General features: G+C 46.5%; 4 protein-coding genes and 2 pseudogenes across 4 annotated transcripts; 2 read left to right on the top strand and 4 right to left on the bottom strand.

Annotated features, from left to right (window-relative positions):
- Positions 1-1,905: 1,905 nt before the first annotated feature.
- On the bottom strand, positions 1,906-3,366 carry LOC148815394 (fish-egg lectin-like). Its single transcript, XM_088905682.1, has 4 exons — positions 3,297-3,366; positions 2,676-2,921; positions 2,135-2,477; positions 1,906-2,047 (listed from the first exon to the last, which is right to left on the bottom strand). The coding sequence occupies exons 1-4, from the start codon at positions 3,343-3,345 to the stop codon at positions 1,906-1,908; spliced, it is 780 nt and encodes a 259-aa protein (XP_088761808.1). The 5' UTR covers positions 3,346-3,366.
- A 9,997-nt stretch (positions 3,367-13,363) lies between these two features.
- Positions 13,364-14,234, top strand: LOC148815395 (fish-egg lectin-like). Its single transcript, XM_088905890.1, has 3 exons — positions 13,364-13,469; positions 13,663-14,005; positions 14,093-14,234. The coding sequence occupies exons 1-3, from the start codon at positions 13,364-13,366 to the stop codon at positions 14,232-14,234; spliced, it is 591 nt and encodes a 196-aa protein (XP_088762016.1).
- A 7,776-nt stretch (positions 14,235-22,010) lies between these two features.
- Positions 22,011-30,838, bottom strand: LOC148815396 (uncharacterized). The gene is made up of 19 exons (XM_088905721.1): positions 30,748-30,838; positions 29,624-29,766; positions 29,137-29,271; positions 28,761-28,923; positions 28,438-28,536; positions 28,147-28,274; positions 27,692-27,838; positions 27,206-27,298; positions 26,767-26,889; positions 26,530-26,655; positions 26,040-26,162; positions 25,536-25,684; positions 25,241-25,361; positions 24,380-24,568; positions 23,996-24,145; positions 23,619-23,690; positions 23,197-23,293; positions 22,630-22,695; positions 22,011-22,093 (listed from the first exon to the last, which is right to left on the bottom strand). Exons 1-19 carry the CDS (start codon positions 30,836-30,838, stop codon positions 22,011-22,013), a joined length of 2,298 nt encoding a protein of 765 aa, XP_088761847.1.
- A 16,335-nt stretch (positions 30,839-47,173) lies between these two features.
- On the top strand, positions 47,174-49,133 carry LOC148815397 (maestro heat-like repeat-containing protein family member 1). The gene is made up of 5 exons (XM_088905080.1): positions 47,174-47,194; positions 47,410-47,529; positions 48,319-48,441; positions 48,671-48,750; positions 49,097-49,133. Exons 1-5 carry the CDS (start codon positions 47,174-47,176, stop codon positions 49,131-49,133), a joined length of 381 nt encoding a protein of 126 aa, XP_088761206.1.
- A 9,626-nt stretch (positions 49,134-58,759) lies between these two features.
- On the bottom strand, positions 58,760-63,987 carry LOC148815398 (uncharacterized; annotated as a pseudogene).
- Positions 63,988-64,024: 37 nt separating this feature from the next.
- LOC148815399 (uncharacterized) lies at positions 64,025-66,301 on the bottom strand (annotated as a pseudogene).
- Positions 66,302-70,434: the final 4,133 nt, after the last annotated feature.

The raw sequence follows: 70,434 nt of genomic DNA on the forward strand, positions 1-70,434 counted from the left end.
GTTATACTGTAGAACACATTTAGCAGCTATATCACCCTGCAACTCCCAGCTGGCAGCCCACTGAAGCTCAGCAGGTGTGAGCCTGGCCAGTACCTGGATGGGAGACACCTGGGAAAGATCAGGTTGCTGCTGGAAGAGGTGTTAGTGAGACCAGTAGGGGGCGCTCACCCTGCTGTAGGGTCCCTAAACAGGTTCTCATTTCTGCAACATTAACGTTGTTCCCACAACTCCTCAGCCAGCCTTCTAAGTCACACCAGACCGTGGCAGCATGTCACTCCTACACTTAAATCTACACAGTGGTGGCCTATAAAGACATGTTTTCAATGAGAGCTTATTGATTTTTAATATTCTAAAGAAATTAACTCCTCCGTATTTACACTCCCTCTCATTCTCCACTCAGCTGAGGCTGGGCCCTTGCTCACTGTAGATGACTGTCTCAGTGACTGTCTTTTCTGACTCTGCTACTTTCTTATGGAATTCCCTTCCCATAATGCTTTGAGAATCAAATTCTACAATTATTTTAAAATCTAAACTGAAACTCACCTTTTTATGAGGAGAATGAACAATTGTCCTTCAATTTATCCTGATGATTTTAAGTTTAACTTTAAGTTGTATTTCCCACCCCCTTTTCCATCTTATTCATTATATACAGTGCCCACATGTTTGGAAAGATGCTTTATAAATACATTTTAAACTGCAATATTCTGTTTCATTTTAAATGAATGGTTTAACATTTAATTAAAATTGGAACATTTTGGTGTAAGCATGCTGCACAAACAGCACCCAGTTCCTACTGTAACATGCTCAAGCCTGTATTAAATGTACAGTTTCTCATTGTGTCTCAACAGGAACTGGGTAGACTTAAATTTGGGAAAAAAAAAAATGGACAAAACAAAATCTAGCAAGCCAAGTCCATTAAAGACAGATGGGATGATAAAGTACCTTGGGCAGGACAAAGAGCAAGGCTAAAAACTACACCGGAGCAACTTTAGAATAAGATCCTTCTACAGCCCAGCCAAAGTCTGGATGTGAATCCAATTGTCATTGTAGGAAACTGTCCACAAACAAACCTGCAACCATTCCATACTATCTCCACCACTTGAAGGGGTGCCTTCCACGTAAAACCATGAAATGCATTTCCCAAGTTTCACGGTTCACATTGTCACTGATAGACAAATACTTGGTGCAGAAACTGGTCTTGATACATAATCCTCCTACTTTGGCAGCCTTGGCCAAGTTAAGGAAGTGAATGATACCAGAATTCAGATAATTCATGGCAAAGAGGAAGAAAGGTAAGGAGCAGTACTTTTGTCACCCAAACAAATTTACTTCTTTGTACAACATTCTGTTCAATAACCAGTCCTCGTTCAAATCATACTTCCCAGGTTGGCTTCCAGTTGCCTTTTGAGGAGTGGTTTGGTTGTGGGAACCATTACCCACATCCATCTGAAAAGCTAAACATACTAAGCCTTACTGTAGCTGCTTTTACACAGTTCGGAAGAGTGTGGAAACAAGACCTACCACTACCAAGTCAAGGTTTTTGGGACTTCCTAGGATAAATGAAAATAATCTGCTTTAGTTCCAACAGCTTCCATAAACAAGTGAAGCCAAGCAGGAAAGAGCTGCTTGGGACAGCTTTGCCAGCCCATCTTGTCCTGTAGAGCCAAATCACTTTCAAGTGCATAGGATTCATGACTGGATGCAACTGTCACCCATCTTCTATACAAGATCTCAGTTCTTTCCTTTCACTTCATAAAATGGCATTAGGCCTTCTGATTGGATGAGGGTTAAAAAAAAAAAAAGCATGCAACACCCTCTAGGATTTCCAGGCTATTTTATTTGGCTCACAAGGAAGAAACTTTCACATCTGCTGCTCTCCTCCCAGGACTAGCCCAAACAGGCTGCTCAGACCTGGCACCTCTGGACTCGGCCATCTTTGCACACAATCCAGAGGATTCCTCGATCATAGGACACATGCCTGGCCACACCAGCTGCCCTTAGAGCCCACCACCTCCTGCCAAAGGGGTTACAGGCATCAATACCAACCCTGCAGGAAAAGGAACAGGGTTAGAGCAGCCTAGAATTAGGACAGTCGTTCATGCAACCATGTGCATTAACCCCTCCCCCAGCTCACCTCTTGAAGACCACTCCATTCCTGTTCACCCCATACACACTGCCATCTGAGCCCACCTCCACCAGGGACAGGGAGCCCTGGATGGGGTACCACCTGTCGGAGCCTTTGCAGGAATCCCCACTCACATCCAGCTTGACAAAGATCTGGTCCAACCTGTTCACTCCCCAGCAGCCAAAAGGCCCACAGGAATAGTACTTGAGGGAGCCCACGACAGGAATCCAGGGGATGTTGCCCTGGCCAGCATACTGCAGCACAGGCCCGCTGTTCAGGCAGAAGATGGAATTGGCAGCATTGACACCAACCACAAACTTGTCTCCACCAGCATCAATCTGGATGAGGGAGCCTGCAGAGGAGAGCAAGAACAGCTGTTGTCAGTATGAGGCAGTGCAGTGCTCATTCCTCAGTTACTAGGGAGTGAAATAGCTGCCTTCAGCCAAAACACTCATTAACAGGTAGCCTGACAGAGCCGGATGGATTCATGGAGAAATCTAAAAGCCAACATTCCTATTGGCTCATCTGCCTAGATCAGCTGCAGTCTCACCTGGTTGCACTTGGATCCACCTCCCCCGAAGCCACTTGAACACAAGGCTGGCGACACTCACACTCCAGAGCCCTGCTGGCCCCACACTCACATGTTTACCCCTCATTGCCAGAGGGGCCCAGCTGTTGCCCTGGTAGATGACCAGGTTGTCTGCATTGTCGACTCCACACACCCTTCCAGCACCAGCATCTATCTGCTTCAGACTGCCAGGCACAGCCCGACACTGCAGGGCTTCAGCCACAGACACTGGGGAGGAGAGGACACCACTGGGTCAATGATCACCAGCAAGATCAGGTGGAAGCAGCCTGGGCTTAAGGTAACATAAGATTAAGCCCTCAATGGTGTCAAATGACAAATGAAGACATACAGGACAGGAGAAACAAGCCAGTACATTAATGCATCAGCAACAACCACAAGTGAACAAAATCATCACAAATGCAGAAGTCTGAAAAGTCATGGATTTAATATAAACAGTACTCCAAGTATTCATAGGCAACATCTATACTCAAGATCCAACCAGCTACACTGAAATCCATAAATACTAGTAGCTTGCAGTTACAGTATGTCTCCATCTGCCCTTGTGCTACTCCTTTTAATTAATGCAGAATATCCAAACCTTACCCAGAAAACATCCAACAAGCAAACACAGCAAAAAATCTTTTCTTTCCATATTAATGAGTGATCTCACAAACCTTATCTATAGTATAAGCCCCACCATTGGCCTTTATATACTCAAGACTGCTGGGCTTCAGCTCCTACACACACCTGTCTAACCAGGTGTTAAATTGAACCATAACGAGCTGCTGATTGAATCATTCAAGTTTCAATTACAGAAGACATCATTAATTATATTCTTTCCATAGACCTTATCCTCAAGGTGTAGGAATCATGGAGACAAAAACTGAAATTGAAGCCCAGTCCTTCAGATAGTCATGAGCTGGATTAGTACTAATATCAGCAGTGACATTCTCCAGTAGTGCAGGTCAGGGGTGGTCACAGGGACAGCTGGCACACAAAAAACTCTGTAATTGTTTAATGCTCAGTGCTTTCAGAGGAAAATATCTGGGCCCTAGATTGAAATATTCCAAGTCCTGTCTTGTTTTCTCGATTAATTTGATGTGTGAGAGAATCAGTGATAATCAAAATCTATGAAAGCACAAGTTACTGCACTCAGAATGGGGAATTAATGATACTATAGCTCTTAAAGCACCTAATTCACGAGTGACCATTTGGACAGCACAGTGGTGTGGATTTTAGGACTGCTGCCTCACAGTTCCTGGGGTTGATGTCCAGCTGAATTTCCTGCTGTGTGGAGTTTGCATGTTTTCCATGTGGATTTTTTGTATGGGACCAGTTTGCTCCCATTTTAGAAAGACGACCTGGCTTTTCAAAGTGGTTTATGTAAAAAGTAATGTCAATGATTAAAAAAATGCAGTTGGAGAAAGTGAGGACATTCAAAGGAAATGATCGATTATGGGAGAAAGTGATTCCAAGGAAGATACAGGAAGAATGGAAACAGGCTCAAAGAGATTAGAAATCCCAGGTGGAGAAATTGAGGAATGGAAACAGTGCACAGGAGGCGTGGTGTGGGATCAAATCCAGGACTTGTCACGATTGTAGTCCCTCCTCCTTAAGGGCGCTCCGGCTCTTCCTTGTTTGCCTCATTCCCCGCACCTGTCCCCTGTTCCCAGTCCACCTTAAAAGCCAGGCGCTGACGTTAATCCAGGCTCTGCATCTGATCTCCGTATCGTGCGAGTCCGGGACCTGGAAGTGCCTGGTCCCTTTAAGGTTTTATTCTCTGTTCCCATTCCCGTTCCGCCGGTTCCGACCGCATCTAGTTTTTATCTTGTCTGTTTTTGGATGGACCCCCCAGCTATGGAATTGCTCCCCCTTTGGATTTTTACTGGATTGTTTGCCCCGGACTCACCCCCCCTGAACACCAGCGCACCAAGGACACGCCCCCCCTGTTTTGATCCCCGTTTCCTGCAGGACTTTTTCCCCAGTGTTTCTTCACTATTCCGGATTGTGTCGTCTGCATAGGGTCTGGAAAGAATGTTCGTTACAGGACTGGCCAGGTCTCCCAGAGTAACAGCTTGCTTGAGCCACACACCTCACCTCAATGAACTGAATTATTGTTTTACTCAGCTTGAGAGAACCAGCAGAGGCCATTTTTAACACCCGCACCTGAGCTGTAGCTGAGTTCTTTGTGCTCGCATCACATTGAGATACCATACCATGTCAGTGACTGCTGCTACAAATCTGGTTCCCACCCAGTTTTGGGAAAAGCAGCATAATATTTGACCCACACCTCGGTGTCCGACAGAATGCATTTGTCGGGCAACAAAGAGCATTAGGCTGTGAGGGCATGCAGGGCATCCAGTGTGCTGGCAGCACCACACCCCATCATCATGCAGCCCCACATTCTTTCCTAACCATGTCCATTTCTCTGTTCTGGAGGCCTCGGCCTGAATATCCTGTAGCTGTCCCTTTTCCACCAAGAGCGGTCTCACAGTGGTCTCAGACCCCTGGTCCCGCAAAGCCACTACTCGCCTGGCAGCCACATCTGCAAAGTTGTTCCCTGGAGTTACTGGCAACACGTCTTTATTGTCTTCCTTACACTTCACCACAGCTTCTTCAATCGGCAGCTGCGAAACGTCTAACAACTCAGTTGAGACCAACCCAGCATTCTTAACTGGAGTCCCTATTCCTCCACAGCCATCCAAAATCATGGCATACATCAACTGTATACATGTACAGTATATAGAATCTGTATAAATTGTAACAGTTGTCCATTTAGCATTTTTACAAGCTTCAGTTAAATCTTTTCATTCGGCCTGCTGGTCTAACACCAGATTGTTCAAAGCTTGTGCAGCCAGGCAGGTAGCCTACACAGCCCTTAAACACGGCCACCGCATCGAGGGGTAACCCACTGGGCAGTCCCTACCTCCTGCTCCTGCACCAGCACAGCAGCCCAGAACCCATTTCTGTCACTTACTGTACATACAGAAATAAATACAGTTGATCCGTCTGAGGGAAACAATCTCAGGGCCATTGCCAGTGAGGGAATTAACTAAAAGTTTGTATTATATCTTGTTAACTATGTATCTTTTTACTTATTTTTAACTAAATCCGTCTCAGGATATCTGGTCTCAAAAGATAACATAGCCACATGATGTCTTTACGCACAGCTGACATAGTTCTCAGGGAAATGACATCTCCTGGAACAAATGGTCTATTCAGCAGAAGGGGCTGCTTGTCACGCAAGCCGGCAGTAAAGGATATACAGTGGTGTGAAAAAGTGTTTGCCCCCCTTCCTGATATCTTATTTTTTTGCATGTTTGTCACACTGAAATGTTTCAGATCATCAAACAAATTGAAATATTAGACAAAGATAACACAAGTAAACACAAAATGCAGTTTTTAAATGAAGGTTTTTATTATTAAGGGAAAAAAAAAAAAACAAACCTACATGGCCCTGTGTGAAAAAGTGATTGCCCCCTAAACCTAATAACTGGTTGGGCCACCCTTAGCAGCAACAACTGCAATCAAGCGTTTGCGATAACTGGCAATGAGTCTATTACAGCGCTGTGGAGGAATTTTGGCCCACTCATCTTTGCAGAATTGTTGTAATTCAGCCACATTGGAGGGTTTTCGAGCCTTAACCGCTTTTTTAAGGTCATGCCACAACATCTCAATCGGATTCAGGTCAGGACTTTGACTAGGCCACTCCAAAGTCTTCATTTTGTTTTTTTTAAGCCATTCAGAGGTGGACTTGCTGGTGTGTTTTGGATCATTGTCCTGCTGCAGAACCCAAGTGCGCTTCAGCTTGAGGTCACGAACAGATGGCCGGACATTGTCCTTCAGGATTTTTTGGTAGACAGCAGAATTCATGGTTCCATTTACCACAGCAAGTCTTCCAGGTCCTGAAGCAGCAAAACAGCCCCAGACCATCACACTACCACCACCATATTTTACTGTTGGTATGATGTTCCTTTTCTGAAATGCTGTGTTACTTTTACGCCAGATGTAATGTGACACACACCTTCCAAAAAGTTCAACTTTTGTCTCGTCAGTCCACAGAGTATTTTCCAAAAAGTCTTAGGGATCATCAAGATGTTTTCTGGCAAAACTGAAACGAGCCTTTATGTTCTTTTTGCTCAGCAGTGGGTTTCGTCTTGGAATTCTGCCATGCAGGCCATTTTTGCCCAGTCTCTTTCTTATGGTGGAGTCATGAACACTGACCTTAACTGAGGCAAGTGAAGCCTGCAGTTCTTTGGATGTTGTTGTGGGGTTTTTTTATGACCTCTTGGATGAGTCGTTGCTGCGTTCTTGGGGTAATTTTGGTCGGCCGGCCACTCCTGGGAAGGTTCACCACTGTTCCATGTTTTCACCATGTGTGGATAATGGCTCTCACTGTGGTTCGCTGGAGTCCCAAAGCTTTAGAAATGGCTTTATAACCTTTTCCAGACTGATAAATCTCAATTACTCCATTTCTCATTTGTTCCTGAATTTGTTTGGACCGCAGCATGATGTCTAGCTTTTGAGGATCTTTTGGTCTACTTCACTTTGTCAGGCAGGTCCTATTTAAGTGATTTCTTGATTGAGAACAGGTGTGGCAGTAATCAGGCCTGGGTGTGGCTAGAGAAATTGAACTCAGCTTTCAAAAGATGTGATAAACCACAGTTGATTTATGTTTTAACAGGGGGGGCAATCACTTTTTCACACAGGGCCATGTAGGTTTGGATTTTTTTTTCCCTTAATAATAAAAACCTTCATTTAAAAACTGCATTTTGTGTTTACTTGTGTTATCTTTGTCTAATATTTCAATTTGTTTGATGATCTGAAACATTTCAGTGTGACAAACATGCAAAAAAATAAGAAATCATGAAGGGGGCAAACACTTTTTCACACCACTGTATATGTAATGGTCAGCTTTTTAGAATGACCATATATAGCCACAGTGCAAGCAGAGAGTCATGTTGGGAGTGTATCTTGTATCATTTTTTTCACTGTATTAAAGAGCAGTGTAAGTGTTGTCTTTTAAGTCTTTTGCCACAAGCAAGACTTCCATATGCATATGAAATAAAGACGACTTTCAACACACAAACGCTCAGCTGATGCCGTTTTGTTCTGGCACAACACCCGGCAAAATAGCTTGTTTCAAATCATTAAAAGCGGTTTCTGCTGCAGGGGTGAAGGCAATTTTGTCCTTTGACTGCACTACCACCCTTAAGCCAGTCCGTCACCAGTTGAGCCTGTTCTGAGAAGGAATCCACCCAGGCTCTGTTAAAATTACACAGACACAGAAATTATTAGAATTCCTCCACAATCTTTGGTACTGGAAACCCTCGGATAGCCTGAGATCTATCCTCAGTGAGTTCCCTTTTTCCTTTGCTAATCTTTTGTCTCAGACAGATCACAGTTCCCAAACAGATCTGTGCTTTATCGTAATGGCTTTATGCCCTTTCTTTGTCAGAAGATCTAATACTTGGGGTAGCTCTGCCTTATGGATTCCCTTGTCAGGGGAAACAATCAGAATATCATCAGCATATTGACTGACCACAGAGATTAGTTGAGGTAGTTTACATAAATGCTGTCTCAGAGCCATGTGATACACTGTCCTGTATAGTTAAAGTAATTCCTTGTAAATGCTGCAGGGCATCCCAGCCCAATAGGTCTGGAGTGTACCCCACCCACATCTGTATTTGAAACTGTACAACTGTGCTCCTGTGTCTCACAACAGGGGAAACCTGGACACCATTTACTGCACACTGTAAAATTAGTTCCCTTTTGTTTAAATTTTGAATTGAGCTTAGGTTGGCTACAAGGGGCTTCCTAGTTTAAATCCAGTATCTCACGCAAGGCTCTCTTTTTAGCTTCTGACAGGTTCTTTAACTGTGAAATCAAGCCTCTTTCTTACAATTTCTCTGTAAGTGCCCCACGTAATTGCACACGGTTTATTAGTAGTTTCGTCTTTGGGGTTTTGTTCCCCTTTCCCCCAGGGCCAGTAACCGCACTCCCCATCTGGTTGTGGCCAATCATAGTATTTATCCCAGTCCCCAGGACTTATATCTGGGCGTAATTTTGGGGTTGCACTGCAATTGAGACATTTCTCCAATTCTTTCTTTAACTTTTCAACTTCCTCCTCATAGTCTCTAAGGATTTTATCTTCCTTTTTTCTGCCTCATTATTGGTGAATAAGGTATAATTTCTGTCTGCCATTGCTATAAGTGTTTTGGTTAGAGATTTTTGTCTTATCCCATTCTGTTTTCTGAATAGTATTTTGTTGTGCCCTCAAATGTTTCCTTAACACCAGTCCAGTTTTGGTCTGTTTATTCTTATTCCATTGTTCATGCGCTTTTCTACATTCCTGTTCACCATATACCATCTGACAACCCATATTTCTTTTTTACCTTGTCCTCACACTCGACAGCTGACCTCACCTCACTGACACCCAGTTAGAAACTTTCACTAACTTTTCCTCACACCAACCCATCTTGCTGCTTTCCACAATCCTTCCACCTGCATCAGGTACAGTAACTTAAACAGGCGTCTCCTGCAATACGCGTACCTGTCAGGAAGGCCCAAGACGAGGCAAGCAGTCTTCATTGCAGGTTAGCTCGAGTCCCTGCGTCAACTAAAAAGTCGTAGGGATCACTATTAATGTGCAGGGTGACTGTGGGCAGCTGGGAAGGGGAGGAGACGACAGGCAGTATGAAAGCGGTGCCCTCAGGCCCTACCTCTCCTGGCGGGTACAGTCAATCTTTCTTTTCCCGTTGCCATGGTGTGCTGACTGTTACTCCAGCCGGGGGCGCCCGAGTCCCAGCCCCCATCATCTTCCTCTCCCCCCTCCTTGTTGGGGCATTCTCTTGCCCAATGTCCTGTTTTTCCGCAGTGAAAACACACATCGCGGTCTCCTTCTCCTCAGTCCCTCCTCTTCCTCGGTAGCCCCCTCGTCAGCCACGGCCTCCTTGTCCCCTCCCTCGGCCCCTTCCTCTTCCTCCTTGATAGAACTAGAGCTGGGCCATCTAGGCTGGTGTAGCTGATCGCTGTCTTTTCGTGCCTTTCTCTCGTCCTTTGATGCTAATTGTCTCTTATGGTAAGCATGGCTGCACACCTCGGTCCACCGGGCGGTGTCCCAGCCAAAGCATGAGTTTTTTACCATGCTCCCTATTTCGGGGAGCAGGCCATCCACGAAAAGACGGGTAAGTTGAGTTTCGTATACTGAGCCGTTGTTGTTAGGGGCAGGCGGGGGCAGGCCACTGAGGTTACTGAAGAGGGGGGTCAGTCTCATTACAGTGTTACGACTGTAGTCCCTCCTCCTTAAGGGCACTCCGGCCCTTTCACTTTGGACTTCATTTTGTGCACCTGTCTCCTGTTCCCAGTCCACCTTAAAAGCCAGGCACTGACGTTAATCCTGGCTCTGCATCTGATCTCCGTATCATGCGAGTCCGGGACCTGGAAGCGCCTGGTCCCATTAAGGTTTTATTCTCTGTTCCCGTTCCTATTCCTATTATCTTGTTTGTTCCCGGATGGACTCCCCGGCTTTGGACTTTGCTCGTGTTTGGATTTCCCATTTGGATTTCTATTGGATTGTATGCCCCGGACTCACCCCCCCTGAACACCAGCGCACCAAGGACATGCCCCCTGTTTTGATCCCCGATTCCTGCATGACTTTTCTCCCCAGTGTTTCCTCACTATTCTGGATTGTGTCGTCTGCATAGGGTCCGGAAAGAACTGTATCATTACATATAGAAATCAGTACACGTTTCTCCAGGCTTTTGCTTGGTTTGTCTCAAGGTGAACCAGTCCGTTTTAGGGGGATACTTTGCTTCTATTCTCTGGCAAAGGCCATTTAGCTGGTTCCAATGGCAGCGTTATACACCACGTCTGGATTGAACGTGTTGCGCACATCGTCGTAGTCAAGCTTCAGGGTCTTTTTGAAAAAAAAGTGTCTCTAGTTCACTGCTCGTGGGCTCACATTGAGCGACTAGATGCCGCAAGGCGGTGGTGTATTTTCTCCAGTTTGTCTTGGGGTTTAGTAGTTCGCCGATTATGGCTGTCAGTTCCGCCGTAAGTTTACCACCCTGGGGGTTTGGACGTTCTATCATAGGGAACTGAAGACCCAGAGTTCCTCTTTTCTTATGTGCTTCTCTTTTTCTTTCCTAGCCTGCGCCTCATTTCTCCTCAGCTCAAAACATTGCCAATCTACTTTCTTTCCCTGTCCTGCAACTTCTCCTTAGGCTGTTCAACCTGCCGTGACTAAAGCTGCCGTTCTCTGGAAAACCCAACTTGCTCCAAAGGGGAAGACACTTTATTCCCGCATCGCCAAACTTATCGTACATGTACTTGACTGGGACACTCGGCCCAGCTTTGCCTCTAGAGCTCTCATTACCCATTGTCGACAATGCCTTACTGTTTCTAGAACACTATCACATTAACTACTCCGCAGAGCAAAAACCACACGTCTGTGTTAAGATATGTTCGTTTCACGAGTCCCTGACTCGCTGGGTCCCAGACCCAGACGGAGACGCTTTTCAAACTATTAGTTCTTTTAAGGATCACTTACTGATGTCAGACGGCCGCGGATTTCTCCAGACGCTTCTCTAAAAGGACAATTTATGTATTTATCCACCGAGGTTCAGCCAATTCCCGAAAATTGTCCGGGCCCGGATGGAGTTCCAATAGCCGTCCGCAATCAGGTTTGTGATCCCATCCTCGTCACCAAAGTTGTTGTGAAATTTTATCAAAGACGAGCCAGGACAGGTGTTCTCATTCACTCAGTAAGGCATTTATTCATATTGCGCAATAGGGAAAAACAGCATCCACCAGTCTGTGCAGCAAGTGAGAGCTGATTTTCAAAGTAAAATAGGAAAAGGTCCATTATTTTATACACTTAGCTGATGCAACACCTCAACTTGTTTACTTCATTATGGTTGGTTAGTAAAACAAAGACAGGCGAGACAGTAATTTTCCAGTCCTTATAGGTCTTAGCCTTAGGACAGAGAAGACAGCTACGTGCAGTTACACATCGCCTTTTTGCTGGTACAGAGATAAACATATTCTTAGAACATCCCATGGCCTTGACTCGCTGGGTACAATCACAGTTTGTTCTAAGAATCCAGCTGCTTTTACAACACAGCTCTGCCCATAAACTGACATATTTACGATAAAACACTTTTTTCAGTAACTTTCCATTACATCCCATAGAGAAAATCCGCATGGAAGACATACAAGCTCCACACAGCCGGAAATCCAGCTGGAAATCAACCCCAGGAACTGTGAGGCAGCAGTTCTAAAATCCACACCACTGTGCTGTACTGTGTTTTAGAAAGCCAGGTTGCCTTTCTAAAATGGGAGCAAACTGGTCCCATACAAAAAATCCACATGGAAAACATACAAACTCCACACAGCAGGAAATTCAGCTGGACATCAACCCCAGGAACTGTGAGGCAGCAATCCTAAAATCCACACCACTGTGCTGTCCAAATGGTCACTCGTGAATTAGGTGCTTTCAGAGCTACAGTATCATTAATTCCCCATTCTGAATGCAGGAACTTGTGCTTTCATAGATTTTAATTATCACTAATCCTCTCCCACATGACATTAACTGAGACAACAAGACTGGACTTGGAATATTTCAATCTGGGGCCCAGATATTTTCCTCTAAGTGCTCAGAAAAATGTAATCTTTAATCTGGGAGATGAAATCTGAAATGGAAAAAAAAATATCTCATGACAAAGAGCAAGAGTAACCAAATATTCAGCTTTGCAATGAAACTATTTGTCTCATTATCTAATTTAGACCACCCCTGACCTGCACTACTGGAGGATGTCCCTGCTGATATTAGTACTAATCCAGCTCGTGACTATCTGAAGCACTGGGCTTCAATTTCAGTTTTTGTCGCCATGATTCCTACACCCTGAGGATAAGGTCTATGGAAAGAATATAATTAATGATGTCTTCTGTAATTGATACTTGAGTGATTCAATCAGCAGCTCGTTATGGTTCACAATTTAACACCTGGTTAGACAGGTGTGTGTAGGAGCCGAAGCCGAGCAGTCTTGAGTATATAAAGGCCACTGTGGGGATTTATACTATACATGAGGTTTGTGTGATCACTCATCAACATGGAAGGGAGGGGCTGTGTGTTGTGTTTGTTTGTGGGATTCTTTCTAGGTAAGGTTTGGGTTTATTGCTTTGACTAAAAGGAGCAGCACAAAGGCAGATGGGAGGATTAACTGCATGCTGCTAGTATTTAAGGATTTCAGTATAGTTATTTGATCTTGAGTAGAGATGTTGCCTGAGTGTTAAATCCATGACTTGGATGTTTGTGTGCTCTTGAAATTCTGCAGACTTTTGATTCTCTGTGCATTGAGCTCTGTTCACTTGTGGCTGTTGCTGATTCATTAATGCCCTATTGGCTTGTTTCTTCTGTCCTCGTATATTGACTTAGTCCCTCAGTGTCAGATGCTTATGATCCCATGTTGCCTTAAACCAGGCTGCTTCCATGTGATCATTGACCCAGTGGTGTCCTCTCCTCCCCAGTGTCTGTGGCTGAAGCCCTGCAGTGTCGGGCTGTGCCTGGCAGTCTGAAGCAGATAGATGCTGGTGCTGGAAGGGTGTGTGGAGTCGACAATGCAGACAACCTGGTCAGCTACTAGGGCAACAGCTGGGTCTCTCTGGCCATGAAGGGGAAACATGTGAGTGTGGGGCCAGCAGGACTCTGGAGTGTGAGTCTCTCAAGCCTTGTGTTCAAGTGGCTTCGGGGGAGGTGGATCCAAGTGCAACCAGGTGAGGCTGCAGCTGATCTATAGAGGTTAGAAATGGTAGCTTTCAGATTTTCTCCATGAATCCACCAGGCTCTGCCAGGCCACCTGTCAATGCGTTTTCTGGCTGAAGGCAGCTATTTCACTCCCTCGTAACTGAGGAATGAGCACTGCACTGCCCCCTGCTGAGAACAGCTGTTTCTTGCTCTCCTCTGCAGGCTCCCTCATCCAGATTGATGCTGGTGGAGACAAGTTTGTGGTTGGTGTCAATGCTGCCAATTCCATCTTCTGCCTGAACAGCGGGCCTGTGCTGCAGTATGCTGGCCAGGGCAACATCCCCTGGATTCCTGTCGTGGGCTCCCTCAAGTACTATTCCTGTGGGCCTTTTGGCTGCTGGGGAGTGAATAGGCTGGATCAGATCTTTGTCAAGCTGGATGTGAGTGGGGATTCCTGCAAAGGCTCCGACAGGTGGTACCCCATCCAGGGCTCCCTGTCCCTGGTGGAGGTGGGCTCAGATGGCAGTGTATATGGGGTGAACAGGAATGGAGTGGTCTTCAAGAGGTGAGCTGGGGGAGGGGATGATGCACATGGGTGCCTGAATGACTGTCCTAATTCTAGGCTGCTCTAACCCTGTTCCTTTTCCTGCAGGGTTGGTATTGATGCCTGTAATCCCTTTGGCAGGAGGTGGTGGGCTCTAAGGGCAGCTGGTGTGGCCAGGCATGTGTCCTATGACCGAGAAATCCTCTGGGTTGTGTGCAAAGATGGCCGAGTCCAGAGGTGCCAGGTCTGAGCAGCCTGTGTGGTCTGGTCCTGAGTGGGGAAGTGACAGACATGACTAGGCTGCATGAAGGGTTCTGAGTGGAATTTGGCACTAATGCCTGTCTTTGGTTTTTTTCTGTGGCAATAAAAATGTGTGGGAAAAACCATGTTCTACTGTGGTGCCTAATTTTGTAATGAACTTAACACCAGTTCTCTTGATTTCATGAAGAAGACTACCTGGGATGTTACATTAAGCGTTAATATCCACTTGTGAGCCCTCTTTTCACATGGCCCTTTGTGCATTCATGGATTAACTAAAATGCTTCCATGTTTCTTGGAGCCTCACTGATCAGTTTTTTCCAGTGGTCCTATAGGGATTGCTTGCCCTATAGAAGCAATTTTGTTCAGCCACAATTATTCCAAACGCCAGTGCTGATGGTTAATGTGAACATTGTCTCTGAACAACCAGAGAGTGTTAATTCAGGGTCTGGGGTATATTCTTCCCAAACACCTTTGAGTACCACTGAAATATTTCTACCCAAAGTTTATAGAACTTGGGGCAGAGCCTTCAGAAGATCTGCACCTGTCACATAAAGGAGAAACAGATATCTTCAATTTAATTTGAGATTTTAGTCAAATTAGTTTTAAAATAATGCAGTTGACCTATGATCTTCTGTTGCAATATCTGGTGTCTAACATTATTAGAGCACCAGTGGATATTGTTCTAACCCTCGTTAGTTCCTGACATCAGGTGTCCTTCAGGAGATTAACAGACAGCTCTGTGTGCCTTGAAAAGCAGGAAACAAACTGTGATATTAGTTGTCTAGAGATGTGAGGTCATTGCACAAGATTGTAGAACAGATCCGCTCTTGTAAGCTGATCATAGAACAGCTCCGATTTTCACATTGAGAACATCTTGCTTAACAACGTGTCTGACCTGTAAATAAAAAAGCATGTTTGTGAGAGGTCAACACTGTGGGATATTCTGCCTGAACCTCAGCAGTGAGCTAGTGAAGTCTCTGTTGATCCCATTTGAGAGCTGGTCCACAGTTCTACTGGACTGATGTCAGGAGAAAAGGTCTTGTCTCATCCCAGCAGCTCCCCAAATAAGCTCACAAATATAGAATTGACTGTGGCTTTGAACTGCATATAGAACTAATGGTGGCTTACAATGAGCTGAACAGCTGTACAAGTCACTGACCAAGTCACTAAAAGGAAATATCTTGGGTAAATACTACAATTTTTATTTTTTAATATTTTGCTTTCTTTTTCCATGTTAACAGACAACATGTGAAAACATGTTACTGCAGCAGAAAAAAATACAAATAAAGGGGAATTTCAAGCTTTTCAAGAACGATGGTGTAACGACCACTAACCTGCCCAGACCAGCCCCCTAGAGGACTAATCAGTTCCAGCAGCAGGGTGATAATTACAAACGCCGCCACACGTGTTTATTTCACATCAGACGCCTTACCGTGCGGCAGGCTGCATTACTTAAGCCTCTCTTACCCGTCTATCGCTGCTTTGTATTGAGTTCACTTCTTGTTGCTCTTACCTTTAGCCTTACTGGAATTCTGACTTCCCTTTTTGCCTTCGGACTTCGGATCTCGTCTCGCCCCTTGGATCGTTTGCTATCCGTGTCTATTTCGGATTTGACCCTGCCGCTCTCTTTTCGACCACGAATCTGTCTTACGTTCTGGATTGTTCGCCAGCAGTGCCTTTACCGCATCTCGACCTACCTTACGCCTTCGGACTACGACTCAACTGCTAGTTTTGCTCTGTTCACTTACTCACCTCCCAAGGACTCCTGCATCTGCATCGGATCCTTTTCACCTCTTCAGAGCAGCGTTACAGATGGACAGCGATGCTAAGAAGAGTGGCAAATCTCTGTGTCCTTTGTGCGAACACTCTTACTGAAAGAGTGCAATGTGATAAGCTTTTGCATGTGTAAAGTAGAGAAAGTGTCTGTATGTTGACTTTCTTTTGCAATACTTTAAATGGGATTATTATATGCTATTTTAGACTATAAAATAAGTTGACCTACTGTATATATATATCCAGTGATGTATATGTGCATGTACAAGACTCTTGTAAAACACATTGTGCAAAAGAATTAATTGATAGTGATACTCTTTACTTATATCAGTTTGAATGGAAAGAGCCTCTCTGGAGTATGTATCAGTAAGACACTGTGTTCAAGCAGCAGCCAGGTAAGACTACAGCAGACGTGTATCATTCAGCTGGTGAGCATAAAGCATGTTAGATGAGTGACACCTGCAGGAAAAGGAAACCTGTTTGCAAGAGGGAATTCTTTTCCTTCCTACAAAAAGGCGCCCCGGAAGACATACTATTCTGTACAGTTGTTGAACACATTCCATTCTGAAGCACAGGTGAGCTGTGTATTGGGCCGAGTGCAGTTTAGTTTCTGCCATAAACCCTCAGACAGAGGAGGTGCATAGAAATGTCCAAGTTACAACTCCCAGCTCTACTTGGGAGCCTCGTTGACTAACTGCCGAGTAACTCCTGAGTAACAGGGCTCTATGCAGCTGATGTTTGAAAAAAATGCTCCTTTGCTACAGTACTTGTTATGATCCCCGCTTCCCTGTTGCCTAGACCACGCTGAATTAGGCAACCTACCGGATCACTAATTCACCACCACACCACCATCTCATTATACACTGAAGCACAGTCTTCCCTGACCTCCTCGCTCGGTGTCCATGTGAGCTTTATTATTGCTTTTCGCTCGTCTCGTTTACACCTCTTCGGCTTGGAACTGCTTGTCTCTGTTGGACCTGCGGCTTCTGGATTGCGGAAAGTACACTCCTTTCGGACTCCCGGCTTTCTGCTTTGAACGACGGCTCTCGGGTCCCGGCTTTGATTTAGGATTACTGGCTTCCCCGTCTGATTTAGTTTTTTCGAATTGCGGAAAAGATCGGTTGCAGGATTATTTTCCAACTCCCGCATTTATATTTTATAATGTAAAATATTATATTTTAGTATTTTATAGTTTATATTTTAGTTTCGGTTTTATTAGCCGGACTCGTAACACTACTTTGAATTGGAATAGAATGAACTGAGTCTTTATGACATCTGTTGTGAAGTAGGTTTCTTTAATGGTCTTCATCCTCCCTCTGCCTAATTAATTCAGACTGAGACCAGTGAGGTGTCTGCTGTAGATGAGGCTGCAGTAACATGGGGGATGGGAGATGGGTGTGTCTTTATTAATTATCAATCAAATGGGAGACTCCTGGGGAAAAAACTATAGTTGCTGCTGGAAGAGGTGTTAGTGGGGCCAGTAGGGGGCGCTCACCCTGCGGTCTGTGTGGGTCCTAATGCCCCAGAATAGTGACAGAGACGCTATACTGTAAAAAGGTGCCGTCCTTCGGATGAGATGTAAAAGTGAGATCCTGACACTCTGTGGTCATTAAAAATCCCAGGGTGTTTCTCGAAAAGAGTAGGGGTGTTACCCCTGTGTCCTGGCCAAATTTCCCCCTGGCCTTTACCCATCATGGGCTCCTAATAATCCCCATCTCTGAACTGGCTTCATCACTCTGTTCTCCTCCCCACTGAGAGCTGGTGTGTGGGGAGGACTGGCGCATCATCCAGGTGGGGCTGCACACTGGTGGTGGTGGAGGGGATCCCCATTACCTGTAAAGCGCTTTGAGTGGAGTGTCCAGAAATATATATATATATTTATATATAAGTGTAAGCAATTATTACTATTATTATTATTATTATTATTATTATTATTATTATAGGCTAGGCTGAAGTAGTAGGTCTTCAGTCTGGATATGAATCCTGACATATGGGGTGAGAGACTGTTCCATAAGCTAGGGGCCCTGTAACTAAAGTCTTTACAGCCAACTGTTATTTTATTAATATGTGAAGAAGACCTGCGTTCTGTGAACTAAGCAGGCGATTTGGATGGTATACATTAATAAGTCCATTAGATAGACAGGTGCCTGACCTCTGAGAGCCTTGTAAGTAAGTAGAAGTCCGCCCTGTAGCTGACAGGAAGCCAATGAAGAGAGCTAAGTATGGGGGTTATATAGTCGTACTTTCTGCTCCTAGTAACGATTCTAGCTGCTGCATTCTGAATTCGCTGTAAGGTGTTGAAAGCGCGATAGGTGCTCCCTGATAGTGGGGCATTGCAGTAGTCTAACCTGCTGTTACAAAGGCATGTACGAATTTCTCTGTCTGGAGTGGAGAGAAACTGCCTTAGTTTTGCAATATTTCTTAATTATAGGAAGCATGTTTTAACATGAGAGGTAAACGAGAGCCTCGTGTCTACTATGATGCCCAGGTTACGTGCAGTCTTTGAGGCAAATTTTTAAATCCTCTGAGTTAAGTGCTGAAGTTATAGTAGTCCTGTCAGTATTGTTCCCTCCAAACAATAGAACCTCAGTTGAGTAACAAAAAGTTTTCACACATCCAAGTCTTTATTTCATTAATGCAATTAACTAAAGTGATAATAGAAGAGTTGCCATTTGAGTGTCACCAGAATATGAATGAAAGTTAATATTATGTTTTCGTATTTTCCGACCTAGCGGCAGCATGCAAAGAGAGAACCATACTGGTCCCAGCACTGATCTCTGTGGTACCCCAAATTGAACTTGACATTGACGAAGCAGTACAATTATTAGACATTTGAACATAGTGAAAACGCTGAGTTAAATATGAAGTAAACCAATTAAGGACGTTTCCACATAAGCCAACCTCAGACTCAAGCCTGTGTATCAAAAGTTTGAGACAGGCCTGTAGTTGTTAAGAACTTGTCGGTCCAAATTTGGCTTCTTAAGGAGCGGTCTAACAACCGCTACCTTAAATTGATCAGGTACAACGCCTGATGCAAGGGACATGTTCATCATACTAATTATAGGTCCTGCCAGTACTTCGAGGGAATCTTTGACTAGCTGAGTGGGGATGGGATCTACCGGGGGGTCTGTACACTAAAAGAATGTATGTAGATGATTCGGGAGCTATTTTAAGGAGCATTGTTTCAAATGTGTGTAAGTCATTAATAGTTTTTAATTCAATTCTCAGAGACTCACTGAAGATGACTGCTAGGCCACCTCCATGCCCTGAGCAACAAGCTTTCTACAAAAACGTTTCGCCATTAGGTGAGACTTCAAGTACAGGAATAGTGTCACTGGGTCAAAGCCAGGTTTCCGTGTCAAGCACCATATCATTAACCAGAACTGATTTGTTGCCTAGTGAGCGAACATTTAACAGTGAGCATTTTATGGTAGTTTCATGTTTTAACTGATTTAGGTTTACCAGTGGAATGAAGATTAAATTGTCAACACAGGAGCCCCTAAAGGATCGTCTGAATTCTAATCTAGGTCTAGTGATAGTTGCAATACTCTGTCTATTCATACTCATATCTGGTTCTGGATAGTAATGTGATTGATGGGATGCCGTGTGGTAGAGAACCTGGGTCGGTACAGGAGGTGAACTAGAGCTGGGAGTACAGACAGCACACGATTTTAGATCACATGGCTGAGGCCTGGTTGGTGCTCTTAGTAGTCAAGCAAGCAGCTTCTCTGCTATATTTTGGGATAGAATTAATGATCCCTTCTGGTTAAGCTGGAGACCATCCTGTTTATAAAAGCCATTCCCAAAAAATGTCCCAACTATTAATTAAGGTTATTCTATTGTATGCACACCAAGTCTCTATCCAGCGATTTAGGGAGTACAGCCTACTATAGGGGACGTCCCCTCTGTATAGGATTGGTAAGGGACCAGACACAATTAAATTCTGACATTTTTCTTTGTGCTCTTTTGCACATAGAAATGAAGCTGCTCTTATACCCCTTGGATTGTTGGTACTTTATATCATTAGTTCCAGTGTGAACAACCAAGGTGGAGACTTAATTGCTGGAAAATGTGTCTAGTTTCGCCTCAATGTCAGAAACTCAGGCCCCAGGGAGGCATTTTACAGAGACCACTGCTTTTTGATGGTTAGGATTTCTAACATTCCTGATTATCGAGTCGCCAATTATGAGCACCTTATCTGCATCAACAGACGCGCTGCCTAAAGCAGAGAACCTGTTGCCGAGTCGGATTGGTGACTGGTGTGCAGGGGGTCTAGTCCTTGAGCTCTTAGACCCCTGTCTGCGACCCAGGGCTCGCGTGTGGTTGCTGCTGGTGCCGGCGCTGACCTGGAGACAGCTGGGCCAGGAGAGACTGCAGCCAATTCTGAAATGACTGAGTGCTCTGAAGGAGCTGAATCTATCCATCCCTCAATCTGGTTAACATCTAGTGTGCTAATGCGCTCCTCCAAAACATGAATTCTGTCCTCCAACTCTACTATAACAAACATTTCTGGCATTTAAAATTATCAACACAGTGAAGACGTGAGCTGGACATGGCTTCACACTCAAGACAAGTCAATGTACTGCTCACAGGCCAGCAGCGACACTCACTAGGTACCACAGAACTCTCTTTTACCAACTTGTCGTGCTGGAATACAATCCACCTCTGCTAACTGGCAGAAAGGGGAAATAAAAGACGCAAGGAAATCCTGCACTTCATTAACAGAATCAACAATTCATTTCTCCTGAGATCTGCACTCTGTACATAGTCTCCTAGTGAATACAAAACACCCCAAACCTAAGAGGCTTGAACTCCTTCCTGCTCAGACCGTCACGTTCACACAGTAATAACTCGATCTGCCCAGGAGAAACAGCACTAGAACAATCCGATCCGTGTGACCGAGCCTCAGCACGTCCCTGCCTAGTCCAGTAAACAGCCATGACTCTTGAATCAGCAGTGAAAAAGGAAGCTCAGAAGGTGAGATGTTTTCTTTGCTTCATACTTGAGCTCTGAGCAAGTCAGTAAAATTGGAACGCGCTCCTGACCGCCAAATGTTACGTCACAAACTTGCTGCCACTACGTGACACAAGCGCATAATCAGTGATTATAATCATTAATATTATTGATTGAAAGTTATTATACAACTTTGTATTCTTTCTGCTCTCCCCACAAGCAAATGGTTCTCTTATTCCCAGTGTCAGTTGGAAAGTGTGTGAAGACACAGAGCAGCGCTTCTTCTGTATGACATAACCTCAGACATGCGTCTCCCCACGATCACTTCAGACTACGGCTTCCTCCCACTTTCCACAGACCTGTTACCTTGTCTTTCACACAACACCATAACTGTGGCTTTTCCTGATCATAAAAATCTGCAACCAAACCAATCTAAGACAATTCATGTTCATTTGCTGCACCGATTGTATGAAAGAATGATCTAGATTTGCAACAGGCAGATCTGTCTGCTATACTGTGCATTATAATGTTCCTACTTGATTCCCAGAGCAGCTCGACTCCCAGCACACTGCAGCAGGGCTGCGGTGTGAGAAACCCCTGTGGGCCAGGAGAGCCAGAGACCTGCTGCTGTGCCGCAGGAGGTCAGCGGACTGATGGGTGGACAGACTCGCCGGTTTGGGCTGAAGCTGAATCACCTGAGCTCTCCTGCGCCCCTCTGTCTCTCAAGTGTTATTCTCTCTCCTGCACTTCACTGCTCTGTATTCTGTACTTCTGTGTGAAACAGCTGGTGTCCAGCTCCTCCTGTCTGAACACTTGCAGACTGAAGACAGGAAAGCGCTTCATACACTTCAGTGTTGGTTCAGCACCATTCATACATTCTGGAATGAAAACCAGCTTCTGTACACGTTGTGTAATTTATTTAAACACAAATGTGTGTGTGGAGGACAGAGAGAGGTGTGCTGTCCGGTCCAGAGTGAGCTGGGGCGCCCAGGTGTCTCTGCAGTGGCTGGGGAGGGGCGCCCCGACTCCAGAGTGCTGCTCAGGGCCGGGTGAAGAGCCCCATGGCTTCAGCAGCCCTCTCCCGCACCTGCGGCTCTGGGTCCTGCAGCAGGATCCTCAGGGCTGCGGAAGGAAAGAGACGAGGCTGTTACTCGGGGTCCTGCAGTCCTGCTCAGCTCCTGACACACAGCTGCAGTGCTGATCCAGCTCTTGCCCAGCAGGTGTGAGTTAGGAGACACTGTGCAGAGCAGCAGGTCTGGACCTCATGCAGTGGGGTTAAAGAAGGAGTGTGAGATCCTTTCTGTGTGACATCTGTGTTCTCTTCACTGTCAGAAGGAACAGTAGTCAAAAATGTCAAAGTATGAAGCTGGAAGAAACGGCCACACTGTAATTCACAGACCGAACAAGTCTCTAAAAAGAATAAAATAAAGCAGCGCTACTACAGATGTGCAATTCCACAGAAATCTGCTAAACAGGCCAACTATACATTTTTCATCTCCATGCTCTGACCTTCTCAAAACTTTGTACACTGGGTATCTATGGTGTGAGAGGCTACAGCCAGAATTTCTGGTGAAACAGACTCTAAAATACTAGAGTCTGTATATACTGTACAAGAACAACTGGTCAACATATTGGACACAAAAGACAAGCATCGTTACCTCGCTGAGCTCTTCTCAGAGCGAAACAAGAGCAGAGTCTCCTCTGCAGCTGCTGCACTTGGAGGCCTGAAACACAGAGGGGTTGAACAGCAGAGCTCCTGCACACACAGCACCACACGGGATACTGCACCAGCGCACACTGCCAACACTCGGAATGGGGAGCAGCTCATGGAAATGTGTTTCTTGGTGACATTGGTAAGTCTGATTAACCTGCCTCACTACTGACAGAAAAGTGCATTTCAAACACTAGACAGACGAGGCTCAAAGTGGTGCCCAGTGTCCTGCTGCCGAAATGAGACTACTGTAGCTAGACATACTAGAGCCTTCTTACTAGAGGCCTTTTACTAGCGTGACATATCAGAGCCTGAGTCCTTTGAGAAAACCCCAGTGATCAAACACCTTCAGACTCAAAGCTTTCAAGGGAAACCTACAGAGTATCCTTTTAATGCTTGAATTCCCATCCCAGCAAAACCCCATCACTAACCACAGCACAACTCACTTTTACCAGTGGAGCATCACCTCTACACTGAGTCTCAATCACTCTTCTCATTGTCACTGAGCTCTTACCAATGAAGATGGCAGCACTTTCCCGAACCCAGGCCCTTCTGCTGTGTGCACCCTGGAGCGCAAGCCTCTGGGCCAGGCTGATCTGCTCACTCGTTATCTGGACACAGGGAATATTGCAGGGCAGTGTGAGACAGCACGCTACTACCGTACAGGAGCCCCCATATGAGAGACAGTCCTCCATTACAGAGAAGCACCTCTAATCCATCTAATGAGAGTGTATGAACTCATCAGCACTACTGCGATTATAATCTGGCACTTTCAGCTCTTACTCACTGTAATTAGTGCTCAGTGTAAGCTTGGTTTAGCACAAATATATTTCCTAAATCTGAGACAAGTCTTTGTGTGTTTGTGTCCCAAAAGCAGGGTGTGCTCCCCTCTCTCACCAGCAGCCCAGAAGCCAGCCCTAGGAGAACCTCACTCACCAGGATCCTGCACATCTCCTTCATGGACAGCACACATTCCAGGGTGAAGTGCTGTAGGACTGTCCAGCAGGCCTGGGGAAATCCACATCGTCAAAACCAGTTTATCTTCACACAGAGCCCAAATTAAACAGAAACTACACAAATGTCACAAAATAGCAGCCAGCCCTGAAACCCTTTGACACATCCTTGATAGTAACCCTCTGAATGTTTAGATTTCCAGGCTACAAGTTCATACTGACTGTAGGGTTGTTTTTCTTCACCGATTGCAAAGCTGGTCAAACACTGGATAGGTGACAAGTATCATTATCAAAGAAGGACGTGAGAAGACCCACAGTCCCACAGGCTGGGCCCAGCCAGCGGCAGCTCTGTGTCTTTACCTGGATGGCCTCTGGGCTGGGGTCAGTCAGGTTCAGCAGCACGCTGACCAGGGAGCTGTGGACCTCTTTGTTGAGCCGGGCTTTGTCAGAGCCCAGCCTGACCAGCTGCCCCAGCAGAACCACTGTGGCTCTGCGGACCTCCGGGCTCTCCTGTAACACAGACACAGGACAAGAGGGAAACTTTACACATAGACACGCACAAACTGTCACCACTTATTTTCTCCTCTCAGGGCTGGAGTCTGAGCCCACTGTCACTGTAGCTCAAAGGGCAAACACTGTAATCATGGATATCCAATTGATTACAATTAAAAATGTTATATTTCAATTTAATACACAAAAACAAATGACACAATATTTGAATAAAGAACATCCTAAAAAACTTACACTTTCCAGGCAGGGCCTGGCTCTACAGTACACAAAGGGCACCAGTGCTTTGGCTTCACTCTTGTCTGCGATGGACAGGACAGTGATCAAGCCCAGTAGAGCCCGCAGAACAACTGGCTCAGCTGGGGTCTCCTGCTCTGTCAGGGCTGAGCTCTGAGCTGCCAGCTGCTCCTCCGTGTGTCTTTGGATCTGAAGACAGGAGGACACCAGTCGGCCTTCATTCCCAGTACTGCTGGGACAAGGGTTACACTGAGGGAGGGTCATGCTGGTCGCTGCTGGTCAGCAGAAGGGACAGCTAAAACTGACATGCTAGCCAGCCACATCTGAAGATAATTGTCCACCACGCCCGCCTCAGGGGGTTCAAGCTACACAAGCCCTTGGTCTGTCAGCGCTCAGGAACTCGGTCCTAAACTCTCGAGCTTCTCCCTGACTTCCGAGTTTGCTCCTCGGATACTGGCCCCTAGCTTCACCCTGTCTTTGTTGTCTAGATTACCCTCTTGTGCTTGTGTGCTGTGTCTGTCTGTTTACAGACTGTGCTTATTACCATCAGCTCTGAGTTTGGAGTTTGCTGTGTGCTGAGCCTCTGTGTTCACCCAGCTTTGTTCTGGCCTGTTCTGGATGTGGCTTTGGGCTGCTGGTCTGCACCACGCTTTTCTGTGCTCGCCAGCCTGTCCCTGTGCTGCAAACAGGGAGCTGTTTGCTCACACAGCCGCTTGCCTGCTTGCTGGTGTCTCTCTGCCTGCTATTGGGCTGCGACATATTACAGGGAGACAGTACCTCCGTGCTGTAGCTGTCAGCTGTCTGACTATCTGTCCTCTGCTCAGTTAGAAACACCAGCAGATGGGCTCTATAGTCACTTACATCCAGTGCTGGATCATCCACCTTCATGTCCATCATCAGGCCGAGATGATCAGCCAGGTGCTTCACGGTCTCCGAGACCACCTGGCTGGTACTGAGGACCTGCCACAGCTCCGGGAGTGAGCTGCAAAACACACCCCCGAGTCAGCCTCACACCCCCCAGCTGTGAGTGCAGGGCTCTGCATTCAAACCCATTCTCAGAGCTAAAATACAAAAACACTGACGCCACAACACAGTGCCGTTGTTGTGATGCTTTTATCATTGCAAAGATCCTCTCACTGCTAGAATTGTGCTCTACCTCTCAGAGGGAGATGTGAGGGTCACTAGGGACTGGATGGTCTGTCTGAGGTCCTGTGAAGCCAGATATAATATCCCCTCCCTCAAGCTCTCTTTCAAGCTGTCATCCAGAGTGTAACTACTGCCGAAGAATTGCAGAATGTCAAGAGCCTACAGGGAACAAGAACAGCAGGTCAATCCCAGACAGATCACATGAGCTCTGTTACACTGACTGTTGAAGTTGTCCACTACTGCCCCTTTGTTGCAGTTCTCAGTGCTGTCTTTAGAGACAGGACACAGGATCATGTCACTAAGTGTGAACAAAGGAGTCATTTTTCTGAATACTTCTGGAACAGTGTTTCCCAAAAGCGAAAAACACAACTGTATTGATCAATAGCAAAACAGTTTCCCTTCCAATCACTTCTCACAAACTATCTGTTCTCCGATTCACAGTGACAGGATACAGCTTGTCCAGAGCATCCGTGTGGGAAAACAGCAGACAGGCGGCTGCGTCAGACACACTGACCATCATTGTCGCCAGGAGCTTGGCCTTGGCAGGGAAGCTGGGAGCTCCGGTGGGACTGGCGCTGTGCACTGCCTGTGCAATCATGCAAACACTGCGGCACAGGCTCAGTCTGACACTGGGCTCCTGCAGGGGGACACACAGCAGCTCACTCACTGACAGCCCAGACGCCACCTCACCACCTCACCTCCACCAGCCCTGGACTGTGATGGACACTCACAGCCTGGACAGCCACGGACACTGTATCCCTGTGTCCTCCTCCCCATAACAATCCCATCAGGTTCAAGTATAATTAACAATTTCTACCCAGACACTGCAGGAAAGTAGCAGAACAAATAAGGAAGAACTTTTGCCTGAGGGTTGTTACGAATACCTCCCTGCGTTACAGACACACATTACAGAATGTAGCAGTGGTTGAATACACTCTTCAGACAGGAGCTGTGAGGTTCACTCTGTCAGATCTCTTGTTCTCAAAGGAGGACATGTTGCCTACCTTAGTGGTGACATGGGGTCTCAGTCTCTCCATAAAGTCAGTGTCCATTCTCTGCAGTAGATCCTCTGCAGGTGCTTTAAGTGCAACGTGCCCATAGCACAGAATCAGGGCACAGGTGAAATCACTCTGTAGTAACAAGCATGACAATCCACATCAAGGTGCTGAAACTTGTACGTAGAAGCTGACATTAAGAGCAGCTTCTGTTTGTCTGTCAGGACTCTGATGCAGTACACCTACCCCAGAGCCCTGCTCATTGCAGGGGAAGGCTGGGTCAGTCAGCTGGGTCTCCAGTCTCTTCAGCACAGACAGCACCACATCCAGGTGCACACTGGCACACAGCCCCATCAGCACTGCCAGATCCTGGGACACCAGACAGGCACCAGAGCACTCTTATAACACCCACAAGGGCATCATGCACGCTCTCTCATGGACTGCTGTTCTAATGCCATGATAAAATGAGCTGAGTCATCAATATCCGTTCAACTGAATGAATAAGGGCTTCAGCAGTCAGATACACGGCACTTCAGTGTTGCCATGAGCTGTGGAGAGGGGTAGATCACAGCACTGAGCTGCTGTCATTGATGAGGCTCCTGAGGGCTTCACCCCTCAGACAGACACTCTTACTGACTACTGTAACGTCTTTCTGTGCAGGTGAGCGGGCTGCTGTCCCCATTACCTGGACGTGCACCATGGTCAGCAGCTGCTCCAGCTGGGATTCCAGCACTGGTCTGGCCTTCGGCACTGCTGCCTCCACAAGCACACTCAGACTCTGAAAGAAGAGCACGTTGGAGTCAATCTGGAGAGGCACTGCTGCTTCATCAAGAGGCCTCACTCTCTCACTGTATGCAATAACACATTAGCATTAGGATTTTGGTAGTGTGATCACACAGAAAAATCTGACAGAGCAGGATAACACCTCCCCTGGACTCTACTCCTGGCAGATCCACCTTGTTCACACCCTTCCACAATCACATGGGGCACCACAGACCATAATCCTCTTCTGCACTGGGCCTCACCAGTACATCACTGGAGCTAGTGGACAAAGGAACACTGGGAAAGTGCTACTAGTGATTGTTTGAATCAAAATCCATTTTCTAAAAGAAACGGCCCTCGCAATCCACAACCTGTACACCTAAAGGCCCATCATCGGTCACAGGCCTACCTTGTTGATTCTGGAGTAGCTGACGTCCAGCTCAGCTGCATACAGTGGCTGGAAGGCCTGTAAAACTGCTGGCAGCTCACACTGAAACTTCTCCTCAGGGAGCAGGCAGCACATAGCTGCCAGGGCCAAGACAATGGCTGCCGTCACCTTCAGACAGAGCAAAACACAAACACCATCATCCTCAAGGAAAGGATTCAGTCACAGGAAAGCAAACTTGTCTAAAACCACAGACAGTTAAAACAGCTTTGAGCAATGAATAAAACCTGCTTCATAAATGCACCCTATTCAGCTTTGCTTACTGTGATCTGAACCCTGGACCTTGATACCCTTCCCTAATGCCTGCATGGACACATCTTTTCTTTGCATTCAAGTCCATTCTTTTCTCCAGAACATCTGAGAATTCAGGATGATTAATAAGATGTCAAATAACCTACACTGTATTAAAGATCCCATACCTTTGGCTCAGAAGACGGCAGCCATCTGTGCACTACATCAAAACTTATCATGACCTGGGTTGAACAGTCCTGAACACACTGCCCGGGACCCTGGAATTTCGCCCAGCTCTCATACAGGCCTTCCAATGCTGACAACACAAGAGAGGAACAGCCTGCTACACTCCTCAGCTACATCAAAGCAGTCCTGTAGCTCAGTGGGAAGCGGTCTGAACAGGCCTTGTCAGTGGATTGCCAGTGGAACCAAGCATTAATAACAGCTGTCCCCCTAAATGAGACAGCTTGAACACTTACCAAAAGCCATCATTGCCTTCATTTTATTAGTCACAGCAAGGGGGAGAACAGGCACCAGCAGGTCCAGAAGTCTCACTATATCCCTTGCTATGTCACGACCTTCAAAGAAAACACATTTCACACTGGGTAGGGACCAAGGCTCATGATAACACTGGAGACTCAGCAGCGGGATGAGTAACAAACACTGAGCCTTCATAATAAGCTCATGTATCAGGGCTTGAATGGACAGATACGAGCAGTATCATGAAGTTTGAAATACAGCACAGTAAAAAATCCAGAATATATCTGAGCAGATCACACCCCATTAGCAGCACAGAACTTACTGCAGTTCCGGGAGATATCTCCTAAAGCATTAAGCAGCGCGTGGTGAGGGAGCACTCCGGGCTGGAAGTAGGACAGCACCATATCCATGGTACTGTCGTAGTGGTCTCTCACCACACAAACAACAATGTTGCTGGCTGGCTGTTGCCAGTCAGGCAGCCATTTCTGAAACAACAGTAAAAAGAGATCAGAGCGTCTTGGGAGTCGATGGTATTGGAGATGAAGCAACAGCTTGGATCAAGCCAATGAGCACACAAGTTAACACACAACGATTTGCTTCCATTAGATGCATCAATGTGTGCTACAGGCAAGGAAACAGACCACAGCACTGCAGCAAGACAACAGTTCGATAGGCAGGAATTAAAGGGGTTTACATACCGGTGACATAGTCATCTCATTCAAGGCCATTGAGACGGTGCTCTTGGCCAAGGACTCATCCAGATGCTGCGCAGATGTTTTGCGCAGCAGCTTCTCCACTGCCTGGAGGACAGCAGAGCGATGGGCAGTTGTCACCTAGAGCAGGGAAGAACCAAAGCCAGGGGTGAGACTGCTGCTCTCATCACAGCACCAAGAGTGTCTGTTCAAAGGCTTCTCCTTCAGGGCCAGTCAGCCTGGCCAACGGGCACTGAGTGTGAAACAGCAGAACCACCCCAGCTCACCACACGAGGGAGTGGAAACGCACACAGGGAAACCCCAGGCTTCCACTCAAGCACATCTGTCAAGATGACAACACGGTAGGGCTTATCTTCTGACCTCTAGTTGTAAGAAACAGCACAGACAGTATCTTGGGGCACACTGGGCTCCTGATTAGAGTGCGTTTGCAACGAGTATGTCAGGAGGTGTGTAGGGAGCTCCTTCATGTTACCTGGGGGCTCTCGAGGAATCCCAGGATGACTGGCAGTGTCCCCTTGGTGTTCCTCTGCAGGAGGGAGAGCAGCTCTTCTACCAGGTTCTTCCCAAATTCCTCATCACCGCTGCTCATTCCCTCCAGAACAGCCAGGACCTCATCTACAGCAGACACACAGACAGGGGAAACACTGGTGTCGCCGCAGCACAGACTTCTAGGGAGAAAACTCTGAAACCGACCTGTTGTCTGAGGGACCTAAAACCCTACTGACACATGTCTGAGAATTATAGAGATCAAAAAGATTATTGATGCACAGCCCATAAAAGCAGGGACTCTTTCACCCCGGACAGTTTTCCAGTAGAGAGGAATACAGATCTGCTCTAAGGGCAGGAGGCTTCAGAGTGCAGGGTTTTGTTTTCATGGTCCTGAATAACAGCTGCAGCCACTGGGACTTCTTAACCCTTTAGAGCCCACAAAGAGAGCTGCTCTCTGGGTCACATCAGTCCTGTTAGCAGCTGCTCCTCAGCAAACAGAGGATCTCAGTGTTGAAGAAGAATCAGGGCAGCAGCTCTGCTCCCAGGTGGAGAACCTCCTTCTGCTGCTCTAAGGGGATTAGAGCCTCTAATTCAGCTTCTCTCACACCCAGTCAAAACGACTTGGACAGATCTTCATAAATATACATTTGCTTTTCCCAAATTTACAATTATATGTAAATGAAAGAATAATTGCAGTACATCACTCAGACACAGCTCATTTCATAACCACTGTGAATTACGCATTTTCAACACTTTCAATAGTTTCATACCTTACATGGATGTTAGTCTTCTTAAACATACTCTCACGCACTAAATTATATTATTTTATATCTTATTATTATATTATATAATATAATATATTATTATATTTTATGTTATATCTTTTATTTATTTGTGCTCAAATCATCATTTAGTTGAAAAGATGAAGAGACTGCTGTTGCTTTCCCTGCCTCGAGCTGAGGAGACCTGCAGGGTGACAGTGAGGAGCCCCTCAGGTCAGTCAGAGCTGAGCCCAGGGATGGGGTCCCAGTGGAAAGGGAAGCCAGGAGTCAGTGTGTGGGGGGACTGGCTTCAGGGGGCACTGGTCTAGATCCAGCTGTGTCATACCTGGCCCGGGGCACTGGCAGCCTGTGCGCTGCACACAGGAGGAGAACCACTTCACCCTGTTGGGCTCACAGCTGCACTCCTTCGGGCTCATCTTGGACCTGTCAGTCAGCCAGTAGAACAGCACAGTGAAGCAGGGAGCTGGGCGGCGCTTCTCACACACTGGGAGTCAAGGTACTGCTGACAGGCCAGCAGCAGACCCACTAGACACCACAGAACTCTCTCTAACCAGCTGGTCCTACTGGAATACAACCCAACAGGCTGAAGGGCAGACATGGGATATTGAGAACACAAGCAAATTCTTCACATCAGTGAAAGCAGAGACAGGAACAGAAGCAGCAATGAATTCCTGTTCAGATCTGCACTCTGGGCTTTTATAAAACTCCAGCAGCTTAAGAGCTTTTAACCCCCTCTCACTGAACACCGTGTTAACACAATAACAGCTCGATCTGCCCAGGAGAAACAGGTCAATAACAATCGGATCCGCGATACCGAGCCTCGGCAGGTCCCTACCTAGTCCGTAAACCACCAGGATCTTCAGTGAAAAGAAGAAGAAGCCGTGTCGAGCTCAAGTGTTTTCTTCGCTATGAGCATCAGCGCTGAGCGACTCAGCAGCACCGGAGCGCTTTCCCGGACCGGAATTGTTGCGTCACAATCCCGATGTGACGACGTCACGCTCATGTTTAATAAGTCATTATAATCACTATATTTAATTGTAAAATTACAATTTTATATGCTTTCTGATTTTTCCCAACTCTATCAACAGAAGTACTGATTGTCTGATTTCCAAAGTGTCAGCCGGAAAGTTTCAGAAAACACGGAGCGTAGCGTCTTGCTCACGTTATGATGTCAGACACCACTTCCTCCCTCCATCCAGACTCGCCTCTCCCTCCTCTCTCACACGACTCGCTCATAAGGGCTTTTACTGTCACTCCAGTCTCCTGCCAGACCTCTCCCAGACACAGCCTGCTCATTAGTCCTCCTGTGATCTAGACTCGCCCTGCAGATCTGCTCTCCGGCTCCTCCTCATGTTCACTCCGCTCGCTCACGCACAGACCTTGTGCTCTAAACAGTCCGCAACAACACATCTGGTCTTGAAGCAGCTCGTCTTGCAGCGCCCTGCAGCAGCGCCACAGTGTGTGAAGCCCTGCGGCCGGGAGCAGCAGAGACCCGTCGCTGGGCCGCAGGAGGTCCGAGACTGACGGTCCTGCAGACCCGCTGGTTCGGGACAGCTGGAGCCCCTGATCTCTCTCCCTGCGCCCCTCTTCCTCTGAGGAGGCGCTCTCTCTCTCTCTCTCTCTCTCTCTCTCTCTCTCTCTCTCTCCCAGCCTGTCCCTGGCGCTGTGCTGCACTGGGCTCTGCTCCAGGCCGCGGGGATGAGCAGGGTCCCGGGGCTCAGCAGCGCCTCCCGGCTGCAGACGAGGCTGGCGGGACTCCCGGGCTGAGCTCGGTCCAGTTACCCGCTCCCTCTCATAGGTCTGCCCTCGGCTCTTCTCCGCAGTGTGACAGGAGGCAGAGAGCCGCGCCTCAGGAGCCCCACACGCCTCCACAGGGATCAGCCGCAGGGAGACGATCGCTCCTCCGACACACAGCCGCTCACAAATAACGGCTGCGCTCCTCTCGCGCCCTCAGCGGAGCGGGCAGCCGCGAGCCGGAGCCGGAGGAGGCGGAGACGCCGAGCGCTCGGAGCTGCGACTCAGCCAATCAGAAGCCGCGATCAGCAGGGGGCGGGGCCTGAATGAAGAACAAGATACAGTAGGAATATTTTATATTATTAATATAATAATAAAACAGTTGCCTATGAAAATACTTGTCAGATACACCTCAGTTCAGCTGGAGCCATTTCTGCGTGAAACAGCTTGTTTCCTGTCTTCATGACAACTTGTCCACGACATTCTGGATGAAATGAAAAAAACTGAAGTTTAAACGGTTTTTTCCTCATTTGACTGAAACCCAAATGGCTGGAGGTTTAACAGCAGGATATGCAACGTGTTACTTCCAAGTGGTCATTTTCCTTCTGCTTCTAAAACCAGCTGAACTCTGAGAATTTTTCTTCTCAGTACATTCATTTCACCAGAAGAGTAGTATCAAAAATCGGCTGCACATAAAATGAGCATTTCTGTCAGAACTCGCCAGTTTAACCTACTGCTGAACAGGCAAAGTAAGCTTTCCTGCAGGCAGTCACTTTCAAGATTCAAGATGTTTTATTGGCCATATACAACAAGTGTGTTGGAATGCCTACTCGTTCAGCTGTACCCAGTAACAGTGGAGAAAAAAGAAATAAACAGACATGGACAATACATTTAGACACTAGACGTTATAACACAGCCAAGACAGGACATAGTGCAAACAGTGCAGTACCTTAAAGTGCAGGTGCTAATTTGAGCTGTTTATGATGCGGACTGCTTGGGGGAAGAAATTGTTTTTGAATCTACTGGTCAGTGTTCTGACACTGCGATACCTCCTACCAGAACCCAGGGGTGAAACCAGATCGTGGCCAGTTTAGGTCCCAGTTTCTGTGAGACACCCCCAGACTGTCCTGATCTGAGTCTCCTGTGGGACGGGTGGTGACTCGAGTTCGGCAGCAGAGCAGCTGTGTGCTGGGCTGATTCCTTACCTTGGCCTCGGTCTGGCTCAAAGCCCTCAAGCCCAGAACAGACACACTGACGGTCACACGCAGCTGGAGATCCACAAACACTATCAGACCGATATCCAGTCCCTGCAAAAGCATCTGGAGACAAAGCAAAGGAGACCGTGAGTGAAGCTGAGGCCAGCCTCACACACTGTGAGCTGCAGGTGAGGCTCTCCAGGCCTGCTTCAGGTGAGCCCTGCTGTAGCTCAGCCCCAGTCCTGCTCCTGGATACCCAGGGCGTCGGTGAGGTTTCCAGGGGTCTTCGAAGCAGCAGCTCCTGAAGAGCTGGAAGAAGCTGTAAAACTGGTCCAATTAAGCCAATAATGAGCTAATTGAGGTCACTGAAAGTCCAGCTGGACTGAAATCCTGCAGACACACAGGACTGGGGACCCTGGTCACAGGCTTTCATTCCTGCTGAGCTCTTAGTGTATCGATGGAGCCGTTTGCTGAGCTGATCAGCTGAGACTCCAAGTTAGCTCTTCGATCGAACATCTACAGCCCTTTAAGCACATGAAAAGGGGAGTAAAACACCAAATGAAATAACAAAGACAGACAGAGAGAAGCAGCGAAAGGCAGGTGGATTTTGTCCTGATCAGTTTTGGGGACCAGATTCTGGCTGAGAAACTTGATCCTTTGTTATATCAATGTTGTAACAGAGCTTGCAGTTCCGTTATTTTAGGAAACTCTGATTATGGAAACGTCTGTCCATTTTCACTTCATCCAAATTAGGGTCACAGGGAGCTTGAACCTGTCCCAGCAAGCAAGACGCTTGTCAGGATACACCCTGGACAGGACACTAGTCCACTGCAGGGCAGACTCACACAAACACAAACACAGACACACACACTGGTGGTAGATTTCAGGAGGAACAAGGTCAAACCTACTCCTGTCTACATCCTTGGGAGTGACGTGGAGATGGTGGACTCGTACAAGTACCTGGGAGTGCACATCGACGATAGACTGGAATGGTCTAAAAACATCCAGGCCATCTACAAGAAGGGACAGAGCCGACTTTACTTCTTGAGGTGGCTCAGGTCTTTCAATGTGTGTAGTAAGATGCTACATATGTTCTATCAGTCGGTGGTAGCGAGCGCCATTTTCTACGCAGTGGTACTGTATGCTGGGGCCCTGGGATTAGAGCAGGGGATTCTAAAAGGCTGAACAAGCTCATCAGGAGAGCAAGCTCCGTCATTGGGTCTGACCTGGACCCCTTGGAGGTAGTGGCTGAGAGGAGAATGGTGTCCAAACTAGAGGCCATCATGGACAACATCTCCCATCCCCTCTATGACAGGCTTTCAGAAATGAAGAGCACATTCAACAATAGACTGATTCATCCACGGTGCGACAGGGAGCGCTACAGGAGGTCATTCTTGCCTTCTGCCATAAGACTGTACAACGCATCCACCTTGCGTCTGGGCAGAGGCAACATTGACAGTGACCTGTTTCTGGACAGAACACATCTACACATCTACTGCTACATCTGTTCTCTTTCTTTTCATGTTCACAACCGTTTTTTGAGCAATATATACCATGGACCCGTGCAATACATTTATATTTATATCTATTGTAACATGACCAGGGGAAGGGTCATTCATAACAGGTATTTTCAGAATGACCTACTTAAAATACTAGATATGGACCTTAGCAAAATGGCTGCCAAAAAGAATCAGCTGACCTTTAAATGGAAAGGGTCTACCCTGAGAAACAATGAGACACAACTGAGCCGCATCAGGAACCGAAATATAAGTGCCCCGGAGGCAGTGAACAGGGCGGAAGCCGATAAGGTGAATGCGGTTTGGAGGAAAAGAGAGGAAAGAGGTGTATGTTAAAGATCGGGCTAAAGAATAACGGACTACTGAAAGGAGAAAAGGTTTATGGTTTTTGGATTATGGACACTGGATAAGGATACATCGCGGATTGGCTTTATTACGGACTTTTGGAACTCGGATCGGATCAGGATTAAGGGAACGGATTACGGACTGTATTTGGAAGATAGTTGGAGGAAGAAACACCACGAAACTCAGGAAAGAAAAGTGTGGTGTGAGTACTACTTTCATTGACATAAACTTTCCCCCGGAGACACCGCAATTGGTGGAGGATGCGGGCAGCGCCCGCTCGGGTTTGAGAATCGAAGAAAGTAAGTTTTTTTGTGGGTGTGTGGAAGTGGGTTTCGCTTTGCGTGTGTGGAGAAAAACAATGGAACAATTAATACAGCAATTGTCCCAGGCCACCCTCGCCCAATTTCAGGCTTTAAAAGGACAGCAAGAAGCTATCCAAGCGTAGCAGGAGGCGAATCAAATTCAAAGCGAAACTAACGAACGAATTATAGAGGAGCAAAAATTTGTACGGGAAGAATTGCACCGATTGAGGGAAGAAATCCGGCAGGCCCCAGTAGCGGGGAGAGACACCATTCAGGCTGAACAAATTGCGCTACAAAAGATGACAGAGCTTGATGATGTGGAAGCGTATTTAACCACCTTTGAAAGAACTGCCTCTCGAAATGCATGGCCCAAGGAGCGATGGGCCAGGAGAGTAGCCGCTTATTTAATTGGAGAAGCTCAAAAGGCCTATCATGACTTAAAAGAAGAAGATGCAGAGAATAATGAGACTCTGAAAAGGGAGATTTTGGCAAGACTGGGGGTAACATTGGCAATACGAGCGGTCCGGTTTCACAATTGGAGATACCAAATGGACAAGCCCACGAGGTCTCAGATGTTTGACCTGGTACATCTGGCAAAGAAATGGCTCCAGCCAGAAGAATTAAACCCAGGACAGGTGGTAGAAAGGGTGGAGTTGGATCACTTTGTGAGGAGTCTGCCTGTTCATCTGAAAAGGAAAGTGAGTGATGGGGATCCCCAGACACTGGACCAGGCAATGGACTTAGTGGACAGACAGCATGCCACTGCGGCCGTGATGGGGGAAGAAAAGGGGGAAGTTCAAAAAGAGGAGAGAAGAAGCCCCAAGAGTTCAGAAACTGAAATAAAGTATCGGTTACTAAAGTACAGTAATTATCGGGGCCCGCCCCAATTGAAGAAATCCCTTCAAGAAAGGTCAAAACCGAGGCCACCGCAAGGGAGAGCAACCTGTCGATGTTATAATTGTCATGAAGAGGGGCATGTAGCCAGCCACTGTCCTAGCTGGTCTGAACCCAGGTAAGAGGACACCAGAGAGGAAGCAAGGGGTGACTACCTCACGGCGAACATTCCGACCTGTGAGGAACCCCACGTTACTAAAATTAAGATAGGGGAAGGACCTGTTGAGGCCTTGCTAGACTCGGGAAGTATGGTGACCCTGGTGATCCCTACAGTGCTACCGGAAGAAACGGAAATCAGGGGCATGGAGGGGATCCCTATTACTTGCATTCACGGGGACACAAAGAGGTATCCCTCTGCAGAAATTAACATCACTACGGAAAGGGGAACATATAAATCAGCGGCCGGGGTGGTGGACCAATTACCTTACCCGGTGGTGTTGGGAAGAGACTGTCCCTACTTCCTCCAAATTTGGAGTAATGTTCAGTCAGCTAGGCCAAGTCCCCTCCCGGGTACTGGAGACCCTGTCAACAATGCTGTAGACACCCCAGGAGAAGCGGGCCCACAGGAAGAAGGCCCCGAACTAGGAGATGAATTCCTGGGTATGGATATACCGGACTGGGAGACACCAGAACATCGAGGTAGGTTTGGGACGGCCCAGTTGGAAGATGGAAATTTGAGACATGTGTAGTGTGCTCTCTGAAGGCACCAGTTCTGTAGGGTTTGGGCATTTACTGGGACAATTATTAATTGTAGCAGTAAATCACAAAATGATTCTTTTGATGGCCTTAGAATCCAACCATGCGATATAACTCAAACAACGCACACACACAGGTACTAATACACGAGGATACATTTATTAATACATAGAATATGCATATAAACCTAACAGATCTTATCGAGAGGGTTATCAGAATACAAAAGGTATATATTCAATCAGTTACGAAGAGTTACATATATCAAGAGGACATACGTTCGGTATATCATTCATTTAGACCGTTTCGTAATTGAACTTGGTTACAACTTCTACATTAGATACTCAAAACAAGTACATAACTCTTAGGAATTAAATTGATATCAACTGGTTGGGATAACAATTGAATTCTCGAGCTGTAATGCATTGAAGTTGAATACTCATCCAATCTCTGGGGATTCAGATCTCTCCGTGCCAGGCTGTGCTGTGCGGCTTGCGACGGTGCGCTGCTGATGCTCACTGACTGGCTAGTTAGTGTTGTCTGAAACTAGCAAAGTTTGTGCACAGGAGAAAAGATGACTGTGGGTCCCAGCAAGTCAGGAAGAGGACCGGTTCGTTCCTGATGAAGCGCTAGTTCTGAATAGTGATTCAGCTGTCCACAGTTCCGACCTGTTCACGAGGCTTGGTGCTGATGCTAACCTCGGGTGGATCCTCTGGTTACTCTCTGGCAACCTCCGCTCTAGACTCTTAGAACAAAGGAAAGTTCTGGCACTCGGACACACTGGCCGTTCCGTGGTTGTCCGGGCTGAGTCTCAGGATGGTCAGGAGGCGCGCTGCGAGAATGTCCTGCCCTTGGGAGCCTTTCTGCTCCTGGGCCATCCTGGCCTGGAATTCTTCTCACATTCTCCTTTAGAATAGTCTTTCGAAAAAGTTCAGAGAATTCTCTGAGGCCCTCTGTATTGCCTGTTTTTACCTGGAGGAACTTCAGCTCGTTCATTGGCTGAAAGTTCCATGGGCATCAGAGTCCCACGTGGGTTACTCGGCCCTACCAGTCCCTGATTGGTTGATCAAGGTGAGATATGAGTCATTTACTCCTGACACCTAGGAATGCAGTCCAGATGTCCATCTGGCACTCCCTAGACAGATAGGCGCCAATGGATGACCATTGATCATGATAGCCAGGCTTAGCTAAGTGCATCCCCATTTGGGAGCTGTCCCTTATCAAAAGAAACCTTAAATCAGCCTGCATGAATAGCTTCTCTGTGGCTGCACCACAGAGATGAACAGAGAGATGGGGCCTCATTTGGGAAAGCACCGCAACACTTAATTCTGTCTTATTAACAAGCATTGCCGCTACACATGCATGGGGACATGTGAGGAAAATCGAGGGGAGGCTGTGTAATACCAAGGGTGCCCTGAGTTACCCATATTTCATGGTGAAGAACAACCTCCTATATCAGGTGCAGAGGAGAGATCAAGAAGAAGTAGAACAACTTCTGATTCCACGGGCCTACCAGTCGAAACTCCTCAACTTGGCCCATAGCCACCTCCTGGGAGGACACCTGGGGGTGAAAAAGACAACCGAGAGACTGCTCGCTCGTTTCTTTTGGCCAGGTATATATAAAGCCATCAAGAAATATTGTCGGGAATGCCCGGAATGTCAGAAAACTGCCCCGCAACCTTATTATAGGAATCCTTTGATTCCTCTCCCAATTATTGAAACTCCATTTGAACGGATTGGGATGGATTTGGTGGGACCCCTGATCAGAACCGCCAAAGGACATCAGTATATACTGGTAATAGTGGACTACGCCACGAGGTACCCCGAAGCCATTCCCTTGAGAGCCGCCACCGCCAAAAATATAGCTAGGGAGCTAGTACAGGTTTTTTCTAGGGTGGGAATCCCCAAGGAGATCTTAACAGATCAGGGAACTCCTTTTATGTCCAAAGTCATGCGAGACTTAAGTAAACTATTGGGAATTCATCAGATCAGAACCTCGGTATATCACCCACAAACGGATGGACTGGTGGAACGTTTTAATAAGACGCTCAAAGGCATGCTGAGGAAGGCCATGCAGAAAGATGGTAAAAATTGGGATCAACTGCTCCCTTATCTAATGTTCGCGATTCGAGAAGAACCGCAGGCCTCGACCGGGTTTTCTCCATTTGAGTTACTATACGCTCGGAGACCACGAGGCCTATTAGATCTGGTTAAAGAATCTTGGGAGCATCAGCCTTCACCTTTCCAGACTGTCATCGAACATGTCGAACAAATGAGAGAAAGAATCAACATTGTTGTGCCCATTGTGAAAGAAAACCTGGAAAAAGCCCAGGCCCAGCAAAAGCAGATTTACAATAGGGGAGCTATTGTACGAGAATTTCAGCCTGGGGACAAAGTTTTAGTATTGGTTCCGACCCCGGAATGTAAATTCCTGGCCTCCTGGCAGGGACCTTATGAGGTGGTTGAAAAGGTGGGTCCGGTCAACTACACAGTCAAGCGACATGACAAACGGCGTCCGCACCAGATCTACCATGTCAATTTATTAAAAAAATGGAATGGAGCAGAAGTACTGCTCACCCACTTCTCCCCTGACCCTTTGGAAGAAGAAACAGGTGCTGTAACCGTGGGGGACCTGGCTCCGCCACAGAAGCAGGAATTACAAGAATTCCTATCGCAGAACAAAGATGTTTTTTCCAGGACACCGGGTCGAACTCACCTCATCCAGCATAAGATTATTACAGAACCAGGGAAAAGGGTAAGATTGCCTCCCTATCGAATACCGGAAGCCAAAAGGAAATTAATTAAAGAAGAGGTTGAAAAAATGTTAAGTATGGGAATAATAGAGGAATCCCATAGCGAGTGGGCTAGTCCTATAGTTTTGATACCCAAGCCGGACGGGACTATTAGATTCTGTAATAATTTCAAAAGGTTAAACGAGATCTCGCTGTTTGATGCATACCCTATGCCTCGTATCGATGAGTTACAGTAATTGAGCGATTAGGTAATGCCCGATATATCAGTACGCTGGATCTTACGAAGGGGTACTGGCAGGTGCCACTGGCTGAAGAAGCTAAAGCCAAGACCGCTTTTGCAGGTCCTACCGTTTGGTTTACACAGAGCCCCAGCTACTTTTCAACGATTAATGGACCGAATACTTAGACCATATCGTGATTTTGCGGCCGCCTACTTAGATGATGTTGTGATCCATAGTACGACCTGGGAACAACACCTACAAGACCTGGAAGCAGTAACGGGAGCTTTACGAGAAGCAGGATTAACGGCCAATCCCAATAAATGTTGCCTGGGGGCCCGGGAAGCCAATTATCTCGGCTATACGATTGGGAGGGGAATGATTATGCCTCAAGATCGAAAGGTACAGTTAATCAAAAACTGGCCTCAGCCATCTACGAAAAAGCAGATACGAACATTTTTGGGACTGGCGAGTTATTATCGCCGCTTCATTCCAGGATTTGCCTCCATTGCCGCCCCTCTGCATGACTTGACAAAAACAAGCTGTCCTGAAAAAGTAAAATGGACAGAAATGGAAGAGAGGGCCTTCCAGGACTTAAAAGCAACGTTACCTTCTCAACCGGTCTTACAGGCGCCGGACTTTAACAAGACATTCATGGTTCAGACGGATGCTTCCGATACTGGGGTTGGAGCCATACTGTCACAAGAAATTGATGGACTAGAGCACCCTATTTTATATATTAGTAGTAAGTTACACGCCGTGGAAAAACATTATTCAACGATAGAAAAAGAATGTCTTGCAATAAAATGGGCTCTTGACTATTTAAGATATTATTTGTTGGGAAGACAGTTTGTTCTGTATACCGATCATGCACCATTAACATGGATGTTGAAAAATATGGACAAAAATGATCGAATCACCCGATGGGGCCTTAGTCTTCAAAGGTTTCAGTTCCGGACAGTTTATAGACCTGGGAAAAAACAAGGTAATGTAGACACCCTCTCCCTAATGCATTGTTTATTTTTTTTTAGACAGCCCGAGGACGGGGCTGATCTCAGTGGGAGGGTATGTAACATGACCAGGGGAAGGGTCATTCATAACAGGTATTTTCAGAATGACCTACTTAAAATACTAGATATGGACCTTAGCAAAATGGCTGCCAAAAAGAATCAGCTGACCTGTAAATGGAAAGGGTCTACCCTGAGAAACAATGAGACACAGCTGAGCCGCATCAGGAACCGAAATATAAGTGCCCCGGAGGCAGTGAACAGGGCGGAAGCCGATAAGGTGAATGCGGTTTGGAGGAAAAGAGAGGAAAGAGGTGTATGTTAAAGATCGGGCTAAAGAATAACGGACTACTGAAAGGAGAACAGGTTTATGGTTTTTGGATTATGGACACTGGATAAGGATACATCGCGGATTGGCTTTATTACGGACTTTTGGAACTCGGATCGGATCAGGATTAAGGGAACGGATTACGGACTGTATTTGGAAGATAGTTGGAGGAAGAAACGCCACGAAACTCAGGAAAGAAAAGTGTGGTGTGAGTACTACTTTCATTGACATAAACTTTCCCCCGGAGACACCACACTATATTTACATCTATAATTATATTCATATATGTGTTATACGATTTTTCTGGGTACTGTTCTGTTCTAGTTTGTTCTTTGTGTGTCCGGACTGTGAGTAACTCTTTTAGTGCACCCTCACTGTACTGATTGTATTGTACGTATTGTATTATTATTATTGTATCATTCGTTACACTGTGGCTGTGTTGTCTGTGTAAAGCTGCTGTTGCACCGCAATTTCCCTCACGGGATCAATAAAATATCTATCTATCACACGCTCAAACACACACACTCAAACACATACTCACAGACACACACTCTCACACACAAATTCAAACACACACTCACACACAGAGAAACGCACACGCTCAAACACACACTCTCACACACACACTCAGAGACACACACAGACATGCACACACTCAAACATGTCACAGACGTCAATTAACCTACCTGTACATTTTAGGACTGTGGGGGGTGGGAATGGAGCACCTTGAGGAAACCCACACAAACACCGGGAGAACATGCAAACTCCACCCAGACCACAACTCCAGAGTTGAACCCAGGGCCCCAGCACTGTGAGGCAGCAAAGCTGTATTTAATATAAAATCATTTCAGCATTTTGAACAGTAAAGGTGAATATACATCCACACCCACGCACACAGTACTCACTTGTATCTGTATCCAGGGAGCTGTGCTGCAGACAGTATTTACAGTCTTTCCTCACAACTAATGAGACATGAGACACAGTAATGTTTAGTGCACATGCCAGAAACAGATTCATGTCAATGATGGGCTCTTGAAACATCAATCTGAGCAATCTGGGATCAGATTTAGTGACAGTCCAATGTGTTTTATACAACCAAACTGACCTAATCATTGAATGAACAGCTCAAATTCCAGGGCTGTTTGACACGGGACCGAGAGAGAGGAAACACTCTGGTGGAGAAGCTGTCCTCACCTCCAGATATAATGAACATCCTCAGCTGAGAAATCAAGCTGAGACACTGACTGTGCGCGTGTGGAAACTCTCATGGCACTGATCGCAAGAGTGGGAGTGCTCCCCTTGGTGCCCCTGTTTGGCTGCTGTGTGTCTCTCAGGCTGGTCTCCAGTCCCTGGTGGCAGCACTGGGCCCCACCCTTCCTGTGAAGCACTTGCTGAAAATGTGAGGCAGGTGAAAAGAGTTCTTCCCATTCACACGATTCTTATCATTTGTGCAGCAATAACACAGAGAGGGACAGGAGCTGTGCTGCACCAGATTCTTCTAGGAGGAAAACACTCAGCCAAGGTATTGTACCAGTCAGAGGGACTGAACTGCTCACCCTACTAGTTCCGTCATTCTCACCAGGATCTGCTCCTGGGGACTGCTCACCCACACGCTGCCTGACACTGTTCCACTGGGGCTGGGGGTCCTAACAATGTCAATGTAGTTTACAGGCATGTTCTTGCAGATGAGAACCCCTCCATCACCTCATGCATCAGGTCACCTGTGTCTTAAGCAAGACATCCCAGTGATTCTCTCAACGTTAGTGTGCCAGTCCAGATTTAAAAGAGACGAGCACCTGAGGTTTAATCTGGAGCTCATACAGGACTGTGCCACAGTCATGTGATTTACAGTCTGTCTTGGATCCGATTTACTGATCTGAGTACAGTAGATCTCACAGATCTTGATTTACTGATCTGGCCTCACTTGTGAGGTTCGGCTCAGTGCTGTAGGGGTTCAGGCAAAGACCTTCAAGCTTGTGGTGGTGGAACTTCTGTTCCAGTGTGGGCTGACCATGAAAGACCTGCTTTGATACGATTGGAGACATAAGACTTCAAATCAGCTTTTTAGATGAAGTGAAAAACAACTGAGCCGCCCTGCAGTGAATGGAACCTTTCTGAGCTGCTGTACATATCAGAAAGCACTCTGGATTCTTCTGGATTCTCTCAGAGGTTGACAGCTCAGGGGCTTCATTTTGTGTTGAATGTTGTTGAAGAAAAGTTTAGAAATTGTTGAAGAAGTCTTCACTCAGGTTAGGTGTGGTCAAGCAAAGTCCTTTATTCATGCGCATGGGGAGAATATAATCATGCAGATCTGAGAGCAGCCTCTCATACAGATCTGTGAGTAATCTCTCCACCGAGATGGTAAATGCAATTAGTTTTATCCAGCAGATTCACACAGGAAAGCTCATTCTAAGTTTCCATATTGGGAGTTTTTTTTATCTCTACAAACATTTCTTTGTAATTGACCACATTCTTCTTAAGGAGCAATTTTACCTTGTATACAGACAAAAGGAAGTATATAAATAAAAGGTGTGAAATGAGCTAGACATTCTGCTATTGTAGCATTAATATCAAAAAGTCAAATAATATGCCTGCAATTGTTCTTTCATACTGTTGCTGGGTAAAAGGCATTTTTCAAAGCCAACTAGTCACTATCTTTTAAACTTTAAAAAAGGTAAATGCTAAAATTCTTCCTCAATGCAGAGTTAGCTTTCTCATAATGACCTGATGCTATACCTGATTTCAAATCACAGCTATTGATTGCACATGGGGTAATAAATTGCCTACCATTTATTTTAATGATGGTGCTCGTTTTCCAATAAAACCGAAAAAAAAATCAATGAACAAAACATCTGATTCAGCATAATCATGTCCGATGTAATAAAGTTTATGATGTGTTTATAAGTGTTAGAGACGAGGCAAGAAGATTTCAAATAGGATCCTGAACAGTGGTCCCAGGAGAAACAAATACAACTCAACTCAAAATGAGACGAGCCTGCCTTTCACTGCAAACATGAATTGCCGGCGTGTTAAAACTGGAAAGGAAGTTACAGGAGTCTCTCAAGAAACTGTCCCAGAACATGGAAATGTTATTGTTGGAGTGTGGAACAAGCTGCCCAACACTGGCGTCTTTCAGGAAACAGCTGGACATGACTCACCAGTCAGGACAGGAGTGAGTTCTTTACACAAAGTATTGTAGGAGTGTGGAACAAGCTACCCAGCCATGTTACTGAAACCTCTTTTAGGGAATGGAAGGATGATGAACTGAGGTGCATCTGACAAGCATTTTCACTGGCGCCTGTGTTATTACTCTGTGAATAATTAATCTAAAATATTCCTACTGTACTATTGTTTATCATTCAGGCCCCGCCCCCTGCTGATCGCGGCTTCTGATTGGCTGAGTCGCAGCTCCGCGCGCTCGGCGTCTCCGCCTCCTCCGGCTCCGGCTCGCGGCTGCCCGCTCCGCTGAGGGCGCGAGAGGAGCGCAGCCGTTATTTGTGAGCGGCTGTGTGTCGGAGGAGCGATCGTCTCCCTGCGGCTGATCCCTGTGGAGGCGTGTGGGGCTCCTGAGGCGCGGCTCTCTGCCTCCTGTCACACTGCGGAGAAGAGCCGAGGGCAGACCTGCAGCCCCGCTCCGCGACGGGTCTCTGCTGCTCCCGGGCGCAGGTATTTCCCGCAGCAGTGTGTCAGTCTCACACTCTGACAGCGAAGCTCTCAAGAGAGGTTTTGCCTTCAGACTCAGCGAGTCCGGGTTGCAGCGGCGATGTGCTTCAGTTCCCGCAAAGCACTCTGGGAGGGTTTGCTCCGGCCGCAGCAGTGACGTCACGGAGGAAGGAGAGTTCCGGCGTGTCTGCTCCTGAGAGGGTGTGCTGGCTCTCCTGAAGCGTGTGGAGTGGGGACTGATAACACACACAGTGAGAGGGAGGGGGCACAGACAGGGAAAGTGATCTTCTTCCTCTGTGTTAGGTAATGTCATGTCATTCAGATGCAGTGACATCTGTCTTGTGCTTCCTCTCCTGGGTTGCTGTGGATTCAAGAGAATAATCTCTCTTCTCTTGTTGAGGTGGTCCTGTCGTGCTGTAGTGTGAGAGAGTCGTTGACAGTCCTCATAGCTGTGCAGTATTTTCAGCTGCCCAGTGTGGTGTGTGGGTGTGTTTGCTCACTCTGCTGTGGACCTGATTGCCTCCCCTGTGTGTCTGCAGCTGCTCTCTAACACACTGAGCGCAGTGGCGGATGAGGTGTGGGCCTGTAGGCTCACTCAGGCCACAGTCAGAGTGCTCTGCTCTCTCAGCTCCACCTCTGAGGAGAAGGTGAGTCTGACAGAAGGCTGAGCTACATGAGAAGCTGGGACTTTTACTCTCTAAAAGTCTTATTCCTCACCTAGTGTTGTGACGTAGTGACATAGCAGGTGTGTCTGTAATTTGCTGTGTATTAGATGTTGGAAGGTGTGTGTCTGTTCAGGCTAGGTTCATACGTGTGTGCTGTTGTGTTGATGTGAGCTGTGAGCAGTGTTTGATTGTGCAGTAGAGGGGAGAGCCCCTTCAGGGTTCTGCGCTCTGTGCTCTACTTCAGTGTGTCGTTTCCACAGCTAGGGATGCTCCCATCAGGCTGTTGAGGGCCGATTCCCTGTCATTAGAATCGGACGCTTTTTTCTGTTAAAATCATTACAATAAGCCATGTACACGCCTCATGTCCCATGGCTAAGTGTTACCCTGGTTATTTTTTCCCATTAAAATGAACTAGACCACAGGTATAATTTGTTTATTTTTATTAACAAAATAAAATGTAGTGGGATTATTGTTCAATTACCATAAAATAAACACTACTGACTAAAAGAAATAAAATAATCACTTAAAATAAAATAAAGACTTTTTACTCATCAAACATGCACACAAAAACTTTTATAAATATTACATATACAGTACATTTGGCACATACAGTATATAGCAATAACAAAAAAACAGCTAAAACAACATTAAAGGCTTGTCTTAATCACAACCCATAATTCTAATTAAATAAATAAAATGTTCAATAAGATGTTTAACAAGAAGATAGTAGCCAACTTCAACCAAAAGGAAAGAAGTCAGAATCATTTGGCTCTTTAGCTACTGAGCCTCTTGTTTACTAATCATCGAGGGCAGATTCTTGTTTATGAATGGGAGCAGCTGTGCGTGTGTTGAAGACAATCTGTTCCTCATCTCATGCAAAATGTGCGCTGCTGTGCTGAATAGACGCTCGCTGTCCACACTCATACAAGCAGCGCAAAGGTAGACCTGAGCTGCTTCTGCCAAGGCAGGGAAACGGCTTGGATTGCTCTTCCAGAAAGCCACTGGCTCTGTGCTTCTTGGGATGAGTTGCTGACTGAGGTGGAGATTAATCTCTGATGCTGTGGAGTCATTCCTGTCCCAACCATCGCTTTTATCTTCATTCAGAATCTCCTCATACGTCGCCTGCAGAGATCCTGCCCGTAGTTCTTTCGGCTGTCTTGCTGTGCCTGCTGTAAGGCTCCAGTGTTTTAAGTGTTGCCGTTATTGATGACTGAGTGAGAGTCGGTTTGCTAGTCGCCGCAGCTCTTGCACTTGCTAATTGTTCACACTCTGCGTATTCTTTTTGGTGTTGAGTTCTCAAATCTCTGATGAGGTTCATGGTGTTGAACGTTCTAGCCGGTGATCTCCCACGAGCGACTTCTTTTGCACATGTATTGCAAACTGTAAATTCTTCGTTTTTTGTAGAAGTGTGGAAAAACTGCCAGACTGGCGAGGACATGTTGCTACTGTATGTTCAGGTAATGTCGGAAATGTAGTCATCGCAAAATTGGTTTTTGAGATTGGTCAATTTAGAAACCACCGATCGAGTCATTTGGAATGAAAATCGGCTGATATCGATCAGCGGCTGATCAATGGGAGCATTGCTATCCACAGCTAACATGTCCTCTCAGTGCAGCTGTACAGAGCAGCCTCCTGAGCTCAGTGCTCACTGTCCTCTTCTCCGGTGTCACAGGCCTTCCTGTACCAGTGTGTCGGTGCGGCTGCCCAGCACCTCTCTCAGCAGGAGACTGTGAAACAAGCGCTTCAGGACAGTGTGAAAGAAGCAGGGTTTGAGAATCCTGTGGAGAGAGAGGTGAGGTGATCTGTTCCCACTCCTCACACACAGACTCAGGGCTTCTACTGCTGTTGACGACAGCCATGAAAACCGGAAGTCTCTGAGCGATTCCTTTCTACACGACTGATGGACAGACGCGGAGCATCTTAAAGTATGAGGACAGATGGAGAGATTTTCAAAGCACTTTTCCGTAGAGAAGCATTTTCTACCTTTTTCAGAAAGTCACTGATTATAGAGATTTGACATTCTAGAAACTGACAACATATGAATGGAAGTAAACATTAAACCAGTGTTCAAACTGCTTTATTGAGTGTAGGTTGTGTACTGCCTGAGCCTATCCCAGCAAGCTACAGCACAAGGCGGGGTACACCCCGGGCGGGACGCTAGTCCTTCACAGGGCACACAGACACTCGCACCAGGCTAATGTTACCACAGGCCAATTAACCTACCAGTATGTTGCTGGATTGTGGGAGTAAACTGGAGCACCTGGAGGAAACCCAGGGAGAACACGCAAACTCCACACAGCAATCACCCCAGGACTTGAGCTAAAACTAGTTTTACTGGTCATTTTATCGCCAGAGAGGAAGGAAATTTAAAGATCACAGTTAAGATTTTTATGTTTAAATTTGCTATTAAGAGCAGAAGACCTCATAGTGTGAACTTCATAACTGCTTTCTGCTGACTTGACTAACCTGCTGGTACATTCTGTAAGGTGTGTGCAGTCAGGATTTATTCCAGTGAGTTTTTCACTCCTTGCAGGGTCTGCCTGGGCTGTCAGTGAGTGAGCTGCTGTGTGTCCCCCTGTAGGAGCCCAGCGTCAGACTGAGCCTGTGCCGCAGTGTGGGCATGATGGCACAGGCAGTGCGCAGCGCCAGTCCCTCCGGAGCTCCCAGCTTCCCTGCCAAGGCCCAGCTCCTGGCGACAATGATGGTCAGTGTGTCTGACGCAGCCGCCTGTCTGCTGTTTTCCCACACGGATGCTCTGACAGTCCTTACTGTCAGTAGAAATCAGAGGGGAGAGAGGTGCCCTCGCTCTCTTCCTCACTGCAGCTGCACAGTCTCTGGATTCTCAGCTGTGCCTCTAGATGAGCACAGGCCCTGTCCTGGTGTCTTTTGATGGAGGGAAGTGGGGTTTACATTTCTCTCCCGTCTCTTCACAGGCGTTTGTTAAAAAGCAGCCCAGTGATGCCCTGAGCCGAGCTGTCTGTCTGCAGGCCCTGCGCGCCTGTTCCACACTGAGGTACTGTTTCCTGATGAAACTGCCTTCACTGCTTCCATTTCTTCACAATTACATTTTTAAGTGTGCTTGAGGCAGATGGGCATTATGTTTGATGCAGTAAGTGCCATTTCCTAACATCAATATGTGGTGCATCAACTGCAGTACTCCTACGTCTAAAACAATACATTCAAAATATATGATATGATGTAATGTCAGACCTTGATAATGGCTTCCATAGGACTGGCCTGTGTCATGCTTTTTCTAAAAGAGCTATAGTGACAGGTTGTATAGTTCCATCTGTTTACATCATGATGAGTCTTGAGGAAGAGCTGCTAACAGTGTCCTGTTTTTCCTTGTCACACTGTAGCTGCAGCCCAGAGCTCCCTGCAGTACAGAGCACCTGACTCATGTGCTTGTGGAGGATGTGCTGCTACTGCCTCTGCAGGATCGCAGGGGCCCTGAGCTCCAGATAGGACTGCTAGACTCAGCTGCTGGTGTTGGGTACAGGTGGCAGACGGTGTCTTAAGAATACCTGCTCTTGCACTGTGGAACCTGTGAAAATTCACGATGGCTGTACATCCTTTTGCAGAGCACAATCCCTGACACATGTGCTGTATCCTTTTCTTAAAAATGACTGATTTCCAAGGTTTGGAAAAGGAGGCATTAAGTTGGAAAACGTATGGAAATCTTAGTGTCAAAATAATGCTGACCCAGTGAAGTTCATTGCACACAAATATATTGGTGTTAAACAAAAATACACTCAAGCTGACCTCCGAAATCATCCTCCCGAGAAACGCCGGGCTGTTACTCATGTTGGTCTGAGACAGCAGTTGGCTGGGGGTCAGAAAGTGGCTCAGCCAGTCACGCTGAAATCTACCTGTGTCAAGATAACAGAAGGAGGCAGAGTTCATTTCCAATTTGTGATTTCAGTTACATTGAAGTTCATATGTATTTAATATTTAAATGAATGATTAAAGATTTGCCATTCGTGCCCGATCACTCACACGTGAACACAGTCGACTGATTCCTGCAGCTCACCTTCACAAACAGAGTGTGATGAGACTGTCAGCAGCGGAGAGCTCTCATGATGGTGTAATATTTCCATCCAGTCCTCAGTGTTGTCTGTTGAGTTGAGCTAATATGGACGTGATTTGGACTCATGAACAATAAGTCTTCACAACTGTCTTGTCTTTTAAATTCAACAGTTCATTGCAGGGCATCAATGTCGATAAGCAGGCGAACATAAAAACAGAATTACAGAACCTCTTCAGAACCAAACTAAGCTGTTCTCTGAGAGTCAGACTAAGCAATTGCTATTTTAAACATTTGTATTTGAAATCAGTGATCAGTATGAGTTTTAAACTTACGAGACATCTAGCCAACAGTAATGTTTACAATTTGACAGCGACACGTTGATGACACAAAGGGTTCAAACGATATTTATAGTTACAGTCAAACCTCAATCCTGCTGGGCAAGCTGATCAGAATTCGCCAGATAAGTTTGATAAAAATGTTGGAAAAAATAATACTACCTAACAGAAAAATGTCGTAATTAGCCAGATATTTTTTTTGCTAGAAATCATTTGAGTAATCTAGTTTCTGGGAAAATATATTTAGCCACAGCTAAAAATATGAGTAAATTAGAAAAATGTAAACAATGTAAAATACAGACTAGCTATTGCTGTATTATAGCTTTAGTCATCAGTTCAATACATCTGAGGAACAAAAGCAGCACAAACACTACTTTCTGTGGCACAAATCACATTGTTAATACAGCTCTTCATACTGGACCTCAGCATTAAAAGAAACTTACACTCTGTTCACAGGTAGGGCTGCTATTCCTTGTGGCTGGAGCGTTTTTTTACTGTGTAGGCTACTCTGAGTGCTTGCAATAAGGAAAGTGGCGTCTGAAGTGTGTGAGTCGTTACTTTCAGTAACTGGCGCCTCCTCAAACAGAAATGACTTAGACAAAAGCTGTCCTATATTCAATTTCAATTCAATTCAGTTTAATTTATTTTTATATAGCGCCTTTCACAACAAGGTTGCCCCAAGGCACTTAACAAAGCTGTGTGACAACACATGATGTTACAGCAGGGTGCGAATTATATCTTGGCATCAGGGGGAGCTCACCCCTGGTTTGGGGGGGGACGCATCACGCGTGAAAGGCCAGTCAGCTAGCGCATACAAAGTGAGCACTGGATTATATAGTTATAGTTTAACAGGAGTTACTCTTACCTTACAATAGAAGTGACCACAGAGGCCTGGGCTCAGCTGTCTGTGGTGTCCGTCCTGTTGCCCATGAAGTGGACGAGCGGTGGCCTGCTTTACTCCAAGATGATACAAAAGGCAGGGATCGAATCTCTCTAAAGGAGGTCCATTCAGATCAACAAAAAGAAGTGAGAAGAGGCTTCGTTTTCTCTTAGTGTCACTCGGGCAGAGAACCCCCGCTCGCAGTCGGCTGAGGTGGAGAGGCACGTCCGGCCTGCTGTGGAGTTTTCCCAGCGTCTGTCCTGATGCTTTGCCTTGTAATTTCCTGTCTCGGAATTCCTCCCCTGCCTCTCTGACGGGTTCGCCCAGTGCTTTAGCAAGCGCACCAACTTCACCTTCCCCGTAAAGAATTAAGACATCACGATCCTGTGGCCAGAAGCCCTTATCCAGCGGTTTCAGCATCTGGACTAATTCAGATTCCGAGTCGCTTTGTAAGGCTATTGATCACAGACTGATAGAACTGGAGCCGGTTTATCTTTCCTGTACCCTCTGAGATGTCAACATCTTTAAACATGCCCAGTGACGAGCGCTGCTCGGCCTTCACTGCGGATTGACCGCCGGTGTCTTTCCTGGCTGTCAAGATATCGAAGGTCTGCTGAATGTGGCAACTGGACTCCACCAGAGATGTGTCTCTGTTTCGGAGTTTCAGGGAGAGGCCCAGCAGCTCACGGAGAGCGTCTTTCATAGATGCCAAATCAGCAACTGATGAGGAGTTAGTGAGGCGTTTGTGTAGTCCCTTGTGTTTCTGTCTCTCAGTGGCACTGCGTGATGCATCCTCCCTTGCTTGCTGTTTTAAAATGGTGTGCTAATGCAGGGAAATCTTTCCATACTGCTTTTACATTATTAAAACTGCTTGCCACCCATCTAATATTCAAATCTGGCCAATTTTCAAAATCTGCACATTTAGATCTGCGGCTGCTTTCTCGAGCATCCGAGCGTTCTTAGTCGATTGGTAATAAAGTGAATATAGTTTTGCGATAAAGAATTCGAAATGGTTGCACCCAGCCACTTCTTTGAGAGCATCTTGGACTGCCAGTTCACGGCGATGTGCCAGACAGTGTATGGAGTGCACTTTAGGAAAGTCACGCTTTAGCCTAGCAGTCAGTCCAGAGGATTTGCCAGTGAGCACTGCAGCCCCGTCAGTGGCTATGCTGATGAGATATTTCTTCATGAACTCATCATCAAAACCCACGTTACTAAGGCTCCCTCTCAGGCAACTGTAGATTGATTCTGTGTCTGTGCCATCCGTCAGCTCTGTGATGTCCAAAAATACATTGTCCACATCCCCTTTCCCACTCTCATCGCATCTCATGTATATGATGAGATGAGCACGCCTGTTCACTGTGCTTTCATCAATAGTGAGGCTATTTTGTGACTTAAGTTCTTTTATACTCGACACAAGCTTGTTCTGCATTTGCTTTGCAATATGACCTATAATTTCAGCACAGGAATGGTCTGACTTATGTACAGTGCCTACTTTGACACCATTAAGCTCCGGTTACATTATTGAAGGAGTGACCTTTTTATAAGCTAGTCTTTCCTTGGACACCATATGGGCAGATCTGAATGAAACTGCAGTTTCTTGAATTAAATTCAAGTACCCTGTTTGGGAGAATTTCTTTTTGCTTTGTCTCTTCAATATCAACGGCCCTTTTATGTGATAAGCTATCACGGTGTTTATATATTTTTTTCCGCTTCTGGTTCTGCAAAGGCCTACTCACATCTCCATGAATCCACTCCTCAGATAAATGCATGCCGGGTGCTTTTTCTGACAGCAGAAGACTCTTTGTATCTCTGCACAGTGTGCATCCCAAGTTTCCATTCTTAACGAAAAGCCATGGGTTACGTTTTTCCACTCTGTCCACTGCTGGCTGGTCCAGTTAGCCGGTAGATCGGTGCCGACTGGGGTCACAGAGGGACCAGCCTCTTCCTCTGGGGAGCCAGTGCTGCTGGTGGACGTATTCGGAGGGGCAGGCCAGGCAGGCGGGTCAGCAGCTGAACTGTCTGATGAGCAACCACTAGCAGCAACAGTCAGATCGCCCAGTTTGGGTTGTTTTGTGAACCCAAAATTAACGAGTACAGTTCCCTGTTTTCTCTTGGGCATTATCGTCGTTTTTCAGAAATATGTATTGAAAACTGAATGTCATTGGAAAGTTTCTCTGCATATTTACTGTGCACCTTTTTTTTTTGGAGAAGACGTAACCAAGAGTGACTTTTAGCTTGTCCGTTTGTCACGTGAAAAGGAACGTTGCCTACTTTTGTAACAGCACCTCCATGCCTTGATCAGTAATAGTATTCAATTGCTTAGCTATTTCTATGGCAGCAACACGCTGAAAACAGAAACGCAAATGTCTATACTGGAAAAAAGCGACACATACTGTAGAAATAGGATTTTTTTTAATTGACAGTTTCCATATTTTAGAGACCCCCACCAAAATTTTGCAAATGGTCTCTTCGGGGGAGCTCGTGCCTTATTCAGGGGAGCTAAGCTCCCCCTAGCTCCTCCGTAATTCGCACTACGTGTTACAGTACAGAAAGAGAAGAGGCCAAAACAGAGGAGAGGAACCCAAAACTCCTCAGTAAGGAGAAGAAAAACCTCTGGGGGTCCAAGGTCAACTGGCTGCCCAACCCCTCTGGGCATGTTAACATTATACAATTCAAAAAAAGTACTAAGTGTGGAGTATTAAACCTTCCATCATGTCCTTCTGTGTGACAGTACTCCATGCAGATCCCTGTAGACCAGCAAATTCTCCCTAAACGATGGCTATATTCGCGATGTCCCCCTTGGATCCGTGGCACCAACCGGACATCTGGGGAGAAGAATAGGATAGTTTGGTCAGAACAGAAGTATCTACCTGGCAGGCCAACACAGAGACACACAATGGCATGTACAGCAGCACCAGCAGCCATAACTCCAGCAGGCTATGATGTAAGGTGTGAGTAGGCTAGGCTGAAGTAATAGGTTTTCAGTCGGGATTTAAGTCCTGAGATTGACTTGGCATCCCATACGTAGGCTGGCAGATTGTTCCATAAACTAGGGGCCCTGTAGCTGAAGGCTTTACCTCCAGCTGTTATTTTATTAATATGTGGATTAAGAAGAAGACCTGCATTCTGTGATCTAAGTGGGCGACTTGGATTGTATACATTAATCAGCTCCATTAAACAGACAGGCACCTGACCTCTGAGAGCCTTATAAGTAAAAGAACTTTGAAGTCTACCCTGTACCTGACAGGAAGGCAATGGAGAGAGCTAACTATACAGTAGATGTGTTTGTACTTTCTACTCCTAGTAACAAATACACAAAACCGCGTTTTGAATTCGCTGTAAGGTGTTGAAAGTGCGATAGGTGCTCCCTGATAGTAGGGCATTATAGTAATCTAATCTGCTGTATACAAAGGCATGTATTAGTTTCTCTGTATCTTGAGTGGAGAGAAGATGCCTTAGTTTTGCAATGTTTCTTAACTGTAGGAAGCACACCTTCGATACTGCATTAACATGAGAGTTAAATGAGAGTCTTGTATCTAAGATGACGCCTAGATTACATGCCGAATCTTGGAGGCAAAAGAGTTGAGTGACAAAAGGTTTTCAAATAGTCTTTAATTCATTAATGCAATTAGCTAAAGTTACAATTGATGAGTTGGGTGATTAGTTACCTAACTCTTAGTAACCATTAGTCTAGTTACAATGACTCACCTAATCCAAACGTGGATTTGTGACAGATCAGTGAAATATTGTAAAAAGGTGGAGATGAGCGGTTTGCTCTGTTTCCATTGGTGTCTGTGGTGACTTGGTCGAGGCATGACTGCGCACAGCATCTAAAGAGGGGGCGGGGGCATGGGGAGGTCAGTCCTGCTGGGATTCACTTTCGGGATTTATATTGCACTCAAGCCAGAGGGCTAAATCTCTCCGTGCACTCCAGTCATCTTCTTACAATTATTACTTATTTTATTGTATTTGAAGTATTATATATTTAAGTCGGTGAACATTTTGTTTGAAGTATTACATATTTACTTATTTAATTCATGTTCATAAGTTTATTGTATTGTTTAAGTTCTGCAAAATAAAAATGTGCTTAAAATGTTCGACATGCACTTCAGTTCAATGTAAAATTTCAAAAATACCAAAGGAACAACACAGTAGCCAACCAACAGTTAATAATAACCTAATAGTTAACTCCAGGCAATAAAAAAGTTGTACTCCTTTTAAACCATGTTCTATTGAAATTATGAGAAAACTATCTATATCGTGATATATATCGTTACCGTGCAAAATTAAAATTATGCTGGGCAAACAATTTTTTTAAGTTTAAAAAAAGAAATTGAAAATATGATACTGTAGCGTTTTGGAGTTCACACAGGATAAAGGACTAGTGGGGAAGAGATGGCGAAACAAGCAACTGCTTTTATTCTCTCGTCAAAACAAAGACCAACACAGGATTTACACACACACATAAAGGGACCAATGGAACACGTACACAGTTTAGGGTGGTAACTCGTTAACAGAAGACTACACACGTACAAAGCTACACAGGACACTTTAACTAATATAACACAATTTACATAAACAGGGTCAGCTGCTGGTCATTGTGCTGACCCTCAGACTCTCCCAGGCTACAACTCCCAGCCTGCTTCGCGGTATCCTGAGTGCCTAGGTGCGCTTCCTCCTCACCACCGGGAGAGGGCGCTACACTGCCCCCACCTGAAGTGTCTGGCGTCCCGCTGACGTCGAACACCCCCTTCAGGCTGTCCTCATACTCGGCTAAAGGCTGTGGAACTCTGCGTGAGCGGCTGCTGCGCTGCGGTGGCGGCTGGCGGCCCACGGACGCCCCATTGTCAGCCGATTCAGACCCCAGCTGCTCCTCCGGATCCTCCCCGCGGGGCTCTTCCTCCCGAACCCGGTAGGAAGGTCTCGGTGCAGGACCACCACTCTCCCCCGTGTTCGCAACCGGACCCGGTAGCAGATCTCGGCCACCACCCCGAGGACCTCAGCGGGCCCCTCCTACGACGGCGCCAGCTTAGGTCTGAGGCCTTTGCGGCGGCGCGGGCTATACCCCCAAACCTAGTCCCTGGGCTGGAAGGCAGGCCCCCTGCAGCGCAGGTCGTAGTGCCGCTTCTGCCGGACTCCCGCCTGAATCAGGTGGGTCCGGGCAAAGCTGTGCACCTGCCGCAGGTCCCACTTGTAGTCCGGTCCAGCCGGCGGTGCCGAATCGTCTCCGGGCAGCGGGCCAAAGACCAGGTCCACCGGGGTTCGCATTTCCTGGCCCAGCATGAGCAAGGCCAGGTTGCACCCAGTAGATTCCTGGACCGTGGTCCGATACGCCCAGAGCGCAAGGTGGAGGTGGCCCCCACCCGCTTCATAGGAGCCCCCACCTGGTGTTGTTGGAGGGGGGCCCGAGAGCGCTTGGGGGGACCCTTCTGCGCCACGCACACTGCACACATTCGGCAGTACCGCTCCACGTCCCGGTGGCAGAGACCCCAATAAAAGTGGCCTCGGAAACGCTGCAGGGTTTTCTTACAGCCGAAATGCCCCACACCCGGCTGGCCGTGCACCGCTCAGAGCACAGCCCCGCGGAGCGACTGTGGCACCACCAGCTGCCACCGGATCTCGCCACTGGAGGGTACCCGCCACCCCTGGCACAGCACCCCGTCCCTTACCTCCAAGGCCTCCCACAGGGAGCAGAGGGCCTTGAGGGACTTTGGGTGCGGGGCAAGCTCCTCCGGCACAGGCCGCGCTCCTGCTGCCTTCCAGCGGAGCACCGGCCCCACATCAGGATCAGCTGCCTGTTGCTGCGCCAGGTCTGACAGGCCCACCCCCAGCGGCTCCTCCATGGCCATGGCCACAGCGCTCACCTCTGCCACGGTGTGGACGACCCCTTCACGCTGCTCCCGCCGGGCGCAGTAGCGGCAGTCCGCGGCCTCATGGTGTGCCGCGAGAGAGCGTCAGCATTGAGATGGCGAGATCCCGCACGGTGCGCGACAGTGAAGTCATACTCCTGCAGGACCTCTATCCATCGCGCCATCTGCCCCTCCGGCTCCTTAAAGTGGAGCAGCCAGGTGAGGGACACTTCATCGGTCCTCAACCAGAACTGGGTCCCGAACAGGTACGGCCTGAAGTGGCGGACCGCCGCCATCACCGCCAGTAGCTCGCGACGGGCAACTACACGCTCCCCATCTGGCCCCTCCTGCGCCAACAACACGCCCACCCTCAAGTCACTCACATCGGTATCCAGGATATACAGTAACCGCGGATCGGGGTAGGCCAGCACGGGGGCCCCCCCCAGGGCTTTGCGTAACCGGCCGAAAGCCGTCTCAAAGCCTGAGTCCCAGTCGAAATGGCGGCCCTTGTTGGTGAGGCGGTGCAGCGAGGCAGCGATGCTGGCAAAGTCCCGGACGAACCTCCAGTAGTACGAGGCCAACCCCAGAATGCTCCGCAGCTCCGCGGTGGTGTGAGGAGTCGGCCAACCCCTCACTGCGGTGAACTTACCTGGGTCTGTAGCCACCCCTCGCGGTCCAACAACATGTCCCAGGAAGGTCACCTCCCGCCGCAGGAGCTCGCACTTGCGGGGGTTGGGCCTCGGGCCAGCACGGCAGATGCAGGCAAGCACTGTCTGGAGGTTCATCAAGGCCTGGTTGAAACCCCGGGCATGAACCAGCAGGTCGTCCAGGTACAGCACACACTGGTTCCGGGGGACCGATGCCAGCTTCCTCTCCATCAGCCTTTCGAACGTCGACGGGGCATTGCACAGGCCAAAGGGCATGACAGTAAACTGCCAGGGGCCCTGTCCGATGGAAAAGGCCGTCTTCGGGCGAGCATCGGGAGCGAGCGGTACCTGCCACTAGCCGCAGCAGATGTCAAGGGAGCTGAACCAGGTCGACCCGGTGATGTATCCTCGGCAGGGGGCAGAAGTCTTTCAGGGTGACCTCGTTCAGCTTGCAGTAGTTCACGCAGAACCTCCACGAGCCATCTTTTTTTCGGACTAGTACAGCTGGCGCCGACCACGGGTTCGCGGAGGGCTCAGTCACCCCCACTGCGGACATCTCCTGGATCTTTTCCTCGGCGGCGGTCCACTTGGCGTGAGCCATGCATCCCGGTGGGATGTCGTGTTGGACGAGGGCAGTGCAGGTGCAGTCCTCACCTCTCGCTGCAAAGAGGTCCTCGTTCTGGGCGAGTACCGCCTGGAGCTGCTGCCGCTGGTCCCGATCGAGGCCCTCGCAGCTTCGCTGGTAGAGGTCCTCAACGGCGCGCCTTGCTTCCACGCAACGCTTGGCCCCCGCCGCCACCGCCGCCTTGTCTGTTCCCCCGGTGACTCAGGGGCAGGATCCGGCACTCTCGCTCCCCGGCTCACAGGCCTGGTCCACCCCGGCACCACTGCCTCTTTTTCCCCCAGCTCCGGCAAACCCGCGTCCCCCGGCCTTCGCCGGGCCTGCCCTCCACCAGGTGAAGTCGCTCTTCCTGCCACACCAACTCCTGCCGGGCCAAGTCCAAACTGGCCCCTGCCCGGTGCAGCATGTCCAGCCCCAGGATGCAGTCCTCCTGGATGGGTGTGAGGTAGCAGGGGTGGCGCACCATCGCTGCACCCAGACAGATGGCAAGCTGTCCCGTCACGGTCCTCATCCGCAGGCCGGAGGCCTCCCATCCTGGGGGGTTGGTACCCTCAGTGTCGGGGAGGACGCCCGGCCGGAGTAGGGTTACCGATGAGCCGGTGTCGAGCAGGGCCAGGCAGGGTTGGTCCTCGATTCGGTAGTGGAGGTACAGGCCCCGGCTACAGCGGGTATCCCTGGTGGGGGAGGAACACGACATCAGCGGCGACCGGGCCCAGTCGCTCTCCTGGTCGGCGCCGCCGCAGGGCCAGCCCTTCCTGCATCAGGTCTGGCGCCTCCTCCACGCCGAAGCGCAGCCGGAGAGCTGCTGCCAGCGCCGCGTATTCGCCTTGGTCCTCCTCCGGGACATCCACTTGCTCTTGCTCAGAGTAATCTCCAGCCCATCCAATGGACCACAAAAGTGCGTAACAAAGGCCCAAAGGACATCATGGCTGTTGAAGAAATGAATGGGGAAGTCAAGTTCTCCACCCACTTGCCTTACCCTAATAACCTCAGCAGGACAATGTTGGAGCCTCTTGAAAGTTTGTTGGTCCGGGCCGCGAGCTGGAACTGCGCCTTGTATGTCTCCCAAGGCGCTTCCCCATCGTAGTGACCAGGTCGCATCCACGCCGCGGGTGTAGGAACAGCTGGCCGGCTCCGGCAGGGAGGGCATCCCCTCTCTGGGGCACCCGCTGGGCGGCAGTAGCGGGCAGTCGCCCCAATTCTACCGACGGGACCACTACTGAGTAGCCCTAGTAAGGGCTGTGGCCACCTGTCGCACCCAGGAGTTGCTCAGGCTCCATGTATGCTCCAAGGAGCATACAAAGCGCTTCCCAAACCGAGTTTCGGTAAGTCGGACCACATCGCTCTCCTGTTGCTTCCTGAGTACAAACAGAAGCTGAAGACCTCCCCCATTGCGAACAGGTCAGTGCGTTGTTGGTCTGAGGAGGCGGAAAGCAAGTTAATAGACTGCTTTGATAGTACAGACTGGGACGCATTCAGAGCTCCCGACACAGATTTAAATGAGTATACGGACGCGGTCACCAGCTATATTAAATACTGCACCGACATTTGTGTACCAGAAATGAAAATTAGGTCATTTCCCAATCAGAAACCGTGGTTCAACAACGACATTCGCAATAAAATAAAAGATAGATCCATCGCGTTCAAATCGGGGGACAAAGAGCTGTACAAGAAATCACGGTATGCATTAGAGGAAGCCATAAAACGCGCCAAACGGAGCTACAGAGTATGGCTTGAAACGCAGTGCGCTGACACCCGGAGGCTGTGGCAGGGATTACAGTCAATCACAGGCTACTAGGGCTGCAGCCAGGAGATTGACACGAACAACGCATCCCTGCCTGACGAGCTGAACCATTTCTATGCCCGCTTTGATGCTCTGAACACGGGCAATGCTGAGAAGACCCCAAGTGTGCAGGGCGAGTTTTTTCTGAAACTCTCAGAGCAGGACGTGCAGAAGACTCTGAGCAGGGTGAAAATCCATAAGGCTGCAGGGCCTGATGGGATACCACCTCGAGTCCTAAGGACATGTGCAGCCCAGCTGACCACAGTGCTTACGGACATCTTTAACTCCTCCCTGTCACAGTCCATGGTCCCCACCTGCTTCAAAAAAACCACTATTGTTCCAACCCCCAAAAAGGCAAAAGTGACATGCCTGAATGATTACCTCCCAGTAGCATTAACATCTGTGGTGATGAAATGCCTTGAGAAGCTGGTGTTGTCACACATCAACTCCTCCATCACAGAGTCCCTGGACCCCTTGCAGTTCGCCTACCAGAACAACAGATCAGTGTATGATGCTGTCTCCCTGGCTCTGCATACAGCCTTGGAACACCTGGACACTAAGAACTCGTATGTGAGAATGCTGTTTGTGGACTACAGTTCAGCATTCAATTCCATCATACCCAGTCAACTGGTGACAAAGCTCAGGGGATTAGGTCTGTGCAACTCTGTCTGCAACTGGCTGCTGGACTTTCTTATCGAGAGACCACAGGTGGTGCGGATAGGCAATAATACATCAACACCACTCACCCTGAGCACTGGAACCCCACAAGGCTGCTGTCTGAGTCCAAGGTTGTACTCCCTATTTACTCACGACTGCACAGCAAGACACAGCAGCAACCGCATCATTAAGTTTGCCGATGACACCACTATAATAGGACTGATCAGTGATGATGACGAGTCCACTTACATGGATGAAGTTGTACAGCTGCTTAGGTGGTGTCATAGCAATAACCTGGACTTGAACATAAAGAAAACGAAAGAGCTAATAGTGGACTTTCGGAGACACAGGCCATACACTCACAGCCCACTCAGTATTGATGGAATGGAAGTGGAAACAGTCACCAGCTTTAGGTTTTTGGGAATTCACATCTCTAAAGATCTAACCTGGACTGTGAACACTGACTCTATCATGAAGAAGGCTCAGCAGCGCCTTTATTTCTTGAGGTGCCTCAAGCGATGGGGGATGCCAATACATGTGTTGGTGAACTTCTACCGCTGCACCATCGAGAGCGTCCTCACCAACGGGATCACCGTGTGGTATGGCAACACCTCTTCGCGAGAAAGAAAGGCACTGCAGAGAATGGTCAATATGGCCCAGAAGATCATCGGCTGCGGTCTCACCGAGATTAAACAGCTCTATGAGGACCGCTGCCGTGGTAGAATTCTGGCCATCACAGAGGACAGTCACCACCCCGGGCATGAGCTCTTCACCCCACTGCCCTCAGGCAAGAGATATAAGAGCATACGGACACTTACCACTAGATTCTTCAATAGCTTCTATCCACAAGCAGTGAGACTGGCGAACACATTTAGCCATCCCCCTCGGACCTCACCTACACCATCACCATCTACCTCTTTATGATTTCTTATCTATTGCACATCTCCAGTCATTGTTTACACGTCTGTATTGTTTACATTCAAACTGTCTACATGTTTACTTGCACATTGTCTATTGTTTGTTTGTACATTGTCTTGATGCACTGTTTGCACTTTGTCTTGTTTTTTACACTTGTTTTACAATCGAGAGACTTTCTGTAAGTAAGAATTCCATTGTACCAGTACCGGTTACATATGGCAATAAAGTTCAAGTTCAAGTTCAAGTTCATGTGTGCTGCCGGTGGGCTCGGTCTCTTTTAGGGTCAGCCAGCGCTTGACAGAATCAGCTAGTGTCTGCCACAGGTTGTCCATCCTGCCCGCTTCTGACACCAATGTAGCGTATACAGGTTCTCTCAGGACAAAGGACTAGTGGATAAGTAAACCTAAAACCGAACGCAGGATATGCATACACATGAGGAGACTGACGGAACACGTACACATCATTAGGGTCGTCCTTACTTAACAACAGGCTATACACTTATATAGCTACACAGGACTCTAAAACTACTATGACACTATTTACATATGCAGGGTCGGCTGCTGGTCATCGTGCCTGGAATAATCACAGAATAAGTCCGACTCACAACCCTCGCGCTCCCAGTGGACGACCTTCAGTGATGCATGCCTTCCCCATGTTTATATGGCGCACAGAACTACTTGCAGGCAGTTGACCAAATCAAAGTTGATATCTGTCGAGAGACTGATAGAGAAAATAGAGTACAAATAATATCCACTAAACGCAAGGCATTTGAACTCATCGAATTTGAACTCATCTGCACGTTTCATAAAAATGTCGGATAAAATCCACAAATAACCAAACAAGTCAAACACAAAAAAAAATCAGGTTCTGCAAAGTTACTGCTACCCCAAGAAACGTTTAACTGAAGAGTTAATGACAAAGATTAATTCTAAATCAAGTGCTGACCAAAGTGAGCACTTAGAATTCATCTTCGTCATGAACTGTCCAGTTGTGCAAATAAACTCTGCTGCCATATTGTGACTAAATAACATACAACGCAAAAGTTGTAACATTATTAGACACTAGATGGCAGCAGAGTTCATTGGCACAAGTGCTTGGTAGAGAATGCACATGGCTCAAAAAAAGAACGTGTTTATTAAACTGCATCACCATACCTTTTTGAAGGTGAAAAAACATCCATTAGTTTCTCACTCAATATATGAACAATCAGTCTAAAAGACAGTCTTGTACCAAAATGACAAAAATAAAAGTGCAATTTAACCTGAGACTTTTTAATTTCTTAAGTGAAATGATGAACATTCTATCATAAGTACACTCAAAACTCATATTATCATCTTATATGCTTATATACAGTGTATAAAGGTACAGACTTGGTCAGATGGCCTTTAAAAGCGTACTGTGAATAAGTATACCTTACCAAAAGTTTTGAATGGTGAAATATGCACATATTTCTTATCTGGGTAGTCTGTAGGTTGGCAGACTAAAATACTAAATTATGTCCATTACCCATATTATATTACATATTACTTTCCAAAATTTTGTTCATTTCACACCTGAAGTCAGGATAGCTATCATAATGAATAGACACTCTCAAATACCAGCCACATGTATGTGCCATAAGTCTTCTCTCAAATCCTTGCATATCAGTGAAGTCAATAGTTACAGTCTTGCCAAGAAAGAGATCTGAGCCTGTGTTTCCTTCCATCACACTCTCGCAGGTATGGTGTAATATGCTTTGATATTTCCTTTTCCTGTGCATTCATTGTGCAGGGAAACTTCAGTGACCGCATGCTTTTCCTTGCCGTTGGCTGCAAGTTTTCATACACAGCTTCCATTTTCTCAAGGGCTTTGCTGAGGGGAGCGAGTACACTTTCCCACTGTTCGATAACATAGTGTAAGCAGGCTCTTGAATAAGGGTTTTGTGAGCCAGTTCTTGCAGAATTTGTTCAATGTTGTGTGCACTTGGCATTCTTCAGCAGCTGTAGTTGTCCAAGATTTCCAGTAATTCATCTTGGCCAGAACTGTTGAAGTCTCTGCGACAACATTCCAAGGTATAACGGTCAGATTCTGAGACATACTTTAGAAAATTGTCAACAAGATCACTCTTCACATATCCAAGAGCTGTCTGTTCCAAGATTACAGGAGCAAGCTTGATGAGCAAATACTTTTCTTTCTGCCAACCAAAAGAAATAATTTTACCTATACTCTGCCACTTTTTCTTGCCATAGTCATGTCAGAGAAATGGTATCTTGGAAGTGCTGCCTGTTGTACATTGTTCATAGAATTCATGCCAGAATTCAGAGAGGCAATCTCTGAGAACGCCTCCTCATCATATCCATTCTCATATTGCCCATTTGATAGTAGAAGCTTTACTTGAATTTCTGATTGAGTATATGAAAGGTGTTCCTCAGTGAAATGTTCAATAAGCTCAGATAGTATTTGGCTGCGATGGACAACAAGAATTTTTTTGTCTGGTTCCCTGAGTTCTTGTGCCAGAGGCAAAGTGTCTTCTAGACTTTGTTCTCCCATCTCAGAGAGGTCTCCATTGAAAATTGTAATGATATTACTATCCTCCACATTTTCCCCAATAGTAGAACTTTGCAGAGCTAAACCGGAATCGTCTGTGACATCTGCAGGATAAAATTGTGCCACGTCATCACTGCCTAAGTTCAAATCATTTCCAGTATTTCCAACATAGATGACATCTAATGTTTCTAATTCCAATGGTGGATCAATTTGTGAGTCTGTAGAGGGAAACTCCTGTGTGTTTTCCTGTGAGGGACCTGCAGTGTTTGATTCTTGCTGTGTCTCCACACCACCATTGTCATGTTTCTTTTTGGTTGACTGATAGAACCTCATGACAGTTAACTTTGAGGCTTCATATAGAGCTCCCACTGTACTGTCCTCATCTAAGGAAACTTCTTGGTCATTTGTCAGATCCACCTCAAACTCAGAAATATTTCCATGTGCATTCTTTCCATCTGGGAAAAACAAACTTATTGCCTCCGCTATGAGGTCTTTTTTTTCCAGTGCTTTGAAACACTTAAGTTTCGTGTTCCACCACACTTTTTGGTTCTCACCTGGATAAAGCCTCCTTTTCCTTCCTCATACAGCATCCAGCCCAACTCCACTTTCCTTACTTTCCTCTCTGTGTTCACCTCTTGATGAGGAGTGATATTTTCTGGATGCTTATGCTTTTTTCTTTTATTCAGTTTTGACTTCAGTCTATCAAAAAGCTTTGATTTCCTACTGTTGGGCTGTTTTTCGTGTCTCCTACAATATCCCATCACTGCCAAACTGCCTCCATAAGACGGCAAATAATTCCTCATCTGTTCATCTGTCATTAACATCAGGACACTGGCATCAATCTAAAAATGAATAGTGTATTACCAATTTTCAGTTTCAAAATATCATACTTAAAGCATCATTTTATGTGGATCAATATGCTGATACTGGTTTAAGGAAAAAGTCCATTCGGGATTGTTGAGGTATAAAGTGAAAATATCTACTATACATGAAAATATCAATATACTGTACAGTACTGTGCAGAAGTCAGAGACCACCCTTGCATTTATTTAATTTCCAGTTAAAACAGCCATTCAGTGCAAATTATTTAGTTTTTGGTGTCAGAAAATAATGCAAGAAACATATTTGACAGAAAAGTACACTAAATATAACATCAAATCAATCAGTATTTAGTTTGTCCACTCTTTACTTTTGTGCACCCTTTTGGCACTTTAAGTCTTCCATCCTTCCACTCAAACAAGTTACAGCTGTGTCCTCCCAACACAAGTTGATCCCAAAACTGTCACTGACATTATATTAGAACACTTTCCATTAAAAGTGACACTAACATTGGGTAGACACTAACATTGGACACTAACTACCCAAACACACCACAGCTGTCTTGCACATATCTTTGTCATGTGCATCTGAAATGGCTAGAGGCGATATTTCTGATAATATTAAGATAATTCACTTGCGTTAGGAAAATATAAGTCAAAGGAAAATAAGTGAAAAACAAGAGTTTCCAAAACTGGAGTTAAAAATTACTACAATATATAGAGAAAATGGGACTCGTGCAAGGCCTGGTAGACATCACCATCACATAGACAGAAGTGAACGTTTTTATCACTCCTGCATCAGATCTGAAAAAAATCCACAAGTGTTTCTGTCAATACTTCCATTGTAAGAAGACAACACAATGCAATGGGTCTGAAGGGGTGTGTAGCTGTCAAAAAGTCAGTATTTGAAAAAGAAATAGAAGAGAAGAAAATTTGCCCTAGAACACCAAAACTGGACACTTGAGGTAAGTAAGGCTTTATGGACGATGAGTCATTGAGTGGATTTGGATTTGGATCGGCAGAAGCAGAAAATACAACCAACTTCTAAGACTGAACTTTGGAGGTGTTTACAAGAAGCATGAACGAATATCCCAGTGGATTTATTTGAAAAACTCAAAGAAGGTCTCCTGTAAATAATGGAAGCTGTAATAAAGGCAGAAGGTGGACACACTAAACAATGAAAGATCTGACGTTATATTTAGATGTGGATGCTTTTGTGTAATTTTGTGTTAAATATGTTTCCTGGAATAATTTCTGACATTGAAAAATAAATTAATTGCACTTAATGGCCGTTTTGACGGGAAATTAAATAAACGAAAGGGTGGTCTCTGACTTTTCACAGTACTGAAAGTGCTCTTAATATCTACAGTAGGTCAGTGGGAGTTAGTTACAATAAACATGAACACATCCATTCTGTTAACTACCTTTACTTCCTTCATTTTTCCGATAGTGGACTCTGGAATGTCCCTCTCCCTGAGGAAATCAATAAGATCCTCCATCCTGCAATTGTGGCCTAGGAAGCACACATGGGACAGTGGTGCAGCATTGATTAGTTAGCATAGTGTAATTACCTAGCCTCCTGTTTGCCCAGACTCCAACAGTATGCATTATAGTACATTTAGAAGTAGTCCAGGACAGGCAATGATGACCAACACTCCCCACAAATTTGCATTCATGTTACTGTGCTGAAATAGCTGCTGGTAAAGTGTTTGCAGGAGCTGCCTTGTACACACAGACGAAACCCCCACAAGAGTACAGGCCTACTGTTAGTTTTGACTCATTAATTAGGTCGCACTTGAAAAGGTTAAATTGCTCAACCAAAGTAGCTCTTGCATATGTTTTTTTTAAACTTAGCTACGTTAGTCTATGTACAGTTTACGCAGATGTTATTTAAGTCTGTGAAATGTATGAAGATATCAGTAGAATGTGGCACCGTACCTGGACTGAATTGTGAACAGTGGATTTCCTATGCCAGATGAGCAACCTACTGTACTTTCATTGCTGGCGCCAGAATTGACGTCAAAACTGTGAGACTTGAAGTCGGAATTCTGAGATACCATAGCTCGTTTTTTTTTACTCCCTGGCGGAAACGGGCTTCCTGTGGTGTGAAACAGATCAGCGGGTCCGTGTTCCCAGTCAGGCTGGAGAACAGCGCCCCGCCCACTGCGCTCCGTCACGGAGGGGGCGGAGCCTAGCAGCACAGACTGAGCGCTAATGGCACCGATCGCGTCTGCATTAATAACTTAGTGTTTAAAATGAATCTTCTTCATCCTAGCGTTAATACCGCATAGGCAGGGTCTGCTTGTCGCCACGCCCGTCTCCATTTGGCGCGGTCATAGGTGTCCTCCGGGGTGACGTTCACTTTCCGCATGTCTTCAGTGATCTGATCCATCCATCCAGCCAGCTCTCACAAGCAATGGAGGCCGTATGCGTTACAATACGCTTTTAATCGTTTTTAATGATTTATACATTTTGGAAAGGTTTCATCTACTGTATACAAAACAGTTAAAATAAATTATAAATTTAATCATTATTATACATAATATGAGGTATGAACGATAAATATAGTCATGAATATTAAAATTGCGTTGGAGTCAATTATTGCTCTTTTTTCCATATCTTGTAAAAAGTGATAATTTACAAGACTTTGGTCAAATGTGCATTTGATCTGACAAACTAAAATCAAAATATCACAAAATGAAAGTAAACAAGTAAATTATAAAAAATAAATTTGGCACTAGTAAAATAAAATATATCAAATTAAAGTTCTAAAATAATGAGAAATGAAATGTAAAATATACTAAGAAATTTTCCTTTACCCATCAGCAGCAAAGGCCTGAGCAACGGGCTGCTGGTTCTGCAGAAGCACTCTGTTGCTCCTGAGGAGCTGCACATGGTCCATGTGAGAGGGGAGCTGTGAAAGAGCCCGGGCAGCTTCTTTCACAGCTCCAGCAGTAAAGAGGCATCGCAGAGCCGTGGCAAAACTGAGAAAATTGCCATATGAACCTTACAAGGAGATGCTCTTACTGCCACAGTCAGTTCTTTCCTAGCTCTAAGGATGTCATAGGAGGAGTCACCCTGGGCTCTGTTATAGGTCCCTATGTTAATGATCAGTAATATATCCTCATTCAGGGCCTGGAAGTGGTACAGGTGCTGGTGGGCACTGCGTGTTGTGCCAGGGTGCAGCCACACCTGTTCTGCTGGCATCAGTGTTTCCAGGCCCCACAACATAGAGTCTCTGAGGACATGCACTTTCTTTGGACCTGATGGGAAAAAAGGCATTATCACAGGCATTGCATGGCTACATAATAAGATAAATCTTAAAAGTATATAAACTGTACCTGAACAACATACATATCCAACGAATAACAATGAACAACAGTGTAAAAATCATAACTCACAAGTAACTATAGACAGTGCTGGAAACCAGTTATCACAAGGCACGGGGAAGTTATTTGCATCAGCAGTTATATATAGAGCAGTAATTTCGTATTGCTGGCTCCAGGGATCAACTTTTCTCCAGCCTCCCTGGCGCATCAGCATCAGCTACAAGATGTTTTCCTTTTCGTATTCCTCAAAATTATCTGCATCTGATACACAGTGTAACATTAGCAACTGCCCGAACTTAAGAAACCTAAGCAACAATCCTCACCTCATTATCCATGTGATCATCTAACAGTGGATAATCAATTAAAGCCACTAACGTCATCATCACCCTCCTCTACACAATCCACAACAAACAAGTCTCCTGTTCTATTTACACGGACTGCCCTGCCTGGCCACCAACATTCACTCCCATCTTCACTGCTCAATGTGCTCCATTTTCTTGCCTACAAAGTCCTCTGCACTAACAGGAAGCAATTCTAAATAACTATTCATATAATCTTTCCACAAAGCAAACCACCACATTTTTCTAAATCCATCATCATCTTCTTCTTCTTCTTCACAGCCTTAGTCCCAGACTGTCCTGGGGTCAGCTGCTTTGGTTGCTCTTCTCCACTTGTCTCTGTCGAGCACATCTTCCTCACTCACTTCACATACCTCCATATCTTTTCTCACACAATCTATCCATCTCTTTCTAGGCCTGCCTCTTCCCCTGTTACCTTCCACCTCAAATTCCATTACCCTCTTTGTTACTTCCTCAACGTCCCTCCTCATGATATGTCCATACCACCGTAACCTCGCCTCTCGCATCTTCTCAACTACATCCACCACCCTACATCGTCTACGGATTTCTTCATTTCTGATCTTATCCTTCATTGAAATCTGCAGAATCCATCTCAACATCCTCATTTCAGTCCTTCTCATCAAGTTCTCTTCCCTCTTTCCAACTGCCAAGTATTCAGCTCCATATAGTAGTACAGGTCTAATCACAGTCTTGTACATTTTGCACTTTCTAGGAATTTTCCTGTCACAGAATATTCCAATTATTTCCCTCCACTTGTTCCATCCAGCTTTCACTCTTTGTTTTACTGCCTCCAGTGTTTCTCCTCCCTTTACCAGTTTTGATCCAAGGTATTTAAAGCCATCAACCTGTTTCAGTTTTCCTCCATTTGTCTCCTCAACATTGGTCATAGTATCTCCTCTTCTCTCCATTACCATTATTTCTGATTTTTCTGCATTCATTTTCACTCCACCCTTTTCCAGACTCCCCTGCCATTTGAACACTTTCTCCTGTAGTTCTACTTCTGAATCTGCCATCAGTGCCACATCATCAGCAAAGATGAGTTCCCAAGGCACTTCTGTTCTTACCTCCTCTGTCAGTGTGTCAATAATGTTTATAAAAAGGAAAGGACTTAGTGCTGATCCTTGGTGTACTCCAACTGTGATTTCAAACTCTTTTGTCTCTCCCCGTTGTGTGACCACCTTCGTAGTTGCATCTCTATAGGTTGCTTGAACTAACTTCACCATGCTTTCTGGTACTCCTTTCTTCCTCAAGCACCAATACACCACCTCTCTGGGCACACAGTCATATGCCTTCTCCAAGTCCAGAAAGGCCACATACAGCTTTTTCCCTTTCTCAAGTGTCTTCTCCTGTAACTGTCTCATCACAAAAATGGCATCTGTTGTGCTTTTCCCCGCTGAGAATCCAAATTGTGAGTTGTGGATCCTGACTATCTTCCTGAGTCTCTTGTCCAGAATTTTTTCCAGGATTTTCAATCCACGTTCCAGAAGTTGTATTCCTCTATAGTTTTTACACTCCATTGGGTCTCCTTTCTCCTTGTAGATGGTAACCATACTGCTTTTTGTCCATTCTTCTGGAATTCTCTCTTCCTTTGCAATATTGTTTAGCAATCTCGTCAGCCACTGAATCCCCTCTTCATCGAGGTTCTTAAAGTGTTCTGCTGCTATTCCTGATGGTCCAGTTGCTTTGCCCACTTTCATCTCTTTGATAGCTTCTGTCACTTCCTTTACTGAAATTTCTTGGATTGGTCCACACACTACGTCTGCCTCCACTAGGTTCTCCCTCTCATTTTCTACATTTAACAGATTTTTGAAGTACTCCAGCCATCTTTGCTTGATCTGTTTTTCTTTAATCAAGACTCTGCCTTCTCCATCCTTGAGTACTGCCACCCGGATAATATCTTTTTTCTGTCTCGCTCTATGTTTAGCAATCTTGTAGATTTGGTCC

The sequence above is a fragment of the Atractosteus spatula genome, chromosome 25 (genome assembly GCF_055471065.1).
Source record: "Atractosteus spatula isolate fAtrSpa1 chromosome 25, fAtrSpa1.hap1, whole genome shotgun sequence".
NCBI classification, from domain to species: Eukaryota; Metazoa; Chordata; class Actinopteri; order Semionotiformes; family Lepisosteidae; genus Atractosteus; species Atractosteus spatula.

What these genes read in the sequence shown, in the direction of transcription:
- LOC148815394 (XM_088905682.1), bottom strand. Translation starts at nt 3,345, where the DNA reads ATGGAAAGAAAAGATTTTTTGCTGTGTTTGCTTGTTGGATGTTTTCTG. An exon ending in GCTTGTTGGATGTTTTCTGG is followed by an intron (nt 2,922 to 3,296) that starts GTAAGGTTTGGA and finishes TCTCCTCCCCAG; the next exon opens with TGTCTGTGGCTGAAGCCCTG. An exon ending in GTGGATCCAAGTGCAACCAG is followed by an intron (nt 2,478 to 2,675) that starts GTGAGACTGCAG and finishes TCTCCTCTGCAG; the next exon opens with GCTCCCTCATCCAGATTGAT.
- LOC148815395 (XM_088905890.1), top strand. Translation starts at nt 13,364, where the DNA reads ATGAAGGGGAAACATGTGAGTGTGGGGCCAGCAGGACTCTGGAGTGTG. An exon ending in GTGGATCCAAGTGCAACCAG is followed by an intron (nt 13,470 to 13,662) that starts GTGAGGCTGCAG and finishes TCTCCTCTGCAG; the next exon opens with GCTCCCTCATCCAGATTGAT. An exon ending in AATGGAGTGGTCTTCAAGAG is followed by an intron (nt 14,006 to 14,092) that starts GTGAGCTGGGGG and finishes CTTTTCCTGCAG; the next exon opens with GGTTGGTATTGATGCCTGTA.
- LOC148815396 (XM_088905721.1), bottom strand. Translation starts at nt 30,838, where the DNA reads ATGAGCCCGAAGGAGTGCAGCTGTGAGCCCAACAGGGTGAAGTGGTTC. An exon ending in GCTACTCCAGAATCAACAAG is followed by an intron (nt 27,299 to 27,691) that starts GTAGGCCTGTGA and finishes CTCTTCTTTCAG; the next exon opens with AGTCTGAGTGTGCTTGTGGA. An exon ending in AGCTCCTGGCGACAATGATG is followed by an intron (nt 25,685 to 26,039) that starts GTCAGTGTGTCT and finishes TGTTCCCTGTAG; the next exon opens with GCTCTTGACATTCTGCAATT.
- LOC148815397 (XM_088905080.1), top strand. Translation starts at nt 47,174, where the DNA reads ATGTTGCTACTGTATGTTCAG. An exon ending in AGAATCCTGTGGAGAGAGAG is followed by an intron (nt 47,530 to 48,318) that starts GTGAGGTGATCT and finishes GTCCCCCTGTAG; the next exon opens with GAGCCCAGCGTCAGACTGAG. An exon ending in CGCGCCTGTTCCACACTGAG is followed by an intron (nt 48,751 to 49,096) that starts GTACTGTTTCCT and finishes GTCACACTGTAG; the next exon opens with CTGCAGCCCAGAGCTCCCTG.